A 65,580-nucleotide genomic window follows, 5' to 3' on the forward strand; every position below is an offset into this window, starting at 1 on the left:
GCCAGGCAAAGCTACTAACTGCCGCCCAAGACCAATATTCTCTTTCCACTCTTTCCTCAAAGACACAACTTACTTGTTATGAGTCAATCCCTCCTGCTGTGTCACACATTCCTCTTCATGCCTGTTAGCCTTAATGACAGGTCACAGCATGGAGAAGGGGTATACAGCATGAAATGAAAAGGAGATTTCCCAAAATATTGAGAAGGAAAGCTCTCTTCCACCTAATTCTTCACTCCTCCTCTGCCTCGTGACCTTTCAATTGGGCTATTTATTTATTTGGGCATCAGTTTAGCACTCTTTCAAAAGAGCACTAGGAACATGTTAAGAAGTAGCTTGAGAAGTCACATATACAGAATATTTTCACCCCTGAAAACTATTCATTGGACAACCTAACAGCTAGCTAAACCAGGGGTGTCAAACTCAAGTCCCGTGGGCTGGATCCGGCCCACAGGGTGCTTAGATCTGGTCTGCAGGGCCATCCTGGAAACAGAGAAGGACTGGCCCACAGTGCCTCTGCCAGTGAAAATGGAGCTCAGGAGGGCCATGCGTGGTCCTCCCGAGCTCTGTTTTCTGCTGCAACAGCCTGCTCCAGCACTCAGCCAGCAAAAATGGAGGGCCACTTACAGCCCTCCTGAGCTCTGTTTTCAGCTGCAATGGCTTGGTCCAGAACTCAGCCAACAAAAATGGAGGTCGGGAGGGGTGCGTGCAAGCTCCATTTTTGCTGGCAGAGTGCTGGAGGAGGCCATGGCAGTCAAAAATGGAACTCAGGAGGGCCACACACAAGTTCCATTTTTGTTGGCAGAGTGCTAGCAAAACAAACCCTGGCCACGCCCACCTGCCCCCCCCAAGATCAAACTCAACCCTGATATGGCCCTCAATGAAATTCAGTTTGACAGCCCTGAGCTAAACCAATCATTCAACACTCATTTAGTCCTGCCCTACCCCATAATAAAGGAGCATGATTGCTAAGCAGGAGAGGCTTGGGGGAGAAACAAAGCCAGGTGAATCTATTAATCACTTACTTTGACTTACAGTAACACTGTAAGAGCAACACTATATGAGGAGATTGGAATTCAGCAATGAGCAATCTTTTCTCCTGATTTACAGACTATGGAGTAAAGGACTTTAACACAGCTTTCTGACTGTGGAAAGGAGAGAAATCATCCTTTTATTTCTTGGCAGCTTAACATTTTGGGAAAAATATTTGAAAACATTTGATGATCTTGGGTTAGATGGGCCTTAAATTTCCAGCATATTTCCTTCCTGTGTTTTCTAGGATTACAACCTGTTTTTTTGAAATAAAAATAAGTGTACTAGGCCTCTCTGAGAATGAACATCTTTATTTTAAGCATGAAATAACTGAAAAAGTGCTTTTGAAAATCACCTGTGTGAGCAGAATGTTTGCTTTCCTAACTGTGCTGTGCTCTTTTGATCTACTCATGTTCCTTGTTCAGCAGCCTTTACAGCCATCATGGTCTAAGAAGGTGTCAGAGATATTGAAAATGGAGATAAAAATGAAACCAGAACTTTTCTTTTGGGCCTAATGGAAAAAGAATTGGAGAAAAAAAATTGGAACTTTCTTATTATTATATATGTTGATAACAGCAAGACTATTGTATGGAAATGGAAGGACACTTGGATTCCTACTACGGATGAATGGTTGCAGAAGTTGATGGAGTTGGCTGAAATGGCAAAATTGACTACTTTGATTAAAGAAAAGAACATAAGTACTTTTGTTTCCATGTGGAGACCGCTTCTGAACTTCGTGCTTGATCTGGAAAATAATGAAACTTTGATTTTGGGTTTTACTGAGAAGATTGATAGATCTTTTCAGAAATGGCTTGTTCATACCGTGTTTCTCCAATGATACGCCACCCCCCCAATAGGAAGACCCAGCATGTTTTCTAGGCATAAAATGAAATTAAGCCCCTCCCCCCAAATTTAGGCCTGGTTTAAAACATGCAAAATTGGGGGGAGGCAAGCGGGGCAGGAACTTGCCATTAGGAGTGCCCCGCGGACAGCTACGCCTCACCATCAGCCGCTCCTAACACCATGGTGGAGCATGGAGGGCTCCCTTACCCCTCCCTTACCCAGGTCAGCAGGTGGACGGCGTCGGTGTGGATGTCCAGCAGCATTTCAGCTATTTCTCAGGCCTCCATAGCTTCCATGGTTCCCACTGGTGCTGGCGCCTCTCTCGCCATCGCCGTCTCCAATAACAGCGTCTGAGTCTCTCCCACTTATCCCCCGTCCCCATAACAACAGGAAAAAATTATTTTGAGGTACCTGGGAGTGCCGCACGCTGCATTTTGGTTTAATCCCGAGCGGCTGGGTGAGCATGAGAAGAGCCGAGCAAGCGTCTCTGCTGCTGCTACCCTTGGTGCTCCAGCCTCGGGCTCTGCAAGTTTGCAAAAGTCCCAGTGTGCAGCCCGTTCCTGCATTCCAAGGGCCCAGGCCGAGCTGCAGCTGTCCCTCTCTCGCCACCACCATTTCCAATAACAGCAGCAGCAGCGGCAGGAACAGTAGAAGCATTTCAGCCGCTTCTCGGGTGGGGGAGCCGCCTCCGTAACTTCCATGGTTTCCGCCGCTGCTGCCGCTGTTATTGGAGATGGCGCCGGTGAGAGACGGACAGGTGCAGCTCGGCCTGGGCGCTTGGAATGCAGGAACACACTGCGCACCGGGACTTTTGCAAACTTGCAGAGTCTGAGGCTGGAGCACCAAGGGTAGCAGCAGCAAAGATGCTCGCTCGGCTCTTCTCACGCCCACCCAGCTGCTTAGGATTAAGCCAAAACGCAGCGCACGACACTCTCAGGGGCCTCAAAATCTTTTTTTCCCCTGTTGTTACGGGGATGGGGAAAGCGGAGAGACTCAGGCGCTGTTGTTGGAGACGGCGCTGGGTATGCGGGGTGGGAAGAAGTAATTCACCCTGAAAAGACGTCCTAGCCATTTTTGGGGGGCTCCAAAAAAAAATAAATAAGGCCCGGCCTTATTTTGTGAGACACGCGGTATTATTATGAAAAAGCAAAAAGTTGTGATTTGATGTTAATGCTTTATTTTACTGTAACAGAGAGAGTCTTAAATCAATGCTGCTTTTCCTTTCTTTTTTCTTAATTTCCCTCACTTCTCTTCCCCCTTTTCCACACTACTGCTTTTCTATTTACTTTTGTATTTTACAATATTTTATAACTCAATAAAAATGTTAAACCAAAAAGAAGGTGCCAAGGATAGAAAAAGATTCTATCCTGCTGTCCTCTTTGCAAGCTTGTTCCTATGGTCTTGCACAGTAGTGGGATTCAAAAAAATTTACTACCGGTTCTGTGGGTGTGGCTTGGTGGGTGTGGCTTGGTGTGCATGGCAGGGGAAGGATATTGTAAAATCTCCATCCCCCCATTAAGCTGCTTTCCAGCTCCGTTTTCCTGCGCAGGGCAACAAAAGAAGACCCAGCCAATCAGCTGGGACTCGGGAGGCAGAGAATAGATGGTGGTGGGGCCAGCCAGAGGTGGCATTTGCCAGTTCTCCAAACTACTTAAAATTTCCGCTACTGATTCTCCAGAACTGGTCACAACCTGCTGAATACTACCTCTGGTCTTGCCCCACCTCTTTCAAGAGTTGCAGTCCTCCTGGTGGAATAAAAGGTCTTTCTGCCTTGTGTGACATCAAGCTTACAGATGTATATTTGAAGAAAAGCAGGAACCCTGATATGTGGAGGGCAGTTTGGCTGGGGTGGTATGAGCAGCAGGTTGTCTGTGAGGGCAGAGAGAGCAAAGTTCTTCCATGCAGAGTAAGTGATGCTGTGAAGCCTTGCAGTCGAGACCTAAGTAGCTATGAACCCTCTTCCAAGTCTAGCTTTTGTTTCACCAATATTGGTTTGTCTCCTAATTGACAGGCAGGCCCATAAATGGCAGGCTTTCTTTTCATTTTCCTTTGTGTTAGATTTCGACAGCTACAATTAGTGCAAACATTATCCCGCTCCCCTTGCTGGTAATTCTTTTAATCAGTAGGTAAGATGTTTTGCAACTATCTTAGCCACAATCACTAAGCAAATAAGAACTTAAGCTACATAGTTATTATGGAGTTTTCAGGTTGCTGCTTTCCTGGAGTGTGTTTAATGGGGAAAAGATCCACTTCATCAAGATGCTGCTAACTTAGGACCCATCCCTGATCAAACTCTGTCAAGGACCTTGGAGTACTCACCTCTAATGGTCTAAGTGCTAGAGCCCACTGTAACTACATAGCCAAAAAGGCATTAAGAGTTGTTAATCTAATCCTACGTAGCTTTTTCTCTGGTAATATCACACTAACTAGAGCATATAAACTATTTGCTAGACCAATACTTGAATACAGCTCATCAGTCTGGAACCCGCATTACGTATCTGATATTAATACAGTTGAGAAAATCCAGAAATATTTCACAAGAAGAGTTCTCCACTTCTCTAATCGTTGCAGAATACCTTATGACACCAGACTTGAAATTCTATTCCTAGAAAACCTAGAACTATGCCACCTTCGGTCTGATCTAAGTATACTGTATAAAATCATACATTGCAATGTCCTACCTGTCAATGAATACTTCAGCTTCAACCATAACAACACAAGAACACACAATAGATACAAGCTCAAGGTTAATCGCACCAAACTTGATTGCAGGAAATAAGACTTCAGCAATAGAGTGGTCAATGTTTGGAATACTCTACCTGACTCTGTGGTTTCTTCCCCAAACCCCAAAAACTTTAACCTTAGACTGTCTACTATTGACCTCACCCCTTTCCTAAGAGGTCTGTAGGGGGCGTGCATAAGCGCACCAACGTGCCTACTGTCCCTGTCCTATTGTTTCTTTTTATTTGTCTTATATGCATCCATTTCATGTATTCATAACTATGTTTATACTTATACCTGTTATCTTATAATCGCTTGACTAAATAAATAAATAAAAAATAAAAAAATAAAACTCCCAAATGGCCTTGCCTGGATCCAGAAGCTGAGCAGCCTTGACCTGGATGTCAGAAGTTGGGTGGAAAACCAGAACTGAAGGCCAGACTGGGAAGTTAAAAAATCATTTCAGAAGAAGGGAAACGCTGTCCAGTTGCTAAATAACAACATGAGCAATAACATGAAATCCCCGTCCATCAAGTTCAGCAATGGAATAGCGGAGATTCCAAGATTCACTGTTTTAATTAAAAGAATGAAATTATCCAGTTTTGTTTCCACTTGGTAACCGCTTTTTGCTCAAAACTGGGGGAAAACCTTGGAAACTTGGATTTTAGGTTTTGATGATTAGAATTGTTTTGTAATCATAGAAATGTTGTGAAATGTAAAGCAAAAGCTTGATGTTGTATTATTTTTGTAATCTAACCACAGAAAGTCAGGTCATTACTTCTTTTCCTCTCTTTATAGTTTTCTCTCTCCTTTTTATTTTTGTTTTGTTTCTTCTATATTTTTATTTTACGATGAAATTCAATAAAAACTGATTTTAAAAAGGAGTCAAGTCAGCTTAAAAGAGTCTCAACCTTTTTATAACCCTCCCTCCAAATACCCAATTATTGGCCACAACAATGAAGCTAATGGAAAACTCAGCATGAGCGTGAATTGCTATGAAAGATGTTTTTCTACAACCAACCTGATATTTCAGATCATTAGATTGTATTTTAATGTCCTTTAGTCAAAATGAGTGTAGCCGTGATGAGTTGGGATGATAGGAATTATAGCTCAATATTTTGGAGAGCTCCAAGGAAAATTAGGCTACCTCTTCCTTAGTGGGTAGCTCCAGAAAATTAGCAAGTGATCAACCATGGAGCTTCTGAAGCCTTTTGAACAGAAATATCACAACTCTTTTAAAGTAATTCATAGCCTTTTAAAATCTTGCTACACTCATGTATGGGCATATATAGTTTTTTGGTAACATCCTAGTTGGATATAACAGTTCGTGGTATTGGATGAAATAACTTCTTGTTCACTGAGTATAGTACCAGAATAATGTTCATAAGATACCATTAAAAAAAGAAAAATACATTATTCCAATAGCTGGTTCTCATCAGTGTTGCCCTCCCAGAGAAGAAAAAGGAAAGGGAGAAGGAGAGGAAGAGGAAGAGAGAGGGACGGAGGGAGGGAGAAAGAAGAAGAGAGAGAAGGAAAAAGGAAAGGAGAAGAAGAAGGATGGGATCCTGACAATATTAGTTCACTCAAAAGATGACTGCAAACAATTAAGTAAAGGGGTAAGGGTGATATTTAATTAGATATCGGTGGAATCTCAGAGGTTAAGTGGGATTAGAAAATAAATCCTAGTAAATCTTCATCTTTTTCGTGGGATTGGCTTATTTCAGAAACAGGGAGAGAAAGTAGGAATCTTCCTCAGGGATATGTTTGTTTCTGATGTGACTAAGGAACTGTTTAGATTTTTTTTTCTGCTCAGGTCCACGAAAGTCCATTTTCTGGTGACATCCAAGCAAGGTACAAGTAACGTTTTTTTCAGGCTGAGCAAAATTCCTTATAACTTGGACATGAATTTTTCTCAGCACAAAAGGCTACCTTGCTTTTGGGATTTTTTTAATTTTTTTTTTTGACTTTTTAAACTCCCATCAAATAGTAACCAAGCCTGACCCTGCTTAGCTTTTCAGTCAGCCAGGCAAGTCACTCTGCTTAGGTTATGGAAGGATAGATCTTATATTAACAGCTCAGACATATTACATATAGCCATTTCAGTCTTTGATAGTATTGCATCAAAAACTGTCTTCACAAATATTTCCTGACTCTATTGGGCTTCTGCTGTTCTACTTTATTCTGAGAATTTTGAAGCATTTTTTCTGCATTATTGTTGGTGCTGTTTTGAATATGTTTGGTTGGTTGAGGTTGCAGGAAGAATCATTATTTGCTTATCTTCCCAAGCTCAGAGAGAGACATTTCCTCCCCAAATCCTGCTCTGAGACTTGATGAGATGCTTCCTTTGTACAGCTGCTTATTGTGCAATGAAGGACAAGATATGTATTTCCCCTGACTGGTTCAACACAGATTCCACAAATGAGAATTTCACTGCAGATCCTTTAAAAAAAAACAAATGTCAGGAGCATTTTTAAAAGAGAGTTTCCTCTTTTAAATTATTGGGAGTGCTTATTAGTCAAGACTTCACCTGGGAATACAACATGTCCCTGGTGGTTAGGGAAGGCTCAACAGACACTTCATTACCTTAGAGCCCTACGGAAAAATCAGGTGGACCAACGGCTGATGATCTCTTTTTATTGGTCCATGAAGAAAGTATCCTTCAACAGCTGTGGACAGAAAGGCACTACAGAGAGTGATAAATTTGGCACAAGAAACTATTGGTTGCCCCCTAATACCATTGGATGACAGATCTAGTTGCTTCAGCAGAGTAAGGAAGATTATTAAGGACGATTCACATCCTGGTCAATGTCTTTTCTCATTTTTACCATTGGGCAGAAGACACAGAAGTATAGCCAGATGGATAAACAGGTTTAAAAACTGCTTTTATCCATGGGCTGTCAGACTCCTAAATACAACTACAATTACTCCATGCATACATGGAAACATATGGCTGGTTTTTCCTTGTATAAGGACCATTTTCTCTATTATTTATGTTGTGTTGTATTTTTGTTATGGATAGCACCAGCAGGAGCAAAATCAAATTTGTTGTATATATGTACAATGACAATAAAGGTTATTATTATTATTATTACTATTATTATTATTCAAACTGAAAGACAACTGGCAGGACAAAAGGTAGGAGAATTTAATTAGCTATTATTTAGATTTAGCTATTATTTGACACTGGAAAATAGGTGTAGACCTGTGATTTCTGGATTCTGTACTTTCAGGGGGGAAAAACCTTTACCCCTCTAACAACTAACTCTGAGTTGTCTTCATATGGTATTCACATACATTGAAGGTGTATGGAGATGTGTATCATTTCCTGGACTTCATAGAAATAGGCAACCTGATGACCTCAAGATGTGTCACCCTATAACTCCACTCCATCTTTACTATTAACTATTATTGGTATCATGATTGGGGAATATCTAGAGGATATTAAATTATATACCCTGGCTCCTGACAGCATCTGTAAATGGAAGTTGGTGTTCCTAATACATAAAAATATTGCAAAAAAAAAATTCTCTAGGAAAGAAACAAAAAGACTGGAACTCATGTCTTCCAGATGTCAATATTCAGATAAGCAGGGATTCACACCAGGCAACCAATGCTCTAATCAAATAATTCCCAAGGAGGAAACCATATCTCCACCAAAACTAGCAGGAGAAGGTACTATCTATAAATAGGCAGCAAGCTCCATCTCACTTGCATTGATGAAGTTACCTAGCTGGGTAATGAAATGTGCAAGCAAACAATCAAGTTTAAAGAGAACCAAGAACTCCACAATTCAATCCTGAACTACAAATGTTCCTTTCCATTGGAATCCCACAGAAATGTACAAACCATGAACAGACTACCTTTAGAGAAAGTATGCCCATCCTGATTGCTTTCTCACCAGTGGTGGGATTCAGCCAGTTCACACCAATTTGGGAGAACCTGTTGTTAACTTCCTGAGCAATTTGGTGAACTGGTTGTTGGAAGAAATTATTGGGGCAGAGAATTGGTTGTTAAATTATTTGTATCCCACCACTGCTTCTCACTGCAAATTTCCAATAAGTTAAGCAAAGAACTTTAGGATTTTTCAAAATACAGTTGAAATATAACAAGTCCTATGTCAGAAGTCTTCGTCTCCAAGTGTTTTCCAGGACTTTAACAATTATATTAGGACATATCACCATCAACTTCCATTTCTCATCTCTCAGTGCCTTGAACAGCATAGTGATCTGAGTTGTTCTGAATGTTGTTTTTCTCTGCCTTTGGCCATGTTACTTAGGGCCAATTTTGTGCGCGTTCTTCTATTGGAAGACATTTCAGTTAATATTAATATCAAGATTTTTCAGTGTCATCAAATCAACCCCTTAAGAGAGAGCCGAGGGAAGCAGGGAGTGGGTTGGAAGAAGTAGGAAAACAAGAGAAGAACAATAACTTTGAACCGTAGATATTTGATTAAGGAGAAAATATTTTCTCAGAATTTCAACAGAAGTATCTTTGAGCATACAGAGACGCACAGAGCCATGCTCAGTTTTCCCTTTTTGCCATTTTTCATTTTAATTGCAGACCCCCCTTCAAACATGGCTCAAACCTACAAAAAAGAAAAACTTACAACCCAACTGTCTTGTGTGATTTTGATGTACAGGATGTCAGAACTATTATAAATCCCTTTATTTCAGAGCTCTATCTTTTGTGCTGGAAGGCATGCTTGCTATTCATACATCTACAGCTCAGCTGTTCCAGTTTTTAGTTCTGCATAAATAGCCAGTCATTATGTCCAGAGGGTTTTGCCTGTAGCTTTGTATTTGCAGCCTTGAGGCACATGTCTTGATTGCTTAGAGAACCTAAAGCAAATGGCCAAATAACGTGAGATTTTCCACAGCAACGAAGCTATTATGGGACAGAGTTTCTCTATAACACAGCATCCTTCAGAATCTAATCATTATAACTAAGGGTCTAATGCAGGCTCCAGGGGGAAGCGGGGAATAACAAAATCTCTTTGAGACTGAAAGAAGCTACATAAATAAATTCAGTAACTATCAAGCTGAGGTAATTTTTCAGATGTATGAATCAGGTGCTTTGTGGCTTTCCAGCATTCCATTGGAAGGCAATAAAATAGAAATACTAAAACAGGCTTTGCTAGATAATACCAAATCTGTCCCTTCAATGAGTAAACAGCTTTGTCCAATAGCAGATCCTTCTAAAGAAGGAAAATATATTTAAATATTGAGGCAATTTTAGGTATTTAGTGTGGCATAATTATTGTAATTTATAATGATTGGTCATTGGCAAGCTATATATAACAGTTTAAGTCTGCTTGTCTTATCTCTACCCAGATAAAATACAAACCACCAAAATTACCACTTGTTAACTTTTACACCACTAACCATCAATACACCCACCCCTATTCTCTCACTTGCAAAATTAGCCCGCCCACCAGTCAATCAAATAGAAAGCCCTACAACTTAGATAATAGGCCGAGTATGAAATTCTTAAAAGAATGGAGCAAACATTAGTAAACACTGAGTACTAGCTTTTAAGTGCAAGAGAGAGTGTGTGTGTGTTTTGCTTAGAGGCCTGTATGATTATATTGGCTCTCTGGGGTTTTGGAGCCCACTGACATAGGTATACTGAAAAGAACCCATGACAATTTCAAATAATGAAGTGTAAATAATTATGGATGAGGACACAAATGCATATAGTGTTTGTTAAAAAAAACTTAGGATTTGTGTCCTCATCCAGAGTCACTTCAACTTCATCATTTTACCAATTGTCTTGTTTCATACTTGCCACCAGCATAACTCCACACATTCCTGTAGAAATATAATTCTTTTTGCTCTCTTTAAGCATCTGCCACATTATCATTCTAATTTATCTTTGACAGATAAATCTTCGGTAATTTTCACACAGGATTTGAGCTTCCTTCTCTAAGTAGCTTTCAAATGATTTTAATTCAGAGGTAAGGTAGCCTTCCTCTTTCTAATAGTTTCACTGATATGTATCTATTTTTTTCTTTCATTTTATACATAAATAATCTTTACCAGGGGTGGGTTTCTACCGGTTCTGTCCACCTCTGTAGAACCAGTAGCTCAGAAGAGCAGCAGACATAGAACCGGTTCTATGTCTGCTGATGTTTTTGCCCACCTGCCCGCCCAGGCTCTTACCTGACCTTTAGTTCCTGCATTTTCAACTTCAGCTGCCGTGCGAGACACAGCTGCAGTTAAAAAAGCAGGAAAAAAGTACTTTTTCAAAGCCTGCTTCTCGGCACGCAGCTCTGCTCAGCTGTCCAGGCACCAGGCTGATGACGATTTACAGGTGTGCGTGCAGTGTGCAAGGAAGCACATCGTAAATCACCAAACCTCGTAAATCACCAAACTGGTAGTTAACCCTGTCAGATCCCACTCATGATCTTTGCCATTTAATCATGTTATGTCCAAATTGAAATTTTCATATAACTTAGTCATTATCTGATGGGGCCATACATATTTACCTCCACTATCTAGTTTAGTCAATTGAAGCTTCCACAATATGCTTTTTAGTAAAATAAGGTATACATTAGTTCACCAGCCTTAGTTGCACCAATGGCACCTGCAGCATTCCTTGTTAATGATAAGGATATTGCCTTTGTGTCTTTGCATATTTCTTGTCAAATCTAGATTAAAAGTCCCTTAATGCAGGGTTTGCCAACCTTTGGACTTCAGGGACCACCAAACTCATAATTTTAAATCCCAGGGACCACTAACCGGTTCTGTGGGTGTGGCCTAATTTGTGGGTGTGGCTTGGTGGTCATGTGACTGGCTGGGCATGGCTTGTATGTAAATATTATAAATATTTATATAAATATTGAATTTTTCATTAAAAAAGAGCAACTTTTACCCAAAATCAGGCAAAGCAGGCAGGCAGATTGAGTTGCTCATAGAACCACAGATTTATTTGGTGATCTATCCATCTGCCATCAGTTAGTTTAGTCTGTCATATCAATTTTGCTTGCCATGAGTCTGCATTGAATAATAAAACCTTCAGTCTTAAGGGAGGTACGGCTGTGCTTAAAAGCAGAGCCGAAGATCTAAAGACTAGCTAGAAAAAAAATCCACCTCTTTCCTGCTTCCTAGCTAATCTAAATGTCCCGGCATAGCAGATGGTCGGAAAAAGGAAAAATAGCAATTTAGCAAGCAAATTTGTCAGGTAAAGAGTGAGTGGGTGGGGAGGGTTCCCATGGGCCATGTGGGTGGCGTAGCCTTGTTTTTCTGTGCAGCCTGGATTAATTGCTTTGGGGGGTGTTCTGGGGGTGAGATTTCTCTGCGGCCCACCAAAATTTTCTCGTGGGCCACCAGTGGGCTGTGGCCCACTGGTTGGTGACTGCTAATTTAATGCATGCAAAATCTAATGGTGGTTTGCAACTATCCAATAAAAACAGGTCAGCAGGTCTGGGAACCACAAATGGAGACAAGTGGTTGATTTTATTGTGTTGTTGCTGCCATGGATGAGATAAGTTTAAAGGTTTTATATTATATGATGGATTTTTAAAATTTTGTAAGTCACCTGGAATCACCTACATGATTCAAAGTTGAGTTAGCCTTCCATCCTTCTGAGGTAGGTAAAATGAGAACCCAAATTGTTGGGGGAAAATATGCTGACTCTATAAACTGCTTAGAAAGGACTGTAAAGCACTGTAGAGTGGTATATAAGTCTAAGTGCTATTGCTATATGTGAGTTGAGCAGTTACATAAATAAATAGATAAATAAAATACTGGTTCAAAAGAATAGGAAATTCTGCATTTTAAACCTTAACATGAAAGTATTGCATATTAGAATGCGTCTATTGTGTCTATGAAGATTTTCAGTAATCCGGGCCATGGTTTTCCCAAAGGTGTTTTTTCAAGAGGCAACTGGACTTTTTTGTCTTTCACTTTTCATGACCCTTTTTTGGTTCAGAAACATTTTCAAGGAAAAACAAAGGTTTTTCAGTTGCCTCTTGAAAAAGCACCTTTGGGATAGCATGCTTGACTTTAAATGACAGTCTGAATGTGTTAATTAGCTACAATAATGTATATAAACTATAATAAATTTAATAAATAAATGCTAAACAATGCACAGTCTTACTTTTAATATTTCTACTCAGAGAAGTACATGGAAACGACATAGAGGAAACTGAAAATAGATGATTCACCATTAGATGTTTATCAGAGTCACATCAAATTCACCAGATGTGGCTTCTTGCACCCACACACCCAGTCAGATTAAAAATTACTCTCTTGTTTGACCTGTTATTGGGTTGCAGTTTATTAAATTCCTGGGGAGGAAACTCTTCAGTAGAAAAATTCTGATGCCTTATGATGAGTTAATAAATACTAACCACACTTCTGACTGGAAGGGTTGTTGACGTAGTTTTGCCATCCCAATCAGAATTAAGTTTCGGGCAGATGCAGTCAAAAACCACAAGGCCATCTCAGGAATAATTTTCCAATACTATCAAGGCACAATATAAATATCTCCTGTTTTTTTAATCCCACAAAATCTTTTCCAGATATGGAATTTGGAAAATAGTTAGCTTACAAAGAGGCAAATCTGAAAAACCAGTATAACCATGAATTCACAATGTTGAGCAGCAAATTATCAAAATATACAATGTATGACATCAAGTAGGCCAAGATTTTCACATCAAAGGATGTGATTTATTAAAGATCTTTGGTTACACCATGGCAGCTAAAAGAACTGGAATCTGGAAAAATGAAATATATTTGTATATCTTGGACTAGGAGGCCCTGCTCACCATTATCCATGATCTTGTAACCTCTCACATAGATTACTGCAATGTGCTCTATATGGGGCTGTCCTTGAAGAGCATTTGAAAACTTCAACTGGTGGAAAATGCCGCTGAGCAGGTAACAAATGATTCTGGCTACACGGAAAATGCAAATACCACTACTGTTTAAGCTGCACTGCTTCCAGGTGCAATTCAAGGTGCTGATTGTCACCTTTAAAGCCCTACATGGCTTGGCACTGGGTTACCTGGAGGAACATCTTTTTCCAAGACTTTCTACCTGCCCAGCCCAATCCAACAGATCAGGGATGGGATTCTACTGGTTTGGACCAGTTCTATGGAACTGGTTGTTATGATTCTGCACAGTTCAGCAAACCAGCAAATTGTGCCCCTGGCTGGCCCTGCCCCTACCTACCCAATCATCCTTATTGGCATGGCCGACATCGCTGACTGCATTCTCCCCTGCCCAGTATCTCCTTAAGGTAGTTTTTCCCTCCTGATGATCAGCTATTCCAATGATCAGCTGTGCCAGGATCCCCCCTCACTGTCCCCCTCTCCTTACCCCAGGAGGCTTCCCTGAGGCCCAGGAGGCAAAAAGGGGCACAGGGCTCCATTTTTTGCCTTCCTGAGCCCCAGGGAAGCCTTCTGGGAGCAAAAACACCCCCCAGGAAGCTTCCCTGAGGCCCAGGAGGCAAAAAATGGGAAGGGTTGCTGCAAAAAAGAAGCCATGTCCACTTAGTCACATGGCCACACCCATCTATCCATGCCCACAGAACCGGTTGTTAAAAAATTTGAATCCCACCTCTGCAAAAGATGATATAGAACCCATCATCCAAAGATTGTCAACTGATGGGATCTGGAGGATGGGTTTTCTCTGCTGTGGCCCCCTCCTTGTGAAATAGTCTCCCTTTGGAGATTAGAATAGTGGCAACCCACTATTCTAATCCATTCTAGTCCATTCACAATACCTTAAAAACCTGGCTACGTACCCAGGCCTGGAGCTCAGAAAGTATCAAGAGTCCTGTTGCTTGGCTTTACCATTAGTTAATTAATCATCACGGCTGCTCTTTCTATTTATTTATTTTGTGGGTTTTTTTTTTTTTACTGTTTTAATGTGTGTCATTGTTTTATCATTTTGGAATTGTAAGCCTCCCTGGTTGAGTTGAGAGGCAATCTCAATTAAATAAATAAATAGATAATTAAAAAAAATACAGTAGAACCTCTCTGGTCATGACCATCATTCGTTCCACATCTTTGGCGATTTCTTTGTCTTCTAATGTTTTGTCTTCAGGAATTTCTGGTCAGGGGTCACATTTGATCACCACCCAAATATGTGTTCATGACCAGATTCAAAAATCTGGTCTAAGTTTGCCATTGGTGGATTATAAAGAGGTTGGACCTTTGCAGATCTTGAACAGTTGCTGCTGCTACTTTTGTAATCCATGGCTGTTGTCTCTTGGTAGGACTCTGCAGAGGGTTATTTATATTTCCTTCCTTCCTTCCTTCCTTCCTTCCTTCCTTCCTTCCTTCCTTCCTTCCTTCCTTCCTAAAGCAAAAAAGGTCATGAGTAGAGTGGATATCAAACCCACATCAGAAGACATGCTAAGCCCAAGGTCTCAATGTTGTGCAGTTGATCCCATAGTCTAACAATATCATAAACACAGAAGTGAGTAATAGTGTGAAGCATCTCAGACATGCTGCATAGCCATATATAGGAAATGATAATTGAGATAGCAAGAATAGTCTTATTTATGGAAATGTGTGTGGACAAAAGAAAGGTGCCTGTTAGTTAATGTTAGGCAATGCTAAATAAAATCTTACTTTTAATTTAATTCGTTAAATTAATCTTACATTTGGACCCCTATCAAACATAATTCAGACGATGAATGTAGTAATGCGACATATCTGAGGGGTACCAGGTTGGAGAACAAAATTCTACATATTGCCCCAGTTGTTTACATTGTCTCTTCATGCTGTCCTTACAGAATAATGAGAGTGAACTAGCGATTAAAATATACGACTGAGGATGTGCAAGTATATTCCAAAGCCCATGCAATTTCATTAAAAACCCTGTTACGTGCAAGCCCAAACAGTCATAATATTTTGGTTCTGCACTGACTTAGTTCTGTGGTTTCAATGAACTTTTCCAAAAAACTGACCTCTTTCTACATATATCAGGATTCATAGAGAACTAATATAGTATAGAAATTAAAATCCTGTACTTGGACCAAGGAGGCCCCACTTTAAATTTCCTATTCAACTGGAGATTTTGCCATGTGATTTTGAGCCAACCACTCTGTCTCAGTGACCTGAACCTTAAAGAAACAGGACCTAAAATCTTTATTTGCTGCAAATTAAGGTACTAAGAAGAAAGAGAAGTATCTTTAACTGCCTTTCCCCTGTCCAAACATAATTATTATAAATGCTCTGAAGGACTAAATGGAGCTGGGATACTTCTTTACACTGTTTCTTCCACAATTGTCCTTAGGTTCAATTATGTTGAATTTTTATTTAGACAAGTTGGCATTCTATTGAATCCCTCTACATTTTTAGGGGAGCTTGAAAGTATCTGCGTGTGTGTTTGTGCATGCATGCATCTGTATCACACAGAATAGGACATCCTTCGCAGCCATTCTCATTGTTCTGCAAGAATCCAAATTACAAAAATGTGGCTTTTGAATCTTATGATCCTTTTGGGGGAAAGACACATTCTGGTTTATTTGTAAACAAAAATGGACAAGCTGTCGGACACGTTAGTATAGCATGTGTATCGGGCAATGTGATGTGATTTAAATTTATCAGCCAGTTTTGCGTTTATCAAAGTTATGTAAGGAATGTATGTCATTGCCATGGTATAGGGAGGGAGGGAGGGAGGGAGGGAGGAAGGAAGGAAGGAAGGAAGGAAGGAAGGAAGGAAGGAAGGAAGGAAGGAAGGAGGGAAGGAAGGAAGGAAGGAAATATAAATAACCCTCTCCAGAGTCCTACCAAGAGACAACAACCATGAATTACAAAAGTAGTAGCAGCAACTGTTCAAGATCTGCAAAAGTCCAACCTTTTCATAATCCAGCAATGGCAAATTTAGACCGCATTTATATTTTACATTTATTTGATTTGTCAATATAGTTTTGAATACATGAGATAGATACTTATAAGAAAAATACAAAAACAATAGGACAGGGGTGGTAGGCACGATTGGTGCACTTATGCGCGCCTCCCTACAGGCCTCTTAGGAAGGGGGTGAGGTCAATAGTAGACAGACTAAGGTTAAAGTTGTTGGGGTTTGGGGAAGAAACCACAGAGTCAGGTAGAGTATTCCAAACATTGACCACTCTGTTGCTGAAGTCATATTTTCTGCAGTCAAATTCCTTCTGCAAGTGGTTCCAAATGTTGATGTGTTCCTACTATTTGAATATTTTTCCTAACCATTCACTGAGAACATACTTTCTTGTAGATTAAGGTTATTCTTCCATGTCCTCCATTCTGGGGCAATTCAGAACAAATCATGACATCCTTCTCTTGATACTTCTGAGATACTTACATGTTCTGTTCCCACAATACAAGCAATCGAGTCCGCAGCTGTTCCTGTCAGATCAAATTAGTAAGTCTGGTAGCATAATCATATTATCTGGGTCAAAAATCACCACTCTGAAAACACAGGGTTGCTGCCCATTTTCTCCATGAAGTGCTTAATAGTATTCTATGAGTTCCTGCACCAGAAGATTACTGGCAAGATCATAAGCCCCAATAGCAATAGTTGCAGTCCACTTATTACTATGGTAGTGTCTTCGTTTTCTTTTGCTTTCTTTTGCCCCAATCTATTTCAATTTACTTCAATCTATTTCAATTTGTATTTTGTGATTTTCTCCAATTCTTTCTCCTTTATTCTGTTGTTTCCAGTATTTCAGTGTTCACTATCCAGACTTTTTTATCGTTCTCATCAACAATGTTTAAGTCTGAGGTATTATGTGGCAGGGTGACAGTTGGTTTGAATCCTAAAGTCCAATAGCACTTTAGCTCTTCATTTTCTATTGTGTGGTCTATTTTATGATCCCACAACTTGTTGCTTGCAAGCAAAAGGTACTTCTAGCAGATCTTCCAATGCACCATTGTTGCTACTTTGTCATGCCGCTGCTTGAAGTCAGTTTGTGCAATCTTCTTACAGCAGCTTATCATTGATAATGATAGAATTATCACCACTATTATTATTTCTCCTGAGTGAAGTGGGTAACTTTGTTAAAAGGAAAAAGAATACTGACCACTATGACATTTTGTGCAGAACTCCCAAAAGTACAATATTTTAATCAGTGAGAAATTTCTTTTTCCTCTATGAAGCCAAAGTCTCTTAAGGTTTCTTAAGCACTGAACTAGGCATTGTTGTGATACCATCTGTATCATAAACACAGCCATATGTATTAGTCAGGCACTGAAAGTAATTTGTTGAATGCTGGCATCTGTATTAAGCACTAGTTCAATCCCACTAGACAATGTTGCTGGCTTCACTTGGATCCATGTTGTAATAAGTGAAAAAATGCTTGTTTCTTCTCCCAGAGGGCAATTATTCCAATGATTCATTAATAAAAGGAACACTTACATATTCTGCTTAGCTAATTTAAAATATTGTGTTTTAGCATGATCAAAGGTTCTCAGCACAAAAGAAAAAAATAACATTCCAAAGGACAGAGATAATATGAAATGTTTTCATCATTCTCTGTTTCATAAGAATTTGCCATAATTACATCTTCTGCCTAAAATAACAATTCATTAAAAATTCATGTTTACTAGCAATCAGTGGAGCTTTAGTAAATTTGCTAGCTGGGAATGATAGACATTGTAGTCAAATGTATCTAGAAGTACGTAGGTTAGAGAAAGTGAATGTTAAATTTCACTCTTTTTTGTAAATATGCGTTAAAAATTATATTTTTTTCAGCCTATATGCTGAAACTGGATAGCCAAAGAAACATGGGACAGATAATAATATAACACCTTCTACAGCAATATTCCTAAATATTTTACCCTCACAGCTTTCTTCTTTGTCATCTTAACCTTCCCTTCTATGTCATCTTAACCTTCCCTTCTATGTCATCTTAACCTTCCCTTAAAATCCAAACACCGAAATGAACACAAATGAACAATGAAAACAACGCAATGAAACTTGAGGAAAGGTGGATTTTTGTAACAATGTACAGCTGAAAGGTTCTTCACACTTCTCCTGGTCTGTCTGCAACACCCCAAGGGAAATACACCTCAAAGTTTGGGAAACTTTGATTTAGAAGCGCTAACTTGAAATTGCTTGTGTCATGCTGAAACTTTTGGAAAGCATCGAAATAAGTTTTCACTCTATGTTGAACTGATTTGGGATGATGATGGTGATTCTACTATTGACAAGCTATTAAAATTCTATTCTATTCTAAAATATTAGGGTTCCATCTTGTTAACTGCATTTTAACAAAGAATATCAGATTTAACAATTGAATATGCATGACTGCACTACTGTAGGAAGTTTCTGGTGGATGGTTGACATTGCTGCCAGCATTTTACTACGGGATGCTGTCCTTTGTCAACCGTGAAAAATGTCTCTTTTTCCATTTTCAATTGCCATCAAGAGTTAAATAAGTATTTATATCAGCATTTTAGAAACAGCATTAGTAATTACAGATACATCAAAATGGTTTTACAAATGGCTCAAAGCCCATTTTAGGACAAAATCCACCAGGGCCAACAAAGACAAATTTAATAAATTATTGTTGGTCACAGTCAAGGAGATGTTTAGACTAGATCTGGCATTTTTCTCCACTTATTGAGTCCTTCCTGAGGACCCAGGATAGACAGGTGTTGTTTAATCATATTAAAGGTATCACAGGATGTAAGCTGTTCCATGTAAAGCTGCCTTCTGCAAATGACTTGTGTTGTTTTGACAAAGGCGATGGTGCTTTGGAATTGCACTTATTATTGTTGCTACCATCTCTGCTTTCTTTTGCCACAGTAGTTCTACTTTTATTTGCAGGTATTTGTATTTTGTGATTTTTTTTATGTCAAATTCTTTTTCTTCTCTTCTGCTATCTCCAGGTATCACAATGTGCATTATCCAGACTTGGTAGCCATGGCCTGACTTATTCAGTATTGCTGACGGAGGAATCAATGTAATGACAAACAATAGACACTCCCAAGTCTATCACCATTGATTAGCAATTGTCTTCCATGGTGCCAATGAACTTTGCACAAAGCTTCTGATGTTTCTACTGACGCCTGATATTTCTAGGCACTTAATTATCCAGTCATATGGTTGGTCTTTATTATTATTGACTGATGCATTCAAATAATGAACTTCTGCAGACTGGAATTACATCCTGCACTAGACTGTATACTTTGTTTTTAGTTTTGAGCATTATGCCAACTCTACTATGGTGGTTTATGATAACTGAATTTATATATACAGGTATTTTACAATATTTCTAAACTGCCGGGATCAATTGCCCTGATGATATGCAACAACCAAGCAAGTAGTACAAGAGAAATCAAGTATCAATAACAATAGCAACTATGACCCCAATCATTCAGGACCAAATCATCTTGGAAGCCTTCAGAGATTTCCAAAAAAGCAATAAGGGACAGTGTCACACATACCACTGGTGAAGGCCAAATGTTTGCCATATGAGCCACATTCCATGCACCTCTTGAAGCAGTAGGATCTTCAGAAGGCCTTCCTTCAACAGTAGTAGTTTGTGATATATTCACACAACCGTAAAGGTATTAGCAGAATCTATAATTGGACCCAGAAACCTATTAGCAATCAGTGCAGCCATCTTAAAATTGGCCGATTTGCTCCATTTGCAGCCTGGATGCCACACCGTGTCCCAATTATAGCTTCAAATGTGTCCAAAGGCAGCCCCACAAATAAAGTGCATTACAGTAGTAGCCCATTCAAATGGTGATCGGGCATTACAGTAATTATCTTTAGTAGCCTGTGCTCTCTTTTTGAGAACTGGGTGGGGAGGGGAGCTTAGACCCCTATGTAATATAATGTTTCAGAAACAAAGAGAAAATGGTGGCTTGAAGTATGCAGGGATGCAAATATTGTACTTCTGCAACTCTTTAAACTGTCTTTTCCAGGGATTGCATTGCACCTCCAGAGAGCAGCCATGCAGTCTCAGGAAGAGTGGTTAGAGTGCAGTATTGAAGGCTACTTCTGCTGACTGCCAGCTGACTGCAATTTGGCAGTTCGAATCTCACCAGGCTCAAGGTTGACTCAGCCTTCCATCCTTCTGAGGTGGGTAAAATGAGGACCCAGATTGTTGGGGGCAATAGGCTGACTCTGTGGACCGCTTAGAGAGGGCTATAAAGCACTATGAAGCTGTATATAAATCTAAGTGCTATTGCTATTATGAAGTAGCCTACAATGAAACAGAAATAACCTTGTGGAACAGAAGGAACAGCCACAACCAAAGCAAGAGACAGTAAACGAAATCCAAATTGGGGCAGAAATGTAATTTGAGAAAGTGACTCAAGACAAGATCTTCTCTAGTTTTTGACAAAGATAAAGGGAGAAAGAGGGGAATCTTCAGACTTGCAAGATTTGGTTCCTTTATGTTTATACTAAAGGTAGCATTAACATTCATAATGTTGGTTTCCTGATAGGGTCTACCATGCTGGCTGTGGAATTCTGGAAATTGAAGTCCACAGGTTAAAGCTGTCACAGTTCAGAAACACTGTTTTAGTGGACGGTTAGAAACAGAGAAGTTGGGGTACAGAAACTGATTCAGCCTGTTTAGCTATAGATTGGGGTTGGGATTGGGATTGTGGGGGGGGTGGATTATCTAAAATGACAACTAACATAGTTTCTAGTTAAGTTGTGTGTTGAATTGATATCTTCGTGGTTCTTCAGTGAGCCATTAGCCAGTCATTTGATTCTGACCTATTGGCCAAACTCTGTAACTAATTATGATCAGCATAGCCTGCAGTCTCAAACAGTTAAACTAAATAGATACATAAAATCTCATTTAAGACAACGCTTCATGACTTCACAGCCACAAGACTATTATTACCTTCTTTTGACTGGTCTGATTTCCCACCCTAATCCATAACCTTGAAATTTCTTAGTATAATCTCCCATTGAAATATTCCCCATTTTAGTTTTTTTTGTCATTAGTTTTTTTTAAAAAAATATCAAGGTCTTCTAAATTCATTAAGGATAACAGGGACACCTGCTTGCCAGTCCTTTTATATCTTTATAGCCACGTTATACCCTTAAGCTGATAGCCAGAATATGTATTTATTGTAAGTATCCCTACAACTTTATTTGCTTAGATATACTTTTTCTAAAGTAGGTGAGGGACCACCCCTGTCCTATTGTTTCTTTTATTTTTCTTTCATGTACCCATTTCATGTATTCATAACTATGTATATACCTATTATCTTGTAAGCAATTGACAAATCAAAATAAATAAAAATAAATAAAATAAACATAAGAGCAAGATCCTGCTATTAGGTTCCCTGGTAGTTCATATGTATAACAAACATTGAAATGACAGTTTAACAAAATAACTTGAGTGGAAGGGGACCTTGGAGGTCTTCTAGTCTAACACCTTGCTCAAGCAGGAAACTCTATCATTAAGTGTCATACCTTATGACTCTTGACGAATGTATCTTTTATGTATCCTGAGAGTATTTGCACCAAGACAAATCCCTTGTGTGTCCAATCACACTTAGCCACTAAAGAATTCTATTCTATTCTACTCTACTCTACTCTACTCTACTCTACTCTATTCTATCCTATTATCATTTCAAGGCAAATGATTGTCCACTCTCTTCTTAAAAACCTCCAGTATTGGAGGACACTTGACTTTTGGAGGCAAGCCATTCCACTGATTAATTGTTCTCACTATTAATTCTAAGTTGGATCTCTCTTTGATAATCATCCACTTGTTACTTCCTGTCCTGCCCTTGGAGGATAGTTTGACTCCCTTTTCTTTGTGGCATCCCCTCAGATGATATTGGAATACTGTTCTTGTGTCTTGTGTAACAGTTTCTGGGTTTGTTGAACTTTACTTTTGTAGGGTTTGTTGTCTCATCCACATTAGGAAAAAAAAATCAGTTTTCCCCAGTAAACAATATTCAATATTTCTGCCCAGAATATTTGTATTAATTGCATGGATTGTGGTATACAATGGTATAGTGAATAAGAAAATGTTCATAAATCTTCACAAAAAGAGTGGTTGCGGTTTTATCATTTCTATCTATTATTCTCTCTCACACACACACAGAGAGAGAGAGAGAGTAGAGTAGAGTAGAATAGAACAGAGTAGAATAGAATAGAACAGAATAGAATAGAAAATAGAGTAGAGTAGAGTAGAGTAGAGTAGAGTAGAGTAGAGTAGAATAGAATAGAGTAGAATAGAATAGAATAGATAAGAGTGGAGTGGAGTAGAGTAGAGTAGAGTAGAGTAGAGTAGAGTAGAGTAGAGTAGAGTAGAGTCGAATAGAATAGAATAGAATAGAATAGAACAGAACAGAATAGAATAGAATAGATAAGAGTGGAGTGGAGTGGAGTGGAGTGGAGTGGAGTAGAGTAGAGTAGAGCAGAGCAGAGCAGAGCAGAGCAGAGTCAAACAGAATAGAGTAGAGTAGAGTAGAGTAGAGTAGAGTAGAGTAGAGTAGGTTGGAAGGGACCTTGGAGGTCTTCTAGTCCAACCTGCTTAGGCAGGAAACACTATACCATTTCAGACAAATGAATACATCTTGTACTCATTCCAAATACTACCAAATAAGCAGTTATTGCTCAGTCAACAGACACTTTCAAACATATATAACTCTCCAGTGCCAAAACAGGGGAAAATTTTATTTTATTTGTAAAAAGTCTTTAAATATTTAGCATAAAACAGACTGTACATCATCTAGCAGTGTATGCAGTTTAGCCAGTATTTTATTTATTTATTTCATTTTTTAATTTTTTTTTGTGGGGTGGGGTAAACTTTTAAAATCTGAATCCCATTTATTAAAAAAGTATTAAAATGTTCACCATTATTTACAAACCCCTTTTAAATTACACATAAATAAATATATACATTCAAGACATTGTTTTCCCTTATACACATAAAACTTCCCTGGAGACATACATATATTTATATTTATATTTTTTGGCCTATGTAGGCAAACAAAAAAAAATTAAAACTTACGTGCCTATTTTCAAGTTTTTTTCCTTTTTTAATTTAAAAAAAATGACCTGATGATGATGCACATAAAGCTGCAGTATCTCTTTTTCATATTTTTAAAGTGGATGAAAAATTAAGGTTTTAATATTAGCTCAAAGTAATTCTTCCTTGAATACAAAAGATCTGCTACAGAACATTTCAGTCTTGCAACTTTTTAAAAAAAATCTGCAACCCCATTATATTAAAATATGTGTTTCTTAAATTATGCCTAGAAATCAGAACTTTTTTAAAAATAAAATAAAAGGCAAGCATGTTCAAAACTATCACATTGTTTCATTTTATTGCTTTTTTCTCTAATTAAAACCAGGAATCTCAGTATTTTGTCGAAAACTCAGAAAAACAGGGGCTAATACTGCACTATGTTCTTTTTACCTGTTGGTTTTCAATGAAGTAATAGGAACCCAGTCTAACTTCCATACTACAACATGGATGCACATTTAAAATGAATTCTTTGGGTGATTTTTCAAGAGATATCACATGATGCTGCAGATGCAAAAATGAACACAATACTAAGGTTATGATGCTACAAGAATTAATGTCACAAGATTTCAGCAACTGAGACCATTGAAATCCACCTGATTTAGTGACCGGATACGGTATTTGCTTTTTGGGGTGTGGTGGAAATTCTTCATGAATAATCTAGATAGCTCTGAATGTCTGAGCATCAACTGAGGCAACTTAGAACGTGATCAGGCCTTTGCCTGAATCTCACAGCACGCTCAAACTTTTTAATTATCCCTCTTAATTAGTTTCTCAAAACTTAACTTACTTAAAAACTACTACACAATCATGCTGGTCCTGTTCTACAAGATATGGGCATGACCTCTCTTACACAGCCTGACTGATAAAAAGTTTAACTATAATTTTAAAACTAACTTGGTCCAGCCAATGTACTTTCCTCTCCCTTTTCCATCTCTGTCTCTTTAACACACATAGAAATCTGGTCCTTTGGCAGTGGCAATGAATACCGAAACATCTGCTTCCTGTTTTAATTATAGCTTATTGATGCATCTGAAGAGGTTACAAAATCTTGGCTAGTCAAAAACTAGGAGAATCAAATGGCAGCTTAGGGTAGTTCCGCAAACTGCAGCTCGCTATTTTTCAGATGCAACAACAAACCTTGGATTTTGTTTGAACAGAAAGAAGATGCGGTCTCTTCTTTTTTCCCACAGAGGGAAAACTTGTGAGCATGTGCTGAAACTGGTTTATTGCTGAAATTTCACTGAGATTCCACCACACATAAATATATTGGAGGAAAAACATTGCCTGCAAAAGTGTCCAGGTACAGCGTGTAACAAATTTCCATACGAGGAAAAAATAAAAGAGATAGCACCACCTTTTACACAATTTAAATTTTTTTAAAAAATAATAATAAAAAGATAAATCCATGTTTACCTTCAGGTACATGGTCCCAAATGAATGGATAACAGCAGCTTTAAAAGAGGAGAAAAGAGACAACACACGTCTCCAGAAAAGGATGTGGTTGAAAATTTAAAAAAAAAAAAAAAAAAGGAGAAAAAGATGCCCCGAAGCAAGGTCTAAGAAATATCTACATGCCTTCTAGGCAAGAAGATCTTTAAGTCTGTGTGCAGTAACAGTTTTTTAAAGTCTATTTTCTCTGTGTGGGTCTCTGTGTCTTTCTCATCTTTTCCATGCTCACTTCCTGTGCTTGTCCATCTTCTCAAGGTTCTTATTGCCATCTGGGGGACTTTGATCTCCTGCATTCATGTATGATTTGTCTGCTAGCTTGAGAGCTTCGTTCAGGTAGTTCTGCACCGATGTCATCGCGGCGCAGATGGCAGCACTCCCAAATCCATGTGTGATCAGGCTGAAGTGAGTCAAACATCCCTGGATGCCAGGATCTAAGATGGGACTTGGCCTCGCGTTGCCAAGGGGGGTTCGATCCTGAGTGAGAAGCTCTGTGAATTCTTTACAGATCTGTCTGGAAGAGGCAATAGGAAAGCAAATTAGGTTTTTTTTTAACACTGCACGATGTTGCAGCCAGGGTGGCACAGTGGCTAGAGTGCAGTACTGCAGGCTACTTCTGCTGACTGCAATTTGGCAGTTCAACTCTCACCAGGCTCAAGGTTGACTCAGCTTTCCATCCTTCCGAGGTCAATAAATGAGGACCCAGATTGTTGTGGGCAACAGCTGTGCATGCCCCCCTCCCAAGCTCCATTTTCAATGGCAGAGTGTTTCAGGAGGACATTGCAACTGAAAACGGAATTCGGGAGCTGTTTTCGCTGGCAGAGCGCTTGGGCCACCACAGGCACACACACCCCAACACAAGTGACATCATGCTGGCCATGGCCACACACCCCCAGGTCAAACACAACCCTGATGTGGCCCTCAATGAAATCGAGTTCGACACCCCTGGATTATCTAGCTCAACAAGGATTCTGACAGGAGATAATCATTTGTAGCTTAGGCTTGACTCCAGTCAACAACAATTAATATGGGCAACCTGAACTAGCTTTTATACTTGTGCTTAATTTCAAAACTCCTCTACATTAAATTAGTTCAGGCCTTGGTAGAATATATTAGTTCCCTCCTTCCAGCTTTCTATTCCAAGATAGAGATAGAGAAGATAGAGATGGGGAGTGTTAGAAACAAGAGATTAAAGAATAATAAAGGGAATGGATGTTCCCACTCACTATTTGCTTCAGCTTCATCAATTACAGGCTACGGAAAGATTATTTAAATGAATAAGGCCCATGGCAGGAGAATAAGAACAGGTATCTTGAATTAAGATCATAAGCACATGAGCAAGCTATATAGGTTTAATAGCAGCAATGAGAGAAACAATTTGTAATCTTAAAGACTAGCAATTTAGTTGACCAGGATATTAATTTTCTCCTCAATACACATTCACCGAGTTCCTTTTTTAACAGTCTTTGTTTTAGAATCACAGGTGTAGTTCCAGTAGAATTTTAGAACTAAACACAGTTTAGTTGCTTTCAGCTTGAACTTCTGTCTAGATTTACTGTATTTAAGCAATTCAAGGGGAGTGGTAGCAGAATTTTCCCATCTGTGGTTTGCAAAGTTATAGAAAAAGCAAACCTGGGACAGGTGGAGGCCAATGGCTGAAGTGGAGGCATCTACAGATATCAAACTGCCCTTTGACCTAGAGCTTAAACTAGCTTACAAACTTGCAAAAATCAAACCATTCCCATTGGAATTAATTAAGGTTCATTTTTTGTCTGTCCCTGTTGTGGGGATTATAGGTAGTCCTCAATTTACAACCATTCATTTAGTGACCTTTCAAAGTTACAACCACACTGAACAAAGTAACTTAGTCCTCAACACTTAGGATGACTACAGCATCCCCACAGTCATGTGATCAAAATTTGGGAGCTTGCAACCAGAATGCATTTACATTGGTTGCAGCATCCTCGAATCATGTGTGACCTTCCATTTGTGACCTTCCCAGCTGGCTTCTGACAAGCAAAGCCAAGGTGAAATATGGATTCACTTAACTGCATGATTCACTTAATAACTGCATTATTCACTTAAAGACCATGGCAAAAGAAATTGTAAAATTGAGCATGACTCACTTAGCAATTGGCTTGTTTAGAAATGGAAAATTTACAATCCAATTGTGGTTGTAAATTGAGGATTTCCTGTACGGAGGAAACACCGCTTAAACGTTTTAATATATTCTATAAATCTTACATATTGGTTTTCACTCAAATAAAGATAACTTACTTTGCGGCCAGGAGCATATTTTTCCTGCTGGCCATCTCATTCCGGCCCAGATGGGGCCGAGTTAAATATTCCGCCACAGCTTTTGAAGGGAATTCAGTTTCACACACATAGCCAAAATCGCGGGCAAGATGTACAGCTTCCCCTACAAATGGACCACAGAAAGGAAAAAGAAGAGGGGGAAAAAGCAAGAATTTGCTTATTAGATCATACCCACTTAAATAACTGTTTGCAGACAAACAGATGAACTATATTTGCCACTGACATAACCAACCCATATGTTTAGCAAAATTTATTTTTCTCCCCGGCTTATATATCATGCCCCTGGTGGAGACTGACTCTGAGGGAGAGGAGGAACAGCCGACAGGGAGTGGAAGTGTGGCTCTGGAGGTTGTGGAGGAGGCTGGGGAAGGGCAGAGGCCAGCTGAGCAGTCAGAGGACCCAGAACCATCCCCTAGCCATCCTAGGGCAGGCAGGGAGTAGAGGATAAGGGAGAGACGTGGTCTATAGGGGAGGAGAGGGCCTTGATCCTCTTCATGGGCTGCAGCTGTGACAACTGGATAAGAGGACGGACATGCGTATGGCCGAACACTGGAAACAAAGCATGGAAATATATCTAGTTTATGGTTCTTCTCGAGTTTGGCATCCTTCCCAGTGTGTGTTCTGTTATCTGTGGATGTCCTCCGGCCCTTATCTTGCCTGGTTTGTGTTGCTTTTTTCCTGCTCCTTATAACTGTTTGTGTGGGAGTTTTTTGTCTTCCGTCAAGGATATTCGGAGCTTGGAAACAAAGTAAAGGAATAAAAGGGGCACCTGTTTTCTGTGACTGTGTTTGTTTTGTATACCACCCTGGGTCATCACATTATATTTTATAAAAACACCATTTGAGTTCAGTTTTTAAAAGGGGGTGAGGCTACCTAAGAAAGCTCCTTTAATTGATGAGTAATATTATGATGCTAAGCTTTTCTCTGGGTATCTAATAGTTGCAAAGAAACTAACTTCCCCACAATAATGGCTTTATGATGTATACTGCACTCTGCTGCACACAGAACAGCCAGTTAGCAAAACTGAGAACTATGCTATTCGAGCATTAGGAAAATTAGTCCCAGGCATCTGGAAGAGAACAGGTGGGGGAAGGTTGATTTAAAGCAATAGGCAATATTGCACATTTATTATAATTAAGGGTCAAGATCCTTTATAGGATAATAGTCTATCTTAAAGTAGGTCACCTTGAGTCCCACCATACAAATAATTCTCATTCTTTAATTGTCATTTGCTCCAGTATGTTTTTGCAAAAATGTGAAGCAATTGCAAAAATATTTCTGTGGTAATAATTAGCATGAATTAACACAAGTTCCAAGCAACCAGGATATTTATAAGCGAAGCAGCAAATGAATTTCCACTGACTGCTCCTGAATGTATCACCTCTCACAATGTCTGCAGTTTAAGCCAAAATACAGTCATCCAAAATTAGAGGACATTTGCGTCAATATACTTAGGAAGGCAACTGTTCACTTTTAATGGATCTATATATATTTCATCCAGCCAGCCCATTTGATAATGCAGTTCAGCAAAAGCTGTAGAATGCAAGTATTCTGACTATAAACATGCATGTACTTCCTTGGAAACAACTGATTTGCCCATGTGAATTTGTCTTTGATTGCAGTAGCAAAGGTTGCCTATTGACGTGTGAATCAAACAGCATGGGCAAGTATTAGAGACAAATTTCACATCAAGTTATATACTTCACTTCAACAGAGATAGGTCTTGCACTAATTTAACCTTTCACTCCAAATTTCCAACTACCATACAGGAATTACAGGAACAGTTGCGAGTTGAAGATTTGAAACAAAAAACTCATCACATTTTGCTGCTGGGCTTCAACAGACTTAGAAAATACATCCTGTTTCTAAACAAGACATAATTATCATTAAATATTGTTTTGCATTTAAAGGTTCTCTACCTTTGTTTTTGGTTACAGCATCTCTCTATCTTCCATCACCCACCAAAATGAAACAACATTAGAAGGGATCCTAGAGGTCATCTCATTCAACTCATTTGCTGTGCAAGTATCCCTAACAACCAACTAGCCAGAAGTACCTTAAGCCAAGGAAGACACCATTCTCAAAACTCTTTTAAGCCAAGGAAGATATCATTCTCAAAACTCTTTTTTGCAGCAAACTGATCCTATAGTTTGAGGGTTTCTCCTAAGAGTTTAACTGAAATCTGCTCCCTCTCCTAACTGGTTTTTGCTCCACTTTCTGCAACAGCAGAGAAAAAACCTTCTTCTTCATCAGTGCAGTTCTGAAAACATTGACTTTAGGAATGACTGTATTCTTTTGTCAAGCTAAGCAAGCCTCAGCTTGGTTCATATTTGAGGGAAGACTTTTGGGAAGGCCTAAGCTCTAGGCTAGACCCTAGATTCCCAGAATGCAATAGTAACCCTCTTATCGACTACTGCCAAGGAAATTGTGTGGTAGTATCCATAATGTCATGAGGAGTCAAGCTTGACTCAAAGACTTGATTTTATTCCATGGTAGAAATAGGTCTTCCTTGATTGAAACTTTTCTTATTAACAATTTGTTACCTGATTATTGGTTCTGTTACTTGTATTCATATGACTATTTAGTTCATTGTTTTAGGTTGTATGGGAGCCCCGAGTATGGCAGAGTTAAAAACAACAACCACCACCAAAAAACAGAAAACACAGTCCAGCAGAAGACCTTGCTCCTATTAAACACAACAAATTTCCCTGCTACAGATTTGGTATATGAAAGGAGATGTATCAGTCCTAATTCCTTGTACAAGGAGCTCATTGCATGATAAATATTTCTAAATTTAATTTAATCTAATTTAATGGATTTAAAGGCCACCTAACTTCAAATAGGCTCTAGGTGGCTTACAATATTTATATATTTTTGGTCACATGTCTATAGTTTGTTTAGAATATATAAATGTCTTTGTTTCAATATATGAATATATAAAAGTTTTTGTTTTAAAGGGTAGTTTTAGAATCCCACAGACAAAACATACATTGTTGCAATTTATCTTTCTGATTTAGCAATCCAAAAATCTCTGGTTTAGGCTCTTCTCTGTTCACGATTGCTTTGAACCCTTATCAGTCCTTGCCAATCGTTCTTCTCAGCTTTTTATAGGTTGTTTTTAGCTCTGCTTTACTCAGTGCAACTTTATAAGGAATTCTTTTAAGAAATCAGGCAATGTAGCAAGAATTGAAGCTGCTTGTTAGCACACAGCTTAAAGTATTCCAAGAAACATCATTATCAAAGAATGCCATCATTCTGCTAAACAACTAATTCACACAACACTGTCAAATTAACTACTAAGACTGTATTACTATTCTTCTCAACCTTACTAGTACCTATCTCTTCCCACTTATGGCTATATCCATGTTGCTTGTATCTTTACAACTTATATTGTTTTTATTGTTTCCTGGTATGACTTGATTGCTTATTAGTAGACTATCACTAAGTGTTGTATCTTATGGGTCTTGATGAATATATGTTATTTTTTTCTTTTTGTACACTGAGAGCATGTGCACCAAAGACAAGTTCCTTGTGTGTCCAATCATGCTTGGCCAATAAAAAACTCTATTCTATTCTACGAAAAAGTCTTTAGATTAATGCAACGGACAATCCAATTCTTCTAAATCAGCCATTTCTGCATAAAATATATGTCCTCATCTGCCCATAATGAAACAAACGAACAAACCAGTTATTTAACTGGAATCAGCTCTGACAAACATGGGGGGAAAATAACTGGTAGCGTTGGCTCCAATTATACCTGGGAAGGAGAAGAGAGATATTCAAAGCTTCTGATCACCTCTGAAGTGTGACATCTCTGAGTCTTCGATGAACAAATTTCACCATTAATCTACAATTATTATGCACTTTTTTTAAAAAATAGACAATCAATTTTTACTGCTTTGGCAGTAAATTAAATGCCAATTTTACAATGTCTATAAAATCTCCCAATCCAAAACTTTTTAACATACCATCCATGACAAGGATGTTTATCCTCCAAGGTTATGCCCTAACATATCCTTCATTCCTCCCTCCCCACTTCTGGTATGAGTACTAACATCTTCACTTGCAGCTCTGCAGGGGAAACATGTTTTATCTGCAAAAAGCATTTTGGAATGAAAATTGGGGCTGCCGGGGGAACAGAATTGTGCCATTTAGATCCTTCAAGTCCAACTTCTTACAGGTAGTATCCTCGACTTACAATCATTCATTTAGTGACCAAAGTTACAACTGCACTGAAAAAGGGACTTACAGCCGTTTTCCACAGCAATCCCCATGGTCCCATGATCAAAATTCAGACACTCAGCAAATGGTTCATATTTATGACGGTTGCAGTGTCCTGGGGTCTTGTGACAAGCGACCTTAGTGACCTTCTGACAAGCAAATTCAACGGGGGAAGCCAGATTCACTCAACAACTCTGTTACTAACTTAACAACTACGGTGATTTATTTAACAACTGTGGCAAGAAAGGTAATAAAATAGGCCAAAACTCACATAACAGCTGTCTTGCTTAACAACAGAAATTTGGGGCTCAATTGCAGTTTTAATTCAAGGACTAAAACATGAAGAACTAAAACATACGGGGACTAAAACATATGAAGAACAGTAGCAGGATTTGGGTTTGGCTAGTCTAGAGAAAAGGAGGACTTGGGGGTGGGGGTGTGGAAACACACATGATAGCAGTCTTCCAATATTTGAGGAGCTGCCACAGAGAGGAGTGGGTCAATTTATTTTCCAAAGCACCAGAAGGCAGGACAAGAAACAATTGCTGGAAACTAATCAAGGAGAGAAGCAGCCTAGAACTAGGGAGAAATTTCCCAAAAGCGAGGACAATATCCAGTAGAACAGCTTGCATTCAGAAGTTGTGGGTGCTCCATTACTGGAGATTTTTAAGAAGAGACTGGACAGTCTCTTGTCTGAAATGATATAGGATTTCCTGCTTCAGCAGGGGGTTAGACTAGAAGACCTCCAAGGTCCCTTCCACCTCCATTCTGATTCTGACTACTTGTACTGGGAGAATTGAAATTCCTAGTTCAGGCTAGCTTTCAAGTCAGGCAGAACTATAAACTGAAGCATCTTCAATCTGCCCAAACTCTACTTTTACACATCCCTGAGTAAATCCATCACCTCTCATGGATCCAGAGAGGAACAGCTCTTACCACTAGGACACTTTCTTCTCCTTCAATTGGAACCAAGACCATTATTTTGAGTCCTGCATCCATATATCTGAAGACCGTCCTTTTCGGGAAGACAGCTTTGATCGGTGAACACAAATCGCTCGCCTTGCCCTTTAACCCAGAAATGGCTTTATAGAGAGAAGACCAACTGACCTTCTACCAACGATGTAAGTAATGTCACATTTGCAGCTTTCCTTCTGCCTGCAGGAAGATTCAAGCCAATTTTGTCCAGCTTCTCCCTTAGTGAGCGGCCCCCGTTTTTAGATTTGGCTCTGCGGAGGAGAGAGACAGGGATGGAGAGGGTGTTTAGATGGATTCGTTGAAGAGGTCACATTTTGAAGCAATTGGGAAATGCAAGTTGCTGACATTCAATACTCTTTCTACTGATGGAGGGAGGGAAGAGGTGGAGGGAGGGAAGGGAGGACTGTGACCAAAACAAGAGCTGACCTACTTTTGAATGTTCCATCACATGAACATCAGAAAACAAGATGAAAAAGGAAGGAAGGGGGAGGAAGAGAAGGATACGCTTTGCCTCTGCGTTTACACTATCAAGCATCATTACAATCAGGATGACCGACATAGTGAAAATTAAAACCTTTTACAAACACACTGAGCATCAACAAACAAACTTTTGTTGTGGCAGTACCCGTACACAGATATTAAATGCAGCCTTAATTTTTTTAAAAATCTCGGACGTGTAAAGTCCACTGTACTTCCACCACTACGGATGGCATTTGAGGAAGGAATTGGCCACATTCCCCAATTCCTGAAAATTAAGCTATATGTTAGCAATTCTCCAAAGCAGTGTTTCTCAACCTCAGGAACTTAAGCATGCTGGCTAGGAATTCTGGAAGCTGGAAGTCCACCCATCTTAAAGTTCGTTAGGCTGAGAAATGCTGTTCTAAAGCATAGTTAAATAATTCTGATGAACTGCTGAACAGAACTGCTTAATATGAACATTATACAGTATTTCAAAAGGTAAAGTGGATATGAATCCTTCTACAAGCACAACAAGCTTTTGGGTTCAAGAACTGGTGGGTCATAGTTCATAATCTTGATGAAACATCATCCAATCTGAGTTCAGTTTCCACACAGAATTTAAAAAAAAGAAAAGAGCTGAAATTGCCTATCAAAAGCTGTGAAGACCCAGGTAACGGAGTGAAATCTGCATAACTTAAATCTAGGACGTTCTTCCTTGCTAAGACGAGATGGTCTGCATTCATATTGTGGTAATTCCAACATTTGTTTCCGTATATATTTATTAGGAGGTACAACTATGAGTTCAATTTGTATTCTCTCTTGTGGGGATGCATTTCTTCATTTGGATAAAGCCTATTAATAAGCATCCATAAATTAATATAAAGCATGTGGCTTTCAGCTCAAGACTAAATACTGGGTTTTGAGTAACATGCTGACAAATTGCATTCCAAGACAAAAAAAAATTTTTTTACATTCTATTAATCTGCATTAAATACCATTAAAAGAGATGCTTACTTAAGACTTTCCCTAGCTAAAAAGGATCAGTTATGGTCAGTGTTTGGACAGGATACCACTAGCATATATCAGTGCTGTAAACTAGATAGAAGTTAAGTGATAAAATCAGGACTATTCGTAAGGTTGCAGCATACAAGATTTATTTAAGCCTATACACAAGAATCTGGTCAACTAAAGTTCAATACTAAATTGGCACTATACAAGGGTCAATGGAATTCAAGTGGGCTGTACTTGAATCTCTTGTGGCAACTCAAAGACTCTAAACTGATGATATGTTTAACACCACCAGCCCCAACTCTGCCTGCTCTTCTCCTACAAGTGACAGTCAATTACTTCCACACTGTTGCAGAAAAAAATAACATGGGCATGGCCAAGTAAAATCTCACGATTTACATTTGACTAAAGGACAACTTTACTTTGTCCTTCAAAATTACAGCAGATTAGCTTTTAAATCTGACTCCCCAACAATTCTGCTTTCAGCAAACCTTCAACATGCAGACAGGCAATAAACATCATCAGGGTTAGAAGAGCTCCACCTGTCCCTTTCTGAACCTCAAGACACCCAAGAATAAATCGGACTTGGCTGTTTTTTCTCAATCAATATCTTATACAATTTGGAAAGGGTGTTGTTTTAAAATAATCCATGTATTTTTCTTCACCACCTTTTAACATTAGACTGCAGTGGGTAAACTGGCAGAAGACCTGACTTCCTTATTCAATTATTTCTTTTTTTGCAATGCGGAGGTAGAGAGAGTCTGTTTAACAGGAAAAGAAAATGCACAATGAATCCTGTTATGGCACTTTTCAATTCTGCAAAAGCAAAAGGGTGCCAAGGAGGGGTGGGGGGGAAGAGTGTGAAGGCAAAGGCTTCAAAATAAACTCTATTAGGATGCAGCGTTTTATCTCCTGTTTGCAAGATTCACAACCAGAAAGAGACAAGAAGCTATTCTGTTCACAGGCCATTCAGCTTCGCAGGACACCAAGGAAGCTCCCTTGATAGGACACAGCTTCAGCCAGGAGGGGAAGGGAAGGGAAAGGAAGAAAGGGCAGAGGAACGATGGGGCTTACCTTCGGAGGACTCCTCCCAGCAGAGATGCATTCAGGCATTCTGGAGGAGACAATCTTCGCTGGACCTCAGCCACCGTCACTTTGTATTTCGATGTTGAACTGAGGAGAGAGAGCCGGCCAGGAACAGAGCAGAACACTTCGTTGGGATTGATCACTACACCCAGAAGTCCATCCTTCTGGCAAGGGAGACCTAATGCATTGTTTTTCGTTAGTGAAATGGGACCTGGAGAGCCAAAATATACAAAAACAAACAAACTACGATGGAGTGTTTCTCTCCCATCTTTTTTCTTCTTCTCTTCTTGGAAGTCTAAATCTTTTAACGTAAGAATCCCTGAGGTTATTTATGCCTCCCACGACTTGATGTCCTGGAAAATTGGAACTTTAATTACCATAATCCCCAGCTATTCTGTGTCTGATAACTAGGGGTTATGGTATCTGAAGACTTCTAGGTACCAGATTGAAGAAGGTTGTCTTCCATAATGAATCCAATTTTTTTTCTAAACAATTAAAGAGCATTGCTAGCCTAATGTGAAAAGGGCAAGCAAGGATCCATTACTTGAAAACACCTGAAGCAGTTATATGAAAAGATTGTTCTTTTATTATTTAACAAAGTATTAGGACTATATTGCTTAAGTGCCTTTCCCAATTATGCCCAATCTATTCTAGCAATTAAGAACAATAGTCTATAATCCAGCCAAGAAAAATTTAAAGTAAGCTCTTCATTTTGCTCTGAAATTCATAAGCCATGGAAAAAATGCAAACAAGACTATAACTTTTGCTAAGCTAACAATTCTATGATGAAATTGTTTTCATATTTTGCATATTGCAGAACTGCAAGATGGGCAGCCAATAAATTTGGTAATAATAATAAAAATAAAAATGTTCTCAAGTTCATTCCTTTTAAGAAATGAATGCTTTTTTCTTGACTGATAGTTCTTGGAGTCTATGAAAATTAAAACACAGAAAACCCAAGCCAGCAGATGTGTATTTGTATTAAAGTATGCTTAACTGGCAGTTACATTCTGACAACTGAAACCTGACCTCTTCCCCAGGAATATTTTGAGTTGGAGCAGGCAGGAGAAGAAAGGGTTAAAATACTAAGCCAGGAACTTTATTTATCAAAGGAGGAAGATTTTGAAAAGCAGGTGAAACAGACAGTCGAAAAAATTGTTCTACTATGAGCTAATTCTCAAATCAGCTATGAGCTGACAACAAAATATTTATGGTTTCTTCTCAGGCACATTTTCCCTTTTGTCACTTTCAAGTTACAGAAAAAATTGTCCTTTGATTTAAATATTTATTCTAAAAACTTTTGCGCGTGTGTGTGTGTGTGTGTGTACTGTGCAACAACAAAAAGGGAAATGTTTGTGCAGTTTCTCCAGCATGGATCTGCACCTCAATCTTATAAATATCGCTAGTAGAAGCTTGTGATGTGGATATACAACAGACTTCTGTAACCTGGTAACCACCCCTAAACTCACATTAAATTAGAGGTTGTTCACGGATAAGCACATATAATGGCTGCTGTGCACAGAAGGAAGGCTACCACATATCTAACCAAAAAAAGAGACCCCCTCTTTTTAAAAGGGGCTGTTCTTCTATTTTTTATATATTGAACAGAAACCGACTAAAAATAAATGCTGAAGCTGTGGCCAAAGTGTTGGTTGCAGGAGGAATATTTCTTTGTTGATTTGCTCATGTTAAACACAAGCAACAACAATGCAGAGAGAGATCATTATCCTCAAACAAATATTTATATTATCCTTGAGAGCTTTCCTTTCTCCCCCAACTCCTTAGATGAAGGATTTTATTTTTCCTTCCAAGTCATCTACAACTACCAATGAATGGATAATAACAAAAACAACAAATTTTAACAAACGGAACTCCATCTTCAAAAATTTGCACATTATGTATTGTAACCCAGAACATAACATCCAAGGAATTGCTATAAGGTTTCCAGAAGAAAACCTAACCCTTTTGAAATCCATTGTATTAAGCCAAGATCCAGAATACAGATACTTTTTTTAAAAAATATAGATTTGTAAAATATTTGTTTATAAATAAATATTTAGGTTGATCATATCCACAGCCTGTTTTTCCCCAGAAAATAATATATCCGTGTGTGTGTGTGTGTGTGTGTGTGTGTGTGTGTGTGTGTGTGTTTTCTCTTAAGTTTTCGTGGGTATTTATATGTATGGTATTCAGCTTTGTTTGGGTATTTTCCCACGTCGTTATAGTTGTGCTTTTAAAGTTGTAGCGACGTTTCGGCAGAATCTCATCTGCCATCATCAGGCTTCTGTATAGTGTTCGTCCGACGAACCCAATACAGAAGCCTGATGATGGCAGATGAGATTCTGCCGAAACGTCGCTACAACTTTAAAAGCACAACTATAACAACGTGGGAAAATACCCAAACAAAGCTGAATACCATGTATGTAAGTATGTATGTATGTATATATATGTATGTATGTATGTATGTATGTATGTATGTAAATAAAACAACTCATATAAAGAATCTGATAGCCTTGGGGGGGAATATCTTATTTTTTTACACTTGAGTTTGTTGTTGTTTTAAACAAAGTCTCTTTTCAAAAAGGAACATAAAGGCAAATCTGAAACTCCTAAAAAAGTTTACGAGTGAAAATACCATCCTATAAAAGACAAAAGAAAACAAACCAGCAGCATGTAAACTTACTGACCTTTTCTTATGACGGTCTGGTCATGCATTAATAAGTGCTGATCTTCCACATTCTGGAGAGAGAATGTGATTTTTTTTTTAACAATACAGCAATGGAAACACAATTTGTTCCCCGCTTCCCCACCCAATGTACAAACATATCTCATTAACATAGTCCCCTAGTTGGTTTTAGCAAAAGCCACAATACTTTATAGTAAAGCTTTTAATGGACATCTAAAACAGGCCAACCCAAACCAACAAAAGTTATCTTTTTTTTGAAATTGCATCAAGACCAGCAGGATATATCCAAGAAGCTCCAGTGCCTGTCAGGTTACTCCAGGAAGCAAGTCAGCAACTTCGCTGTTCAGTAAACATGCTGCCTTCGTTCCCGTGCATAGTTAGAATTATGATCGACTGACTTCAAAAGGGAAGAGTTCGTGGATCATACTTAAATCCCCAGTTAAACAAGTGAGGAAAGTTTTTTTTTCATGACTGAGGCATTTAGGATGTTGGTGCAGACAAACAACAGAATCTGTGATTCTCCTTTGCCAAAGGGCAATGATCATAACTCAGAACCATTTTTGAGCTAACCTTAAAATAGTTCAGGAAAAATGATTCGTATCATCGTGTTAAGCTATCGCAGAAATCCCCAAACTTGGCAACTTTAAGACTTGTGGACTTCAAGTCTTAAAGAGTTGAGGTCCACAAATCTTAAAGTTGCCATGTTTGGGGACCCCTGAGTTATCATATGATTGAGACCAGCTGTGATGTGGGAATGAATACATGCCCAACACAAACAATGATTTACAAATGACAAGGGAAGGGATCACATCTAATGGCAAAATTAATCACGGAGGCTGAGCACTGTGGATGCTGCACCAACATCTAAGCAGTTGGGCCTTGTCTCTGGTCTACAGGTAGCCCTCAATTTATAACCACAACTGAGCCCCAAATTGCTAAGTGAGACACCTATTAATTACATTTTTATTACCTTTCCTGCCACATTTGTTAAGTGAATGCAGTTGTTTTAAGTCAGTAACACAGTTGTTAAATGAATCTGGCTTCCCCCACCGACTTTGCATCTCAGAAGGTCGTACAAAGGGGGATCTACACCAGGACATTGCAACCATCATAAATATGAGCAGGTTGTCAAGTCCCTGAATGTTGATAAAACCACGGGGATGCCACAATAGTCATTCACTGTGAAAAACAGTCATAAGTAACTTTTTCAGTGTCACTGTACTGGTAACTTCAAACGGTCGCTGTTGTAAGTGGAGTATTTATTTTCAGAGAATTATTCTAGATAACCTGAGCTAGTTTGGTGTAGAGGTTAAGGCACCCGGCTTGAAATTGGGAGACTGTGAGTTCCAATCTTGCCTTAGGCCCTAAGCCAGCTGGGCGGACTTTGAGCCTCTCATTTTCTCTCAGGCTTAGGAAGAAGACAACAACAAACCCCTTGTGAAAAACCTTGTTGCCTATCTATGCAGGGACTTGCCTATGCAGTCATCAGGAGTCAAAACCTGACTCACAGGGACACAAAAAAAATAGCCTTAACCATGACAATGAAAGACCAACAATTTTGAGAGCAAGCCAGAAAACTACTGTAAGACTACAGAACGTCGTTCTTGGATTATTGAGCTGCTTCAGGGTCAGCTTCAATGTCCAAGAGAACACCTTGTTAACAATGCAGGCCTTCTATCCCACCGATTGCAGTCCGTGAGGCAGTTTTATTTTGGAGCCAAGCCTGAATACAGGTAATCCTCAACTTACAACAGTTCACACAGTTATCAAAGTTACAACGGCACTGAAAAAAATGACTTTTGAGCATTTTTTTCATACTTAGGATGGTTGCAGCATCCCCAATGGTCGTGTGATTTACATGTTTGACAGCTGACTTATATTTATGACGGTTGCAGTGTCCTGGAGTCATGGGATCACTTTTTCCAAACTTCTGATATACAAAGTCAATGAGAAAACTTGGGTTCACTTAACAACCGTGTTACTAATTTGAGAATTGCAATGATTCACTTAACAAATGTGGCAAGAAAAGTCGTAAAATGGGGCAAAACTCACTGAACAAATTTCTCACTTAGCAACATAAAATTTTGGGCTCAATTAGGGCCCAAATTTGACGACTACCTGTAAATGGACTCACCTAGCTAATTTCCCTTCTGGCATGGAGGATTTCTGTGCAAATGAAATGAACCACTTTGGTTGACCATGAAGGCAAGATGCAAATGGAAAATAATAATAATAAAATGCCCGTTGCTATTGCTTTCCCAAACACCTGCCTGGTGGCTTGCAAATATGGAATGCTATTGGCCCTCATTGGCTGAGGACCGATTGAGAACAGCTGGAGAACATCAGCTTGGAGAAAACAATGTTAGCCAATCAAGCTGCCTTCCTTGGAATGATGAAGCAGAGGTAGCTGTCTCATTTGTGTAGGATTGTTCCATAATAGGATTGCACAAGTTATGAAGCAATGGAGGGAAGACAGATTCTCACACCTCTGTGTTTGTGCAATGCCTCTTTCATGCCCGAGTGATACACATTTCAGGGTGAAGGAATGATCGGTTTCAAACTCGATTCACCCGTACCGGGCTTCTCATTTTCAGATTTTCATAAATGTAAAAGAAAATAAAGCATGCCTGGCTGAACAAAACCGTCCATTCTACCAGCGACATCCCTCTAAGGGCGTTTTCTCAGCAAACAGCAAAAGCTTGTAACGCCTTCCATACTTCCTTGCACAACACGCAGGAATCATTTTAGGAGCATGAAATTCTCTTGAGCACATCCTTTGTGCTGCTCTACCCTGCCCTTTATTTTAGCATTAATGTTATTGCACTGACTGTATACACTTTAGATCTATTAATCTATTCACTCTAGATCATCACCATGAAGGCAAAATTAGTGGATGAACCTGAAAATGATTTTAATCTAAGTGCTAAACAACTAAGTAAAAAAAAAAAAAACCATCAGCATCTATTTTCTAAAAGTTGAGGGTATAATGGTCAAATCTAGCGACTCCAAGGTTCTCCTTTTGTTGAAAGAGCAAGCTTTATCCAGAACTGGGAATTTCAACTTCTCCCAATACAAGTAGTTCTTGACTTACAATTACAGTTGAGCCCCAAATTTCTGTGGCTCAGTGAGACAGGTTAAGTGACTTTTCCCTCCATTTCACAATCTTTCTTGCCACGGTTAAGAATCAAGGCAGTTGTTAAAATTGGTAGCTTGGTTGTTAAATGAATCTGGGTTTTTTGGTTGTCAGAACAAAAGGTGATCCCAGGACCCCAGGAACAGTCATAAACATGAACCGGTTGCCAAGCATCTAAAAGCACCCAAGCTGATCACATGACCATGGGGGAGGCTGCAGATGTCGTAAGTGTGAAAACCCGGGCACGACTCACTTTTTGTCAGTGCCGTTATAATTTCAAACGGTCACCAAATGAATGGTTGGAATTCGAGGACTCTCTGCAAAGCTTTTCTTTAATAAGATAGCCCAAGATTGCCTGAGCTATTAGTTAGCAAAAGCTGATAAAAGAGAATATTTGTAGCTCAGCGTTGAAAAGAAGTGCTCTCTGAGCTTGGTTCTTTTCTTGCAGACGTTTCATTACCCAAACTAGATAACTGTCGGGATTCCGGCATTTTCCCCCAATTAAATCATGAGTCTCGAGCCAAACTTCCAAAACCTCAAAAGGATTTATTGGTAGTTAACATGTCGAGCCCTGCCTGGGTGTAGCCGACTGAGGCACATCATTCATTGTCACCCTTGACCCTGGTTTTTTCCCCCCACCCCCTGGGTGTATCATAATTCATATTCTCCAATGGGACACATCCATAGCCAAGAGTCATCAATCATGTTCTCCAGTTAGATATTTGCGCAGCAGAAACTTCAGTCACCTAGTTACTATCTTTTGATTTTCAAGCTGCTGCACTGTTCTTTCAAACCCCTCCCCCCCTTTCTGTTGGCAACTCTAAAAAGACCATAGAAATATTTTATGAGTTGACATTAACATCAGCAGCACTGATGATGTTACCTAGTTTGGTTTAATGAAACGCCTACAAGAAATCATCTCAAGCTCAGAGAGCATCAAGGACCCCCACATTAGCAAAAGCTGCCGTAGCATCCTCCCCATTCGTGACATTTCTATTCCGACCCCAGAAATGTTACCTGAACCTCTTCCATCTGGTGGGTCATGTCATGCAGTCCTAAGTTCTCTGCTAAACTGGAAGCGTCAAGCCCATGGCCGTGGGGCAGGAGCAGCTCAGATCGCCTGTAGGTTTCCCTTCTTGCCCCAAGGGAGCCGCTTTCCAGTGCTGGGAGATGAGGCACCAAGCCAGAACGGGCATGGTGGGATAAACCAGAATGGTCTTGGCTGGTCTGACGGTTGGGCCAGCTGGTTTGCTGCTGGCTGGGAGGAGGAGGTGGCGGCTGATGAAGTGGATTGATGGAAAAAGGATCCCCGAGGTGTGAGTAAGGATCACTGGACTGGGAGTAAGGCAAAGGCTGATAGGGGGGAGGGAAATAAGGTGGCTGGAAGTCAGAGCTCCCCGAGTGGGAAAGAGGGGGAGCTGGACTGTAGAGATGCTGGCTGACAGCGGAGAGGTGAGGCAATCTAGGATTCCCGTTGCTGCTTCCATCATGGCGGTCCTGAGGGGGGAAAAAAACAAGTGCAACCCCAGTTAGTGAAATTCTGGAACCAGGGGAAGACCAGCAAACTACTGCCATATACTGGAATTCTGCTTGAAGGGCCTCACTGAGAAATAATTTAAACAATTTAAAGATAGCCCCCTAATGCCGCTTGGGATGAGAATCAGTACTCAAATATGGCAGACATAATTGCATGCGACATTAATTAAATTAAAACCTGCTGTTTTAATCTTAAATGCAACAAATTACAAACCAATCAATACTGACTTGTATTTTATTCTATAATCTAATAAAATGTTTTATGAAAAAAATACCAAGTTTTATTTCAACTATTTTGGGGCCAGTCAAGTGAAAAAAAATATAATACTTCATACACAAACATAATATCAAACCACACTCTGTAATAAATGATAAAAACCCTGAATTTGCAGCATTGCTTTTAAGTTTGATTTAGCGATTTATAGAGTTTCATATGACAATTCTAGGCAGCTCACTAAAATTTATTAAATTAAAAATTTATTAAATGTAGATGCCACCTAACTCCCAGTGGTTTACAATTGTTAAAATATTTTTTTAAAAAAACATGGAATACAAAAAATACGTGAAACCAGAACAAGAGAAAGGCACAAACAAAGATGGCAAAGAAAATAAACCCAGGAGAACAGAAAGAAAAAAGGGGACATCAATTGTCCTCTCTAAAAACCCGGGAGCCTTTAATGTTTTTTAAAATCCTAGTAGAATGGGAATCCTTCAAATTTCACTCCAGGGAATGAGACCCAGAGCATCTTATTCCAGAGAGCAGATACTGCTACAGAGGATGTGAGTTTTTGGGATCCTGATATGTTGCATTCAATCGCTGGCAGCTATTCAGAAATGCACATATATTATCCTGAAATATTTGGCTTGCAATCTAACCAGATACTTTGATTAATCAGAGTAAAGTACCACTGAGTTCAAGAAGTTCAATGTATAACTTTGCCATTGCTTCTACAAACACAAGGACCAAATTTCATTTATTTCAATGGTCTCCCTCCAAAATATAACCACAACTTCCAAGTTGTTGTTTTTCTAAAAGAAAGGCTATATCGGTTCTTAATGTACCACAGAATTTTAAAAATTGTCCCTTTAAATAACAACCATCCTTTTGCCCACTTATTGCTGCATAAAACACTAAACACCCTTTTAGCAACTGAAAAGTTAATTAACTCATTAGCCAGAGCTTCTGACATGGAGCTATAGGAAGATTCCAGTGTGTGTGTATGTACTTAATATTAATAGCGTACCTAACCAGTCAGGTTGTACATATATATGTTCAAGGCTGCTACAGGTCACCAATCATTGATTACTGAATTAGTTAAAATTAAATGTTAAAACCACAAACAGCATAACATCTCAATACTGGGCTGCTGGGAGTTATGCAGCTTCTTTCCTGTTTAAAAAAGAGGGAAATCAAAGGAAAACTGAAAATGGAGGCAAGAGGAAGAAAACTAGGGCTTCTGACAGATTTAACTATAGGGCAATAGAGGGGTCAGGTTTAAGGTAGTCATGAAGTTCCCAAGAAGACACAGATTGTACCCGACTGCATGTCAATCTTGAGAACGTTCCTCCCCCCAAAAAAAGTTTGAATTAACCCCTGCTCTATTTTCTTTGGATAGGAAAAATAGCTCTCCTCCCCTTCTCCCCCCCACCAAAAAAATTAGGTTTTATCATCTTGCCCTCAGAGTGCTCTGAAGTCTTCCTGTCCTGGCATTGGGCAGGAAGCTCTGGAGCCACATAAGTCTTGTTAAGAGGCCGGGACTCATTTCCCCCAGGGGTAAAGCTCAGCCAACCAGTCACAGATATATTTAGTTTTATGCTGAAATTAAGGTTCTTGGACTTGTTAATTTAATTCCACTAAAGATGTCAAAACAAAGAAAAATGTAATTTGCAGCCCAGCAAAAATGAGCTAATCTGCTTGTTGGATTTTTTTTTAAAACCAGGGCTGCTTCTTTGCTTGGTCTATTACCACACACAGCCAGCCTCTATCCTGGAGGGCTCTTCTGTCTCCTTGCACCTTTAATTATTAAATATTAAATATTGTACCTATACAAGTTTTGAACTGTGTTAAGTCTGATTCATTATTATTATTATTATTATTATTATTATTATTATTATTATTATTATTATTATTGCACCTCTATAACTGTCTGGTTTGGTTCTGCAGCCCAACAGAACAGACACAGACTTCAGAGGATAATTAGGACTGCAAAAAAAAAAAACAATGACTACCAACCTGCTTTCAGTCAAGGACCTGTATACTGCATGAGTCAAAAAGAGGGCTGTGAAAATATTTACAGACCCCTCACATCCCGCATTTGAACCAAGAAAAAAATTCCTTGTGTGTCCAATCACACTTGGCCAATAAAGAATTCCATTCTATTGTTATTATTATCATTATCATTATTATTACTATTTGCATCATCCCCCTTGCTAGGGGATTTCTCTCCTTGTAATCCCTAAAGAAAAGTGAATTTAGGATCAATAAGGAATTCCCCAATTTATTCAAGGTTGCAACCCTGTACCCAATTTACTTAGCAAGGAACTCTACCAAACCTCTTGACCTTACTCCTAACAGTGTAGAAATAAGAAATGGCCCTGCTTAGCCCGTGAAATCCTGAAGTGTGTAAATGCAAACAGAAGCACAGCACACTGGCTTAACGATTTAACCCTAATCCTCACTGTGAGTTTGCATTGAACCACAAACTGATCAAACATGTGTTAAGATTCACACTCACACATGTTAAAACCATAAAAAAACTAATCAGCTAATGTTCTACAAATGCATCTGGCATCTCTTTATCTTGCTTGGGTAAACGTGCCCCTGCCAATACAATAGCTGTGATCTTAAAATGTATTCCTAATCAAGAAAAAGGCTCATCGTTTTGATGGAAAATATACCTTGGAGGGGAATTACTCAAGACACGCTGGTTGCCAGAACACAAATGTGCTAACCTTGCTTACTCAAACCATAGTTTGTTATGGCTATGCATTTGTCTATGTTCACACAATGCATTCACCCACTACCCAGCTTGTCACATTTCAGCCAAGGCTGTTGTGTGATCAGCACTTTTTTTAAGAGTCACTAGGGCTCTTCATTTTCCCATCCAGGAAAAGAGGACTGTAATTTGGTTGGGGTCTTCAAATAGGGAGGGGGGCAGAGACATTTTAGGAAGGGAGGGGGGCATCCCAGTTACTATTTCTGCTGTCCAGCTAAAACCTCCTGTGTGGCTGATATCTTAACACTTAAAAGCAAGTTGCAGGAAATCAGCCCCATTTAACCAAGACCCACCTTCCCCCCCCCTCCCAAGGACATTATAAAAATGTACAGTCAAATGCAGGCCTACTCAAGAATAAATCACTTGGGTGGGAAGAAACTTTCGGGAAAACAAAAGGGAGGGCCAAGCCAAGGCTTAAGCTGCTATCAGAAAAGCTTTTTCTATTGCAGAGTAATTGATACCCATTAACTCCCCAATTCTTTTTTTCACAAGGCTTAAATACCCCATTCACTGAAGGGAGGAGAAAACAAAAAAAGAGGAAGACAGATGCTATTGTTCACCAAAGCCGAGGGAACACAGAGTTTTGGGAAAGGCCTGTCCATCATTGGCAGGGCCCCTTCCCCAACCCTGGACTCCTGGGACCCAGGGCGTGTCAAATTAAGCAAGCAACCTGAGCACAAGAGCTAAACTAAGTCCAGGGCAAATTTCTGACGGGTGCTTGAAGGGAAACAGCCCGGTTTAGGATTTCCAAACCCTACGGCACCCCCTTTTCCTCGCCCTTCCCCGACGTGTGCTCGGCTGCTTGATGCTACAGGTAAAGGCGCAAGTGTAGGAGGGGGAGGAGGGCGCTCCGGTGCCCTTCGGATGCCAAGAGCGTCCATTTCCTGCCCTTCCCGAGGCTGCTTCTCTTTCTCCTCCTGCCCTTCCCGAACCAGTCCGACAGGCTGGAGCGCCGGCTTCGGAGGCTCCACTCGCCCAGGCCCTCGCTTCCACCCGCCCGCCCCCTCCCCTCTCGGCCGCGTGGGAGGACTTGGAAACCTTGCGCGCATCTCGGGCTGGAAGCGTGCAAAAAAAAAAAAGTTGCCTGGATTTCCCGTGGGGCGGGATTTGGGAGGTAGCTTTTTTGGGGGGGGGGGGGTGGGGGGTGGGGAAGGGTTGGAGAGAGCCGGCAGGGATTAATCATTTCCGTTCCTCGGCAAAAAGCCAAGCAACAACTTTTCTTTTCCTTCCTCCCCTTTCCAAACTCCTCGCGTGGAAAAGCTTTGGGCAGGCCGGGAGCGAAAACAAAGTTGGGTTTGTTTGTTTTTGTTAAAGAAGCAGATTTCTTTAAAAGGGGCTGGGATCGGGTGGAGGGGGGGTATAATCCTATACCGGGTATAACCCCCGTCGAGTTCAAGGCCACTTCTTTCCGACTTACCAACGGCTGCGTTCTTACAACACATTTAACCCGGTTGTTGGAAGGGGGAATTCAGGCGGGACTCTTGCAAATAAAAGCGAAGGCTGGCATCTTGTGGGACGCGCGCACTCACGGGATTTGTTTTTTTTTAAAAAAATAATCCGATTTAAGGGTTTTATACCCGGTTTATTTAAAGCGATCGCCACCGAAGCCTGGTATATGGCTGGCGCTAGGGAGAAGGAATGTTAAACTTCAGGGTTTCTGCACACTCTTGGCCGGGGTTTTTCACGATCTTCCTCCGGAAAGGGCGATAGTTATCAGGCTGGCCAGTCGGTCAGGTCCCACGCGAAATAAGCGCCCGGCCCGTCTCTCGCGGGAGCCCTTTTTGGCTCCCAGGCTCTGCACAAAAAAAGTTGCTCGGGGGACGCGAGGTGGATCCGAAGGATGCTACTGGAAGGTGGGGGGGCGGAATCGTTGTCCACCTCTAGGGATACAACGCAGCGGGCCAAAGGGGAGACCCTGTACTTTTAGAGGAGGAAGTCAAGCAGTTATTTCAACTGTGAGCAAACTGCTTTCAAGGACGACCCCGAAGCCGCCTTGGAGCGTATGACGGCGGGGATGCGAGTGAAATCCTACACCGCTAACATTAAAAGTCCCGCTGAAACTTTTTAAAAGCCTTATTTCTGACCCTCAGGGGGGGCCCGCTCTGGAAACTTGTCCAGGAGCCTTGAAAGAGGCAGAAGAGGCCAACGTTCAAAACCGAGGATCTCGGGAGGACCCACCACCGCCAGGCTTGAAAAGGGAAAATAAAATAACCGAAAAAGCGCATCCCACTTAAATTCCGAATCGCATCCGAGACTTGCAAGCCCCGTCTCCATTTTATTTTTACCAGGGTCAAAAACAAAAAAACAAACAAAATAAAAAACGGAAGCGCAGGCATCGCTATACAATTAACATTTATAATTGTATTGTATACAATACAATTAACCAAGTTAAAGCCGAACACTCACATTTTCGGCGATCCGGTACTGGAGATCTAGTGCGCTCCTCTTTAAAAAGTACGTGCCCGGGAGTAAGTAAGGCTCATCCGATTTCCCCGGGATCTGTTTTACGCGCCTGAACTGCAAGGTAGCTTTGACTTCAACGTAGGACTTGCACCTTCAAATTATTAACTAGTTAAGTCAAGACTTACGAATGTCAAGAAAGCCCCATACTACATACACATGCCCGGGACGCAGCGCTCCTGAAAGCCAACTACTACATTCCCAAATACAACCTGGAGGAACGTTTTACCTTCCAATAGCTCGGATTTAATAAGGCAATCGTCCACTAAGCTCCCTTGATCTGTCCTGTTCCCCCCCTCCCCCCACTTAACTTCTGCATGGACGGGAACGAAGTAAGCCGGTAATCAAAGCAGCAACGAGACACCACCCCCAAGTCTGATCAATGAGGACTAGCCACATTCACCCCGCCTTAAACTCTCACCTCGCAGTCTTCTTCGTACTTGACATTGTCTGCTAGTTTCCACAACATGGCGTCCAGTATTCCCCAAAAGTATTTGCTTTTTTGTTTTTTTTTGAAAAAGTCAATTTCTACAAGGATATAGAACCCGAAGGGCGGGGAGGTTATAAAGCAACCCCAGCCCCAAAAGTATTGGTAAATCCAAGGAGGGAAGGCGCTGGAGATAAAGCAGAACTCTCTTCCCCTCAACCTTCAAGGAGCTGCTTTAAAGACAGGCATATATAAATGAAGTAGCGGGGAATCAAATTCCGTCCGAGAATTTAATAACTGAGGTTCTTTTTCCCATCCTGCCACCCTTAATGGTCACCTTATTAGAATAACTCCACCCCGGGGTGGGCCCAGGCAGGCGGCGCAAAGGTTAGCCAATGGGGAAGCAGCCTGAGCTTAAGAAGCCCCGCCCGCTCGGGGTTTTTGGAGCCTTTCCAAAAGCGCGCGCGCGCGCGCATACACACACACAGAAAAAAACACGCGCGCGCCTGGGAAAGCGCCAGCCTGCCCCGAAGGCTACTCAACACGCATGGCTAGCAACGGGGGCGGGGAAAGCGCTCAATTTGCGCGCACGCAACCCCGGCTTGGGAAGAGCTTCATGCTGCGGCGCACGCTTCCAGCTGGACCCCGCGCGGCGAGGAAAATTAACCCCTTGGAGGTGGCTCCCTTGGCTGGATGCGTCACCACCACCGGAGTTGGGGAGAGACGCGAAAGCCAGCAAGCAGGAAGCCACTCTCGCCGCATGCAAGTTCCACGGGAATTTCACACCACCCCCACCACCCCCAAAATTTAACCTGCCCAAATTGAGAGTGCAGAGCTAGTGGGTTTTGGTAATGGCTTTGGGGGAGTGGGGGGGAAAGAGATTTTTTTTTCCCGATGCATTCACACGACCGGTTGATTCGGGTCAGCGGCCCCTGCTGGATTCTCCACCTCGGTTAGAAAGTTTTTTTTTTTTTTAAGATGGTTTAGCCCGTGGTGCGAGCCCTATCCGTTTGGTTCCTTGGGAGGCAATCTGTAGGGCGAACTGGCCATAAATGGATGAGCCCGGCTTAAGGGGGTTGTGTAAGTGCCACCCCTATCCGTATAACCGAGATGTTTTTTTTTTTTAGGGGGGGGACCGAAGAGAAGTAAAAAAATCGGAGTTCGATTGACCGTCGCAAAACTAGAATACACCTGAATGTTTCGCGGCAAACGAGAAGAGGAAGCGTAAAAGGAAACTGATCTTAAAGGCGAATGTTTCCCGTTTTTTCCCCCCGAATTCAGCTACTCCTTAAAGAATCCTGACGCATCTCCTACAGAACCAGCTTGGAAACTTTTCCCGAGACCGGATCATCTGGTGCTTTTAAAGCAACCTCTTGCCATGGGCAGCCCCGGAGCTTGGGGCCCCTTGGAATTCGCTTTAGGTTTCCCCGCCGTCCCGCAACGCTCTTTATTTAAAATCCCCTTGGACTAGATGACCTCCCAAGGTCCCTTCTTCCAACGCTGTTATTCTAAGGATTCTAAGAGCAGCGCTTCCTTTCGCCCGTTATGGCCGTTAAAGCCGGTGGAGCGAAACGGGGGGCCTTGAAGCCCCCTAAGGGGATCCTTTCGGTCGGCAGCAGAGCTCGATCCACCTTCGGGATCTCCTTTGGCTCTGGGCTCGTTAACAGGGAGCGCGGTTTGGTTCGCTTCGGTTTAACTCTTTGGAAGGAGCCGCCTTCGCTCCTTTGGCGCCGCTGCCTGGACAGGCAAACCATCCGCTCGCTCTGCGGGTGCAAAGTCTCGGGGAGGCCCCATTCTCAACCGGGGAGAAGATCCCTGGAGAAATCCCCAAAGACCCATTTTTCTACCCCTCCGACGCCGTTCGCCTTTTTCTTTTGATCCAGCTCCCCACAACGAATTGAATTCCTCCAGCGGGAGCTCCGCAGTGACTCTCAAAATTAATTTTACCAAAAAAAAAAAAAAAGGCAGTAAACCTTTCCCGAAGCCGCTCGGCGATTCCCGGGCGTGGGACGGCTCGTCCCGCCTGATGAAATCGATTTATATAGCACAAGAATAAAAAGCTCGCCGGCGATGCTGAAGCTTGCTTTTAGACGACGCCCACGCTCGCCTTCCGAAGAAAAGGGAACCGCGAGCGGCAAAGGAAAAAAGCCAGACCGGTCGGGAAAAACCTCCCCGGTTTTCTACAGTTATGGTATATTGTTTAATGTTATCCTCGCACAATCGGCCTCGCTCGTGGGGAATAAATAATGCCGTTATTCTCTACGTTGGGGTCGCCCATTCTAACAACCTAGGCCGTTGGTGGAAATGGCAAAGAGTTCGGCGTCCCGTTGCAATCAATAGGCCGTAAAGAGAACCTGGCTAAGTTGCTCTAGAGCTTTGGGATCTTCCGTTACCGACTGAGATCCTTCCTTAGTCCCCAAAAGGAAGAAAAAACTCCCCCCACACACACACACATACACTCGATCCTCATTTTCAGGTCCACAACCGGGAATCTTCCCAACTGTAGGGAAGAGGGTGCGGGAATTGACAAAACCAAATCTGCCTGCTTAGCTTCACGCGGAAGCAACCGCATCCAGATGAAGTTGGTCTTCTCAACCTACGAAGGAGGCGGTTGACTCTCCCTGTCTGTCTGTCTGTCTGTCTATTGAAACAGTAAGGCAAGCCGCTTTCCTGGCCCAGTTTTGTCATCTGTAAAAATAGGAGAGTCCATTCTTTGGACCCCTAAGAAGCTTGCAACGAAATACTGGAGCCATAAAACTCAGGGAGAGGCGGCAGATTGGTGGCTCAAGTTCTATCTGCATTTATTTGCCTTTCAAAAAAAAAATAGCAACACACAAACACACACTTCCCTGCTGTGCAGTGCAAAGTAGACTTACTTGGAAGGGAGTTAAACTGTAATCAGTGGAAATAGATTAAGTAGTGGGGGGGATTTTAAAAAAAAAACTAGCACTTTTTTTAAAAAAACAACCATATTCCATTGAAAAATTTATAGGCACACACACATATACAGATACTGCAGTTTCCCTTTGGTAGAGAGGGAAAGGAGCGTACTTTGGATTAGATTTGTCCTCCTAAATGTTGCAAGCTTTGTGGGCTGAGATCCAGATAAAGTTACTAACTTCTCACCACTTCAAGTGCTTGGAAGGCATATTGAGGAAGTTTTATTGACCTGATTTCAGGGGGAATATAAAGGATCAGGATTTCTTCCACTGAAGTTACATACAAAAAGTGTTAAATTTTGCCTGGGTCAAATTATTGCTTTCTTTTTTTTTTAAATTACTAGGCAACATGTAGGAGGATTTCCTTGCATTTTAAAAGCAATTCTATACAAGCTGGTTTACAGAATTGATGCTAAAATCAGGAAGAATCTCTTAGCACCTAACAAATTTTATATATGGGACCTTATTCATTTTAATAAAATTGGTTGTAAACGCCAAAATCCTTCTTAGATGTCCATTGTATAACTTATTTTCTCTGAGTAAACTCCATGAAACTTAGCTTAAAATAGAACTGCACAGGATTAGGGCATTAAGCATTTTACATTTCTCCATCTTCCTTTTTTTAAGCTTCCAAAAGGACGGAAATGTAGTATTAAGAGCTATTCTTGAATTATGATTTATGCTCTATGGATCCATGGTTAATTTAGCCATGGTTTATTAAATTAACCACCCAAGATAACCAAAACATTGGCAGGGCTCTTCAAAGATTCTAAGCTAAAATCAGGGTTAGTTGATGGCTTAGCATGCTGCAAACAGCCATATAAGGCACAAGTCTGTCCTGTCCCTTTAAGCTATCACTTGGTTTATTCCTTCAGGCATAGCACCTTATGACAATGCTGAGAATGGCCTTTTGATAAACCAGAAACGGTGATTGGGCATGATGTGTGAAACTGCCCACTGTGTACCACTCACTAGTAAACCCCATGACAATCCTACATGGGTGCCTAGTAGCTTCAAACCTTAATTTTTTTCCCCCAGATCTCTTTCTGGGGTGTCTCTTGGCAGGAATTCCAAACCGGTTTCATTAACATTGATGGTGTCATTCTGCTTCCCCCGTTTATTAAACAGGTCATCCCGTCAAAAATATTGTTACTTTCTGAAGCAGTGGAAGATAAGGTGGAGCTATTGCATCCCGCTTTCAAAATGACCCAGGTGAAAAGCCCAGAGAAGATGTAACTGATCAGGTTAAAAAGTGGGGGGAAAGGGGCGGGGAGACTGAACTAATCAGCCAGCAATTAAACCAAGCCCTGTTATCTCTCAATCTGGCGTGCAGGTGCTGATTCATAGCACTGGCTGAGGCCCTGGTGGAGCAAAAGAATCTGCATTTACCACAAAAAAAAAAAAAAATGGGGGGAGGGAGATTCACCCTCCCCTTGCAAGCACTTGGCGTCATTAAGCCCAGGCATCTCAATAAGAAAGAGAGACAGCTCACCTTAACATTCCTCTATAGGAGAAAAACCATTATTTTCCCAACTGCTATTTGGGAAGGGAGAAAAAAAAAAGCCACTTGCTATAGAACTGATTTAATTATTCTGGCAGTATGGCTGACCTCTGAGAAAACTCTCAGCTGCCATCACCTATAGCCAGTGCTCCGGCTTTCCTGAAAAGCTCTTGCTAGCCTTATTATTTTTAAACCATTAGCCTGCCTTTCCTGAAACTGGTGAAATAAGATTAAGCCTTTGAGGGCACTTAAAATAAATCCCATTTATTTCATAAGAAATTTGAGATGACAAATATACTGAGAAGCAAACCTCTTTCCCATGGACAGTCCAGTATACTGTGCCAGCAAAACTTTTATGGATCTATCCCTTCTTTTACTAACTGCCTTGAAGAAACCATCAATATTGTTGGTTTTTGCAAAAGGATTTAAAAATTTATGTGCAGAAAGTAACACATTACTCAATGCTTTTGGGGCAACTGGGAATATGTCCACATCAATTGGGTTAAGATGAGAATTTAAGACCCTGGTGGCTCTTTGGCTTACCAATATGAAATTGGTTAAAAAAAAATAATCAGGGCTTCCAAACAGTTTTCAAAACTGCTTAGAATTTGAGTGCTTATACTGCACACATTTGCTATGAAGCAAATCCTACCTGCTTAGTCTTCCCTTATCCCTAAGAAAAGGTGTAGAGGTTTGGAAGCCTTACAAACTATGGTTTAAAAAAATGAATACACTCCAGAGTAAACATTACCGTTACACAACCTCACTTCCAATGCAAAATTGCTTCAACAGTGAGATGGGTAACATATACATTTCATAAATAAAATTACCGGTACTTTGGCCATAAGCCTGAGCAAAGATATTTGGTATGAACATTCAAAGCCCTGTAGCATAACACATTTCACTGAGAATCAAATTCAACCTTTTGGGGAATCAGCCAGTTCTTTGTAGGATAAATTTATCCATTATTAAAAGGAGCCACAACTTATATATATATTTTGGGGGGATTTGTAGAACCCAGAAGTACAAGCTAACCACAGCCTTGGGTTTGTACAATATGACAGGATGAAAATTGTCTTGATATTTACACACCATGTTTACCCATCTCAACTAAAATAACTGGTAGTGTACGAGACTTAGGCTTTTATGAACACCAAAAAATTGGTTTATGTATGGGGTATTCTGCAAACACACACAAAATGGATTGATTCAAGTGCTACTTACACAGGCTGTGTGACTATATGGAGAGGAAATGCAACCAATGAAAACCCAGGGAGAAAACATTTTCATAAGAGAGATTATTATTACCTGAGCATACTCTGCAAGCTTATACGACTTCCAGTTGCATTAACTTTGGACCAATGGATGTTCGAATCTTCACCCCTCCACTTCAAGCAACCATTTTCCTTTAACTTTTTGCTTATATCTTCCTTTGCTCCTTTGACTTAATTCTAAAAATAACCAATCCATTGATTGATGGAATTAGCCCAAGCTGTCCACCTTCTATTCATGTTTAGGAACTAGTTAAGCAGGAGCATTTGAGGTAAAAAAAAACAATGGTGTAAAGAATTTGTCGGCTTCCAGAGATAATCACCTATATATTCTGTACATTCTCATTCTCAGGCTTAAACACATTTACTTTTAAGTATCTGCTTCAGCATTTGAGAGAGCACCAGCAATACAGAACACAGCAGGCAAAGGGGTGGGGAAAAGTTTTTGGAAAACTGCAATTACCAGAAGCCCTCCAGAATAAACTTTTCATTGAATTGTAACCTTTCCCCATAGAGGTCTTGTGGAATTCAGACACTTCTATAAAAGTCAAAGGCCTTTGCACCGCAAAAAGTTTGACCTGTTTTAAAACTGGGATTTTTGATAACATGTCATAGTTACAACAATGTATCAATGTAGCATTGATCTATGTTTTAAGCAGAGATTTGTGCTCTTGCCAACACACTTGTTTCTGGGACAGATGATAATGAAATGGGGAAAAATTACTTTAGGCTTCAGCCGTTAACCCTACTTTACAAACCATAATCCTGGCTGGATTAAGTATTAACTGAAACCAATGAACTACTTATTGGCATTAACCAAGTCAGTAATGAGTTTGCCTTCCCCAGGAAAGGCATTGTACAATTCTCAAACCCTGAAAATATTGAGAAATGAGTGGATTCTTGACAATATGCAATATGAAGTGGGACAGAAAATTTTTGAAGTATGCTTTTTGTTCTTATATTTGCCCTGTAGAAGAGTGAAAATTGGAGAATGGTTCAGAGAAACTGTAAAGGTTGAGGAGGTTGCTAACTTTAAGCTAGAATTGTACTTCATTTGCAAACAGGTAGCGATGGAGCGGGCACATCAAACCTCCAGTTTTTCACGGAAGGCTAGGAGCAATATTTTTTGCCTATCCCTGGGCTCTGCAGGTGTCTGGAATCACAATTTTCATCATTCCCCAGCCATCCTGGAAGCGCAAAGAAAGCATGAATCAAGAAATCGCTATTCCGGCCCTTTCCTTGCGTAAATTTCTCTAAACCCTCAACAACTGCTTAGAGTTGTTCCTTGTGGTTCAGAAAACAACCCAGGGCTGCTTTCGTCCATTTTGATTCTAAAGGGAGAAATGTTGCTTTCAGTGGGACTCACCAAAAACTAAACTGAACAGAATGACATGAGGAAAAAAAAAAACTTCCTTTATCTCTGGCCAGGAAGTTCCAGCCACTCCTGTCAGCAGGTGAATGTTGGGCTGTTCCTTCAAAAATCAGTGGAAGATAGCCAATTCCTCTGCCCATTTTGACCTCAGGGGCCCCACCAACTTCAGGAGAGCTCAACCACAAATGAGCCAACCACAGTTATTCGACCTCCGGCTTACTTTAGGGTTAGGGTTTCCTGCAAATCCAGAAGCTTGAGTTCTGGTGCAACCAACCGTGGATAAATGTATCCCGAGAATACAATTTTTGCCCCTTACCTAAAGTCATATTTGATACACGTTTTTGTTGAGTTTGCACGTAAGTTTCCATACCAAAGAGCAGTTCACGCAAACAAGCTAAGTTATTCCCCACCCTCCCCAAATAGAAACGAGTTAAAAACTCTCCCAACGTTACCTTTATCGTATGAACGCAGCCACTTAAAGGGTGCGGGGGGGGGGAAGGAACGCACTGGCTCTTTTTGTTTAAATATTAACGCCATAAGTTGGCCGCAACTGCCAAGATGGAAAGAGAAAGGGAGTTTAAAGAGATCTTGCCCCGGTTCAAAACGGCGAGAAGACCGTCCAGCCTCGACCGCCCTTCATTATTTGCAACGAGAGAATCCCCCCGGCTTTCAGGCCGATCGGAGCTGTCAGCCCCACGGAAGAGCCGAGCTCAACGGAATGAAGTTGCTCCCTTTCGCCAGATTTCAGCAGTTTTGGCTGGACGCGGTTGGAGATCGCAAACCGCCATCATCACCCCCTTTCCCCAGCCCTCGAAGCTCGCAGGTGGCTTGGATCCCTCCTGGCTCCCGGTATTACAGCCCCTTTGTAAGTTCCAATAATTTAGGGGTGGCCTTCGTGTTTTGCCTTGGGTCTGCCTTGAGGGATTGACTGGCGCCCCTCGTCTTCTAATATCCTCAATCAGTTGCTCTTTGCTGGAAGCAACAACTACGAGCTCTCCCACTTAAGCAGGAGCAGCTCCCGTCCGGGAGTTCCACCGGAGTTAGTTACTATTAGGAGTAAAAAAAAAAAAAAAGCACTATGGAGCGGCCGGAGCCGCCTTGTCAAACCGTCAAGCCGGGCCGAGCGAAAGGAAAGGATCCCTCCCTACCCCCACCCCACCCACCCCACAACCCGCCCTGCCGTCGCTAGACGAGGACCGCACCGCTCCCTCCCCGTCCTCCCCCAGCTGAGACGGTGCGGGGTTCCCTTCCCAGCACCAGGCGGGGGAATAGCCCCTCCGGTCCCCTGGACGTCCCGCCCGCCACGTGCTCGCGAAGGCTCCGGAGAAGTTGCAGGGAAAAGCCTCGCCTCTCTTTTTGGGAAGCCAGAAGCTCGCCGAAACCGCTTAGCTTTCTTCCCCCGGAGCTTGGCAGAGAAGCGCCGGGGCTCCGCAGGGCAAGCGGGGGTCCCCACGAGCGTCCGCCTCCCCCTCCTCCTCTCTCCCCTTTCTCCCTCTCTCTCCCCAGCAACGCGCTCTCCTCCTCCTCCTCCTCCTCCTCCAGGGGAAAAACAAGCCGCCTTACCTGCCAGTCGATTCTCCCCAGGAGAGCCATGAGCCGCCGAGAGGGGGGACTTGACGAAGGGAACGGAGCGGGCGGGGGAGGGGACTGGAAGGCCAGGCGGCGGCGGCAGCAGCAGCTACTACTTTTAACTGGAGTCCCGGGCAAAGCGCTCCACCTGGGCTAGAGGGTGAGCGACAGAGCCCCGCGCCTGCGCAGAAAAGAGCTGCTCGGCCTCTTTCAGGCTTGCCTCCTCCTTCTCTTCTCCTCTCGGCTTCAGCGCCGAGCTTCTTCTGCCTGGCTGGCTGGCGCGAGCGGCTACCTGGCGCGGAGCGGGTTCTTGTTCATGCCCCCTTCCTTTTTCTTTTCCTTTCCTTTTCTTTTCAAGGCAAAAGAAGAGAGAGGGGAAAGCCCCCTGGCCTGTTGGGTTTCCCTTTTTCCCCCGGTAGGCTTGCTGTGGAGCTTTGAAAAGCTTCAGGGAAGGGAGAAGAGAACACAGAGCAGCAGAGTTGGACGGGAACTTGTAAGGTCATCTAGTCCCACCCTCTCCCCTCCCCGCCCGCCCGCCCAAGCAGGAGACCCTACCTACACCGTTTCTGACAGGTGGAGGTCCAGTCTCTTCTTGAAAGCTTCCAGTGACGAAGCTCCCACAGAGCCGTTCCATTGGATGGGTGGTTCTCACGGTCGGAAAATGTCTCCTCGTTTCTAGGTGGAATCTCTCTCCTTGGTCAGTTTTCTGCGAGATCGACTTGCAGGTTGCGCTGCACGGAAGTTCCACTCGCGACGCGTTTGTATTCCTCTCACTCTCCCCTCACCCCCCACCCCGCCGGGTGAACGAGCAACCAACTTTTCCCCCAGGAGCGCCTGCGGGAGTTTCGCGCTTCCAAAATTTTGAAGTCTTGTAGCCTCACCAATTGGACTGCTGCCTCTTGCTGACCTTCCTGCTTATAGATCCGGAGGTGGATAAAATAAACCGTGCCATAAAATGACATTGAGGAAAAAAATGCAGTAAAAGAAATCTCCCCGTCCTTAAAACATCGTTTTTTTAAAAAAAATTATTATTCCGCATTCGATTTCTAGCCCGTCTTTCTATTCAGGCAGGTTGTCCGGGGAACTAATCAAATTGGAACTAATCGAATTAAAAAAATGAGTATAACAAGTTGAAAATACTTCCTTTTTGAAGAAGGCTTGGGACCAAGCAAAGTCCCCGTCTAGGAGTTTATCATTTTTTAAATAAAAATTATAGGGAAATGACATGGAGTACTTAGTCACCAGAGGCTGACTGGTTTTTGCATAATATTTGTAAAATATCAATTTAATGACTTTGTGGACAACATGAGGGTGCATATCGCCATAAACCTAAGATGTCCTTTTATGTTCCTTGATTTCAAAGACTAAGAAAGGGAAGGGCCCTGATCCAGGACAAATTTAGTTGGAGATTGCTCTTAAGTTAATTGTCCAGATATTAATTGCAACTTTTGGAAACCTTATATATCAGTGGTTCTCAACCGGGGGTGTTATGGTGACCAAATGTACCATGAGTTTGTTTCTAATGTGCCATGTGATTTCTGTCTACATTTTTTTATTCTGTATATACATTCAAATTTTAAAACATTGTATAACTTCCCCTTGAGCTATATCTTACAAGCCTTAAAATATATGTAAATCAATTTTTTTTCCTTGTTTGCCACAGAACTGCTCTTTCTGATCTTCCCGCTTATAGATCTGGAGTTGAATAAACCATGCCATAAAATTACATAGAGAAGAAGGGCAGTAAAAGAAATATCCTCGTTTCAATCCATTGTGTTGGACTGCAAAAGGTGTGCATATTCAGAGTAAATATGACTGGAGGCTTATTTCAAATGTCACACATTTGAATTTGAATGCTTCAATTTTAGTGGAAAACAGCTTTGTGACTTTTTCAGAAAAAGCCCAAACCTATTTGTAAATTCAAAAGACTCTCCCTTACTCATGTTGTCCAGATGCAATAGGACATTTGGAGTACCAGTTCTTAAGAAAATATGCAACATATTGTTTTGTAACTCCAAGATGCTCCTACATATTTCACAAAGAGGACTGCAGCAAGAGGCAAATGCCCTCATTAATCCAATTCAACATTTTGAGATAGATATGTCTCATGACCATAATGCTTCATGCAGTTTAAGGTTTCTGAGCAAACGGTCAGGCCTTCGCGGATAAGTGGATCTATTCCATGGCTAAGTTTAGACAATAGGCTAAATCCTAAATCTAGGTTAACAAAGAACAGTTGGGTTACCTAACATGATTTGTCCATGCAAATAAATTGTACCATAGCTTAGTATGATGATTTGCTGTATATTCATACTGTCAATTTATGTTTGTATCTCTGCAAGAGGTCAAAGCAGCATACCTAGCCTTCTCTTCACTTTTTCTTCACAACATTAGTGATGTGCAGAAGCTATCAAGAGAGCTAGAGCACTCTAGAACTTTTTGCTTCCCTCCAGATCATGCCATTCTTGGGAGTGGATGGGCAGTCCAGCACTTCCTGGAAATCTCTGAACCAGAAACATATTCTGGGATGATCCTGCTCCCAAGCAGGCATGCTTCCTGTAAACCATTATGCCCAAACCACAATGAAACACCTCTAATTTGGCAGGTTTGATTCTGGAAACTACCAGGTTTCCCTCCCTTCCAGTGGCATGGCCTGGGAGGAAACCCAAACCTTCAAGTATCTCCAGAACTATCCATTCCTAAATGAACATATTCTGCGCATAGCTAGACAACAACACATCTGAGAGGAAGGTTCTGGTTGGACTCAATCAAACCTCTTATCACATATGCTGCCACCCCCATTTTTTTTTTTACTTATTAAGTGCCTTTGAGTCGATCTTGACTCTAGACAATTCTGTGGATAAGTCCCTGCAGGTTTCTTAACAAAATTTCAGAAGTGGTTTGCCATTGCCTTTCTTTCTAAGGATGGGAGTTAGTGACTGGCCCAAAGTCATTCAATCAGGTTTTGTGTCTAAGGCAGCACTAGAACTCATGGTCTGCCAGTTTTTAGCCTGGTGCCTTAACTACTACCCCAAACTGGTTTTCTCTCTCATCCTACCCCCATTCTGAACCCTGAAGTACCCAATATTCTCCTACTCTCAGGTGGAGGACATTATTCATTGTGACCTCTACAGCCCCATTTAAGATGAGAGCAGGGGAAATTATTAATGGCACATGGTGTCAAGGGCTCCTGAACCTTGAATGACTGAATTATCTCCTTGCAGATGTGTTTCCAACCATGGGCAACCAAGTTGCTATTTTTGCTCCTTTGTCATTTAGCCCTAGAAAGAAATTCTTAAGTTCTGACTTTATTGTGTTGTAACTTTCTGACATCTAATATTTCTATTACTCTAGTTTATTATTTTGTTGTTTTATTGTTATTTTGCTGTATTTTATGGCATTCCTATTTTATGACCTGCTGTTACAATAATAAATGTATTTACTTATTTGAACAGCTTCTGAGAAAATTGACAAGTGAAGAAGACTCTTTGTGGGTTATCAAAGCCTGTTGGGGTGCTATACATACACACATCTATCTGACTCCTTATGTACCTAGTGCTCATGACATTTTCACTATGATATAAGTCATTCTTTTTTGTTATTTATTTCCAAATAAGGCCAATGGCTAGTGAATCCTCTCTGACCAAGATCAATACATCCTGAGATTAAAATTAGCCAGTTGCTTAATTAATAGGAATCTTTCCATACATAGGTAAATTTGCTTTTTCATTTGCAAACAAATATTAATTGTATGGCTAATGAAGATAATGTAAGGTTTACATCAAGAGCCTCTTGATGTTTTAAGAGGGCAAATTACTAGTTTTTGTTTGTTTTTGAGACTTTTATACTATAGTTCTGTTATTCACTCAATAATGAATAATACAATAACATCAGTTATGATAATTTCAACCCACAGTGGTATTCATGGCATTGTATCCCCCTCAGACAACATGTCATTAAAGGACTTCCAGAATAACCCATGTTTTAGCAAACAAAGTGATTTGGATCTCAGGTTAATTTAATCTATTTGATTTACTCAGGTTAATTTAATCTATTGCTTGGTTATGGGAATACTTGTTTGATCATATTTGAAATGGGTGGTGATCCCTTTCGGTCTATATTTTCAGTACTAATAGCTTTCTGCTGGATTAATGAGTATCATTTGGGAATTTAGAATTGTGCTCCAAATCTGGCCTTTTTAAGAGAAGTGCAGGGGGAAAAAAACCTTACGCAGGTGTACTTGGTCAGGCAAAACCAGGTCTGATCCTGTATCTTAACCTAAACCCCTTTGTGCTGTCCTCTCTTGCAAGAACTCAGCCACCCTCCTTAGTAGACCACAGTTTGTGACAAAATGCATTGTTGTGAATTGAATCCATTTTGCTTAAACAAACCACAATTAAGCAAAACCTGGTTTAGCAGGCCATAAGAACATAGCTGGCAGGTGTTTCTGCTTGGTTTGTTTATTTATTTCTGACTTGAATCCAGCCCATTAAACAGGCGTCTGTTAAATGTCTCCCGTTTCTGAAACAAAACCAAATTTCCACCTACCCACCTACCTTACAGGGCTGTCGTAAATGGGGGGGAACCAGGGGATCGTTTATGTGTGTGGCTTGGAGCTCTTGAAAGGATTAATCTACCCACGCTGATCTGGGTGCAAGTTAAATCCAGCGCGCGCGACTGGAATCCGAGTGAGGTAGTCGCGGTGCGTGGAAGAATTTGGGACTTTTTTGGGGGAGGAGTTCCGCAGGATGGGGTTGGCGAGGGCCACCACCAGGGCCTTCGAAAAGCCCCGCTTCTATTCACTCCGCGGCCTCCGAGAGAAGGGAGATCCCAAAGGTGCTTTTTTTTTTTTTTCAAGAGGCAACTGGACTTTCTGGTTTTTCTTTGAAGACGTTTTGCTTCTCCTCCAAGAAGCTTCAAGAAGTCCAGTTGCGAAGAAGAAAGAGTAGAAGGAAAAGAGGAAGAAAGCACCTTTGGGACAACTATGACTCGGATGGCTGAGAATCTCCATAGATAAGTAGAGGGAGTTCCACCGCGTTGGGATTCCCTTTTGCAGGAATTCAACAGAGGCACCTACTCTGGCCCAACGTCACATTCCCGATTTTAAATTAAAAAAAAAAAAGGAAAGGAGGTTGGAGGAATGAAACCTGTTCAAAACCTGCTTTTATCTCCCCCTTTAGCCGGAATGGCCGGGCCAGCGGCTCCGAGGGTCGACGGAGCCAAAGGTTGGGGAAGAATCTGGGACGGGCGAAAGAGGCGTTAGGAAGCGTGATTGTGGACGGGAGACTCGCCTTTCATCACACCCGCGATTTCTCTCTCTTGCGCCGAAGGAGGGGAGAGGAGCTCCCTTACTACCAGCTCTGCCCTACGGTGTGTAATCCACCTTCAAAGCCAGAGAGGCCTCTCTCCGTTTGTGCTGACACATCTTAAAGCTTTCGGGAATCCGACAGGTCGACATACTTCCCTATCCCACCCTTTTTTAAAATTTAATTTAAAAAAAACGGAGAAGATAACGCTTTCTTTAACACACACACGCACACACCTTTCAGAAATCTGATTCGATCCTGTATAATTGTGCCAGAGGATGCTTTTACTCAGTCTGACCTAAAGTCTCGGGGCGTTCCGCCGGAACGAAGGAGCATAGCTAGTTGTTGTTGTTCCACCCACCCACCCAAGCCTGGTCATTCTCTACCAGGTCTCCAGAGAGAGGGGGCCAGGTTTTCTTGCCCACCCCAGTATCGGAGACTTGGACTGAATTGCCGCCCCCATTTGATGGTCCAAAATTGTTGAGGCTCGATCGGGATTAAAGGCAGCGCTGTGGAGAGAATTTCGGCGGGAATAAAATGGCTTTGTGTCGGTTCTGTTGTTGTCTAAAGCCCTCGGATTGCTCAAATGAGTTTCCCAGAGCTGCTTTCTAGAAATGTTTTCCCTCTGTCAATCAAGGTTAGGGGGGTCTGCCTTATTAAAAATCAAATTCATACACATTTTGCCCTCTTTCCCCGCCACCCCGCTCTCTAATCCGAAAGTTTTAATCTGTCAGAGGTAAATAATCCTCACGTAAATAAAACACGGCTCTTTATTCTCAAGAGACAGAACTGTGTCTTATTTACTGTGAGGATTTAAAAAAAAAAAAACGGGGGAAGGTGGAACAGAGTTTTTGTTCGAAGACAATTTAAATATTCCATTCTGTTTACAGTATTTCAACTTTCTTCATAGTCGTCCAGGACCCAAAACGGAAAATGAAAAAAGAACAAAAAAAAAAAGAGGGGGGGGGGAGGAGAGAGAATTCAAACCAGATTCTCTCCCTCAATTCTTCTCCACGAAGCTCCAAATGGGAGGTTTTTTTAGTTTTTGGAGGCATTTTTCTGTGTGATGATTTCCCCTTATTGTTAAGCGCCTTGAACTTTATTTGAAGAATGGGGGAGCAGATATGTTCTATTTAATTTTTAAAAAGCACCATTTGAAACCTCATACCCATTTATCTGGAACTAAGCCCTTGATTTGCTGAGTAACCACATATAAAATTGCACTGCAAATAAAACAGATAAGTGAAAAATAATGGCACCTGTAAACTCTGCAGGAATGTTTTGACTGTTTATTAGGCTTGGAGGGGCAGTGTTTGTATAGGATTAAACATTGGTTATGCTTGATTCTGTCTGTACTGAATTAGCATATAGATTTCATCATAATTTACAGTCAAGCTTAATTCCTCATTCCTAGCGGTACTATCCTAAAACACTATTTTATTTTTCCTCTTTAACTTGATAGAGGAAGAAGCCAGTCCAGAATGGGGTGACACAGAAATCTCAGTATGGTAGCTGCAATGTTTCTATTAATGGATATATTTAACTCTTTTAGACCTTTACAATTAGAGCTGCAAGGAACAATAGATGAAAAGACCATAAAACTGCCTATTTTTTAGATGCCTGCTGAGATAAGCTCAATGTTTCTGAGCTCTCTCTCCCTCTATACTCTTCAGCTGAACTGCCAAAACTGGGCCAGAGCTTTGACATTATCTGCAGGATGAAGACCCACTAAAGTCAATTGTGCCTGACTCCCAGGGAGTTCATGGAGGTAACAGAACAGAGAAGTGCCTGGTCACCACTTTCCTCCAGAATATTTTTTAAAACTTCATAATTTAGCCTGCAACCCTGAAATTCCCTCCTTTAAATACTTTTAATGTCTTAGGATATTTCTTTTAATTACATAGCTTGGATATTCCCCCAGATTCAGTAAGTAAGTAAGTAAGTAAGTAAGTAAGCAAGCAAGCAAGTTAATAAATAAAGTCACCCAGTGTTGTTGACTTCTTGATAGTGACATGGTGGCATATACATTTAATCAATAAATAATAAAATATAATGGGAATGTATAATGGAAATGTAAACTGCTTGTAGTCATGTAAAAGTGAGATGGGTGGCTATTCTTTCTCTTTCCATCTTCCTCAGTTTAGGATTTCCTAGATTTCATGAATGGTAAACAGACAATCCACTCAGCACAGCCAAGGTGGGATAGCTGAGGGTGACAGAAGATGTAGTATAGTTTATCTGGAAAATGCTAGGTTGAGGATCTCTGCAGGACAAAATATTTATTTGAAGGAGAGGATATTTAATTTAGTCATGCTCTTACCCCTTTAACTGGACGTTTCTCAAAATAAGTAAAAGAATGTGGGAGTTTACTACATGGATCACATCGTAACTTTGGATTGAGTCCATTTGTTCCTATTGCGAGCTCACATACTATGCTAAGCCATAATTTTGCAAACCACTGTTGAATAAGCCACACAATAAATCACTGGTCTTGATTTGAAACCACAAAATTTAGATCCATGCATAAATATGAAATATCACACCTTAATAACATATTAGTAATGGCTACACTTATTTATCACATTAAACCAAAACCAAATAAACTTCATTCTGGTTTAATGCAATGCCTGAATCCAACCAGGAGTTTGCATAAAGGCTAGTACATTGCAGGGCTGTGGAGAAATATAGCTCTAGTTTTGCATCAGTTTATAGGTTCCTAATTCATCCAAGAAAGTGCTTCTTTGATGCTACTAGCCTTAAATGCATTTTTAAATAAAGGATTGCTTCAGAGGAAAGAGTAATAATGTTAAGAGCATTTTTTTTTCTTTTAAATTTGTTTTTATTGTAATTTTCAAAAATACAAATCACGTTTATATTCATGACAATTTTGCATCAACAAATATATATATCATATATTGTATTATATATATGTCTATATTAATAATCTCTTAAGATCTCTTATTTTATTTACAATAATCCATTCTTTTTAATCTTTACGTCTACTTTTTAGCCATGCATACCATTTGTCTTAAGTGGACTACAGAGTCCTTAACAGCCACAGAACACACAAGAATCCTACGTCTGATCTTTTTTTCTGGTATGTTGATAGAGAAAGCATCGCCTGCTAAAATTCTATACAGATGTAAAAAAACAACAAGAGTTTAGGGTTAGAAGCGCTGGCTCATCTATCATCACTCAGACAGAATGCCACCATACAGGCCATCAGGTATGTGAATTCCATTCTATCTGAACTCCATGTGAAAAGTTCAGTGATGTTTAGTCTGTGCCAGCCATTCACACATGCAAATCACTCCACCTCCCATTTCTCATGA

General features: G+C 40.8%; 1 protein-coding gene across 4 annotated transcripts; it reads right to left on the reverse strand.

The window, feature by feature from the left end:
* Positions 1–23,165: 23,165 nt before the first annotated feature.
* Positions 23,166–57,132, reverse strand: TFAP2C (transcription factor AP-2 gamma). 4 transcript variants are annotated; one of them, XM_087928967.1, is made up of 7 exons: positions 56,937–57,132; positions 41,889–42,368; positions 37,740–37,791; positions 35,041–35,230; positions 32,632–32,750; positions 27,265–27,406; positions 23,166–25,501 (listed from the first exon to the last, which is right to left on the reverse strand). In XM_087928967.1, the coding sequence occupies exons 1-7, from the start codon at positions 56,964–56,966 to the stop codon at positions 25,216–25,218; spliced, it is 1,299 nt and encodes a 432-aa protein (XP_087785093.1). In that variant the 5' UTR covers positions 56,967–57,132; the 3' UTR covers positions 23,166–25,215. The 4 variants fall into 4 exon arrangements, with proteins under 4 accessions (XP_087785093.1, XP_087785090.1, XP_026553244.1 ...); XM_087928964.1 differs by having other exon boundaries at positions 35,041–35,263; positions 56,937–57,070; XM_026697459.2 differs by lacking the exon at positions 56,937–57,132 and adding an exon at positions 48,285–48,638 and having other exon boundaries at positions 35,041–35,263.
* Between the last annotated feature and the right edge of the window lie 8,448 nt (positions 57,133–65,580).

The sequence above is a fragment of the Pseudonaja textilis genome, chromosome 3 (assembly GCF_049901715.1).
Source record: "Pseudonaja textilis isolate UNSWEBS1 chromosome 3, rPseTex1.2, whole genome shotgun sequence".
In the NCBI taxonomy this organism is placed as follows: Eukaryota; Metazoa; Chordata; class Lepidosauria; order Squamata; family Elapidae; genus Pseudonaja; species Pseudonaja textilis.

What these genes read in the sequence shown, in the direction of transcription:
- TFAP2C (XM_026697459.2), bottom strand. Translation starts at nt 48,332, where the DNA reads ATGTTGTGGAAACTAGCAGACAATGTCAAGTACGAAGAAGACTGCGAG. An exon ending in AGTACGAAGAAGACTGCGAG is followed by an intron (nt 42,369 to 48,284) that starts GTGAGAGTTTAA and finishes TTCCCCCCTCAG; the next exon opens with GACCGCCATGATGGAAGCAG. An exon ending in AATATGCTCCTGGCCGCAAA is followed by an intron (nt 25,502 to 27,264) that starts GTAAGTTATCTT and finishes TGCCTCTTCCAG; the next exon opens with ACAGATCTGTAAAGAATTCA.